Genomic DNA, 72,089 nt, shown 5'->3' with positions numbered 1-72,089 from the left:
ACGACCTATTCTCCATTCCAGGCAACATCCTGGTAAATGTCTTCTGCACCCTCTCCAAAGCTTCCACATCTTTCCTAAAGTGAGGCGACCAGAACTGCACACAGTACTCCAAATGTGGCCTTACCAAGGTCCTGTACAGCTGCAACATAACCTCACGACTCTTGAATTCAATCCCTCTGCTAATGAACGCTAATACACCATAGGCCTTCTTACAAGCTCTATCCACCTGAGTGGCAACTTTCAAAGAGCTATGAACATAGACCCCAAGATCCCTCTGCTCCTCCACCTTACTAAGAACCCTACCGTTAACCCTGTATTCCGCATTCTTATTTGTCCTTCCAAAATGGACAACCTCACACTTGACAGGGTTGAACTCCATCTGCCACTCCTCAGCCCAGCTCTGCATCATATCTAAGTCCCTTTGCAGCCGACAACAGCCCTCCTCACTATCCACAACTCCACCAATCGTCGTATCATCTGCAAATTTACTGACCCACCCTTTGACTCCCTCTTCCAAGTCATTAATAAAAATTACAAACAGCAGAGGACCCAGACTGATTCCTGCAGAACTCCATTTGTAACTGCAATGATGTGACTAGAACTGCACCCAGTACTCCAGTTGTAGCCTAACAAATGTTCTTTACAACTCCAACATTACCTCTTTGCTCTAATGCCTCAACTGATAAAAGCAAGGGTCCCATTTGACTTCTGCACTATTCCATTCACCTGCTCTGATAACTTCGGGGATCCATGAATAATTACCCCAAGATCCTGCTGTTCCTCTAAGCTACCCAGTGTCATGCTATTCATTAAATATTCTGTCATTTGCTGTTTCTTCCAAAGTGCATCACCTTGCACTTATCAAGGTTAAATATCATCTGCCATTAGGTAAAAACAATGACTGCAGATGCTGGAAACCAGATTCTAGATCAGTGGTGCTGGAAGAGCACAGCAATTCAGGCAGCATCCGAGGACAGGCAAAAATCGACGTTTCGGGCAAAAGCCCTTCATCAGGAATTGCTGTGCTCTTCCAGCACCACTGATCTAGAATCTCATCTGCCATTAGTCTACCCTTTTGACCAATCCATCTATATCTTCCTTCAACCCATAACCACCTTCTCCACGATTAACCATCCTAACATTCCCCCACATTTTCATCTAAATCATTTATGTAAATAACAAACAATGGAAGTCCCAGTATTAATCCTTGTGGTACACCACTGGATACCAGCCTCTAGTCACTCAAACAGCCCTCTACCACTACCCCTTGTATCCTATTATTAGGTCAGTTTCTGTTCCATCTCACCAGTTTCACTGAATTCCATGTGCTTTGACCTTCTCAATTGGTATCCCATGTGGAACCTTGTCAAAAGCTTTGCTAAAATCTATATGAGCAACATCAACTGAACTTTGCTTATCCATACACTTAATCACATTTTCTAACAGAAAGTTCTAACAAATTTGTTAGGCATGACCTCCCTCACAAAGCCATGCTGACTATCCCCAATTAACCCAAGCCTTTCCAAATGGGTATTATTTTGCTCATTCAGAATTTTCTCCAATGATCTCTCTACCACAGATGTAAGACTCACCAGTCTGTAATTTCCTGATTCATCTCTATTACCCTTTTTAAAAAGTGGAACCACATTAGCTATACCTCCAGTCCTCTGGCACTTTTCCTGTGGACAGAGAGGAATTTAAAAATTGTGACAGAGCCCCTACAATTTCCTGCCTCGGCTCCCACAGCAGCCTGGGATATAATTAATCTGGGCCAGGAGATTTATCTGTTTTTAATCCCATCAGAGCCTCCCATACCTCCCCATTTCCTTTATCCTGCAGCTTCACACCTTGGTCCCTAATGGGTCCTCTTTCCCTAGTTAACCTTTTCCCTTTATAAAATAATTTGGAATTCTCCCCAATCCTGTTCACAAATCCTTTTTCTTGTCCCATTTTTGCTCTTCTAATTGATTTCTTAAGCTCTCTCTTGCACATCCTATTTTCCTGCAGGACTGCAGCTGAATTGCACTCTTTGGACTTGCTAAATGCTTTTCTCCAATTCTCTATATCCTCATCCAGTCCTGAATTGTCCTAGGCATCCATGGTTCTCTGAAGTTATTGCTGCATTTCCCCATAAAGGGTACATGTTGGATCTGTACTTTCTCCAGCTACTTTGTGAATACTCCCAACACTCCTCTGCTGTAGACCTACCCACAAGGATCTGTTCCCAGGCAGCTTTGACCAGATCCTACCTTATTTTAATAAATTCTGCCTTCCCTATTCTAAAGCCATCTTTTGCATGCCATGTTTCTCCTTGCTCAGAACAAATTTGAACCATACCGTGTTATGGTCGCTATCACCTACAAAATCCCTCACTGCCGCGGAACACTTGTTTGGCTCCTTTCCCCAGATCCAGGTCCAGTACTATGTTGTCCCTCGATGGGCCTTCTACATATTGATTAAAAAAAACTTCACGGATACAATTTTAAAAATCTGTCCCCTCCAAACCCTCAACACTTATGACTAAACCCAAACCCTTGTGACCGTCCCAACCTCAATTGCTCACTTAAGCGTCTCACTTCAGTAAGGTGTTCGACAGGATTTCCCATGGGACACTGGTTAGCAAGGTTCGATCTCATGGAACACAGGGAGAACTGGCCATTTGGATATAAAACTGGCTTGGAGGGTTGTTTTTCTGAATGGCGGCCTGTGACCAGTGAAGTGCCACAAGAATTGGTGCTGGGTCCACTACTTTTCACCATTTATATGAATGATTTGGATGTGAGCAGATGACACCAAAATTGGAGATGTAGTGAATAGCAAAGAAGGTTACCTCAGAGTAAAATGGGATCTTGATTGGATGGGCCAATGGACTGAGGACTGGCAGATGGAGTTTAATTTGGATAAATGCGAGGTGCTGCATTTTGGAAAGGCAAATCAGACCTGGACTTATACACTTAATGGTAAGGTCCTGCAGAGTATTGCTGAACAAAAAGACCTTGAAGTGCAGGTTCATAATTCCTTGAAAGTAGAGTCACAGGTAGATAGGATAGTGAATCAGGCATTTGGTATGCTTTCCTTTGCTGGACAGAACATTGAGTATAGGAGTCGGAAGGTCATGTTGCAACGGTACAAGACATTGGTTAGGCCACCTTTGGAACATTATGGCACTATCAGAAGGATGTTGTGAAACGTGAAAGGGTTCAGAAAAGATTCACTAGGATGTTGCCAGGGTTGGATGATTAAAGCTATAGGGAGAGGCTGAATAGGCTGGGGCTATTTTCCCTGGAGCATCAGAGGCTGAGGGGTGAACTTATAGAGGTTTATAAAATCATGAGGGGCATGGACAAGGTCTTTTCCCTGGGGTGGGGAATCCAGAACTAGAGGGCATAGGTTTAGGGCGAGAGGGAAAAAATTAAAAGGGACCTAAGGGGCAACTTTTTCACACAGGGGGTGGTGCATGTATGGAATAAGCTGCTAGAGGAAGTGGTGGAGGCTGGTACAATTACAACATTTAAAAGGCAATTGGATGGGTATATAATTAGGAGGAGTTTAGAGGGATACGGGCCAAGTGCTGGAAAATGGGACTAGATTAGGTGAGGATATCTGGTCGGCATGGACGAGTTGGACTGAAGGGTCTGTTTCTGTGCTGTACATCTCTATGACTCTATGGCTCTAAATGGTGGCAGGGCAAGACGATGTCCACCAGCTTTCCTGCTGCAGACGTAATTGAGTCAAAGGCAGGAAGGTAGCAGGGTCCCCAGTAGCTCACTCCCACCTGATTAAATGCCCCTCCTCCACTTCCAAACTCAAATCAATGGAGAGCATCTGCTCCATTTGCCACGTCTTCGGTTCCAGAAGCTAAATCAGAAAAATGTTCATTGGATTTAATCATGGTGTTGATATTTGGAAGTTACATTGTAAATTATTAAGTGTTAACAGTATTATGTCAGCAGGAGAAAGAGCAGTACAGATTTCAGTAAGAAAGGCAGTGAAAGCCATATCAGCCTGTGGCAGCAGTCTGTCTAGGTTTATTTCAATTCCTTTGAAAACATGTCTGCTTCTTTTTGCCAAGATGCTTAAGGGTAAGATTATGGGGCTTATTCCACATGTAGCCATAAACCCTTCATTATATGGCAAAGTGCACCAACTCCTTCTTCTTCTCCCCTTGCCTGAGGAATGGAGACCCTCAAGTTAAACTTGCCACCAGATGTCTCTCTCCAGCTCTGTGGTCTCATAGGACTATGCTGACTTCATCCTATATAGAGAAGTAGACAAGTACGTCACTGAAACAGCCGTCTATGGCCGGTCATTGAACATATTGGCTAGATTAGACTAAAGTGTTTATCATATTGAATGAACAGGAAGTGAGAGAAACTTGAATAAAACAAAAAATAAATGCAGTTGCTTGAAATCTGAAACAAAACAGAAAGTGCTGGAGAAACTCTGCAGATCCATCAGATCTCAGTGGAGGGTTGTTGGACTCGAAAAGTTAACCCTGTTTTTCTCGCTACTGATGCTGCCAGTCTTGCAGTCTTTCTCCAGCAGTTTTACCTGCAGAAACTTGTCCAGTAATGGTAAAAAAGCACAGAAGAAAATTAATATGTCTTATTCCATCGACCTGTGGAATAGAACTAATCAGTTGTGTGGCTGTTTTTGGCAGAGGATTCCAGAAAGCAAGGGCCTGGATTTTCCATTGGCTGGTCGTCATTCCAGCATATGTAGGAGCTGCACACAGGAACACTGTGGAATTCTTATAGTAGCGCACTCTGAAGGAATTGCACAGGAAGTGGAAGTTTGGATTGGGCAATTCCTCTGTACCAATTCCACAACATCAGAGACTTGGAGGGCTCTGATAGCATGAACTAAACTAGTTACTCAGGAAAAAAATTGCATTATTAAATACATTGGTGAAAGTGAGGACCGCAGATGCTGGGGATTAGCGTTGAGAGTGTAGCGCTGGAAAAGCACAGCAGGTCAGGCAGCATCTGAGGAGCAGGAGAATCGACATTTCAGGCAAAAGCCCTTCAATAGGATTCCTGATGAAGGGCTTTTGCCCAAAACATTGATTCTCCTGATGAAGGGCTTTTGCCCGAAAGATCAACTCTCCTGTTCCTCAGATGCTGCCTGACCTGCTGTGCTTTGCCAGCACCACACACTCGACCTTATTAAATACATAGTCTATCCTCTGAATATCTGTTAAAAAGATCCCATAATTACCTCTCACACTCCCAACTACACCTGTCACAGAGCCTGACCAAACACACCATTCCCCTTTGCCAAAGCTGACGCCAACATCATTGGCCGCCAGATCCAAACTCCCAAAACCGATAACCATGAGACCCAATTTCTCCCGCCCACCTGACTTACCCTAAATATTGCATCACATACTTTGCCACCTTGTACTCTATGACACCTACTCCCTTCCCACTTGGTATCCTAGCCATCCGTCACCCTTCCATCCTGGGATCAATAACAAGTCCGATCCCATTGTTTCTGCATGGCCATCCAGCTACACAAGCTTAGTAGAGGCTGCCAGTTAGGAGGTCTTTTCTGCTCGAGTCATCCATAACACAAGATGTGCCAATGGTAAGCCACTTGGCTACCTACCAGGAGAGGTAGGCATTGCTGCCTCAACATGGAGATGCCTTTGGAAGACATGTTAAACTTTTACAATATTTGTGGCCATAGCTGCCAGGGTCACCATCATGCAGGGGAGCCGTCTCTACAGGACAGACTGTGGTCCATGACAGTAGAGGCTCCACTCTATGTAAGGATCGGAAAGTTCATGGGCCCCCCCCGGTCAGTGTCCAAAAAACTGTCTCAAGGCATATGCTGGTGCTTTCTCCCAGTGTAGTGGCAAGAATGCATTTGCCATCTGCAGTTGGCTCGCAAGTATCAATTAAGTATTCATCTTCCCTCATTGTCACTAGTAATGTCCCACCTCTGTGATAGGAATGCCATGGGCTGCAGACTCGATGTTCTCAGCTGAGAATTTACTTTTGATCCCATCTTCAAACCATTTCTGAGGAATTGTAAAGATTCTGCCTCATTTTAGCCAATGTACCCATTGTGGGCTTGTGTATAAGTTTGGGCAGGTTTGTTTGACCAGGAGGCCAGCATGCTAAGACCCACCCTATCCTCACCCAAAATTGGTACAATTCTAGCAGCCATCTCTCGATAATGTTTACAAGTAACAACTTTGACTGATTAAAATCCTTCCTCGCCAAGAGTCACTGAAGTGCTGTCCTACCACCTGATATATTATTTTTCACAATATAAAACCAATATAAAAAAAGCTTAAAACTAATATTTCTGCTCATGGAATGATTAACTTACATAGTTTCCCTTTTAAATGTCATTCTAATCTCCAGGGGAAATAAAAGTTAGTCAAATCATTTTCTAAAAGCTATTTTTCTAACAAGAATTTGTTTTCTCGCCATTGAGTTTGGAAAGCGTTGATATCTGCATAGTGAGCTTTCTGTGCTCTTGCCAGGTGTGCTATCATGCAGAAGATGGCTAAGTATTGTCTTACTGTTTTCGACAGGGGGTGCCTCATGTTTGGTTAGACATTTACAAAACTCATGTGTCTTATTCCATGAGCTGATCTACAAAGTCAACAAGATGATGAGGTCAAGTTTGAAAGTCAGCCAAAGTAAACTCAGGGAGGAAAAGGTATTACATTTCTTTCGTTCAAACCGTTATATTAAATACCTATTAATTATGTGTTGTGGGAATTGTTGTCAATGTGGTTTCCTGAAAAACTCTGCTGTCGGATTTTTAATGCCAAACATTACAAATTCTTACCTATTGCACTTTGTAGTCTCAGTGTAGTTCTCTAACATTAAATCGTGTAAAGCACATGTTTGTTTGGGTTATTAAATATGGATTGAAACCAAGGCTAAAACCTGGCCAGCAGAACTCCCTTGATAGCTCAGTGGGTAAATGTATTATGTGAACCCTATGAACTAAGTAAATCCTAGTCTGTGCTGAATTAGCTGAGGGGTACAACTGGTTTCAATACTTGTGAACTAAATAGGGCAGCAAAGACACTCACACCCAATTGCTGTTAGGCAGTATCTTCTTGCAAGTGCACATCCTAAGGGCCACAGTGAACTTGGCTTTCATGTTGCTCACACTTCAGTACAGTGCACTGACTCATTTCCCAAACTCATACCACATCAGGCAACTGAAAGGATTTTAGTAGCAAAGGAATCAAGGTACAACAAAGTTGGCACTTTTGGGAAATGAGCAAATTTGTAGAAAACCTAATCTGCCAAGTATATTTGAGTTGTTTATAACCCCAATGTATCTGTGAAATGGTTGATGAACTAACATGAAAGGTGTCTGTTTGTACATTCACAAATTCCAAGTAGACCCACTTGTACTGACTTCTTTAAAAATAAAGAGAGAGTGAAAGAGTTAGTTTCTAAGTTTGTACCTTCAGGGAAGTGGGCACCTTATCTATTAACTGGTACAGGATTTTAAATAACGTCTCAAGTGCTTGTTTCACATTTCTCAAAATAACTTTGAAAACAGAATGTTCTGTTCAAAACAATGTAGACAGTTTTCTAACTCCAAGCTCAAATATTATAGTCCCCTTATACAGCAGACTTCTCTTCACCTTCCCAATAACAAACCTTAATGCCAGCCTGTGAATTGTTTAATTTCAGACAAAAGACATGAGTGTGACCTTGCTGGGTGTAATTTTCATCTTTTTAGCTGAATATGGTGTTCTTTGGACACAGCACTGGGAAATCCTTTATCAATTTTAAGTATGAGTGTAGCAACAGGTGTATAGGAGAGATTTTCATCACAGTAGTCTTGACCAGATTCAAGTTTCATCCTTTGGATGTTGGAATAGCAGATTTATCCATTTCACTGCTCAGTCAACTTTTCATTTCTCTGCTAGATTGCTTAACAGAAACTTGAATTTATCTAGCACTGGAAATTTGGTAAGATGGTTCAAAGCATTTTACAGGAGTGTAATCATATAAAACTTGAGAAAAAAATTATTAGAGCATATATCCAAAAGTTGTTCACAAGTTAGGTTTTTAGGAATCTGAAGAGAGAGAAGGAAGGGTAGAGAGATTTAAGTTGAGAGTTCCAGAGCTCAAGTTTTACATATATGAAGGCATGGTCACCTGTACAGCAGTGAGGGAAACTGGAGATATACAAGCAGCCAAAATTGGGAGAGTGTAGATTGATTAGAATTCCCTACAGTGTGAAAACAGACCCTTCAGCCTAATCAGTCCACACTGACCCTCTGAAGAGTAACCCACCCAGACCCATTTCCCTCTGACTAATGCACCAAACACTATGGGCAATTTAGCATGGCCAATTCACCTTACTTGCACATCTTTGGAGTGTGGGAGGAAACTGAAGCAAACCCACACGGACAGTTGCCTGAGGCTGGAATCGAACTGGGGATCCTGGTGCTGTGAGGCAACAGTGCTAACCACTGAGCCACCGTGCCACTCCAGAGGCTGAAGGTCATTACAGAGATAGGGTTAAAAGCCATGGAGGAATTTGACCACAAGGATGAGAATTTGAAAAGTGAGGCATTTTCAAATTGGGAGCTCGTGTTGTTCAGCAACTGCAAATGTGACACATAAATAGGATGTGGTACCAGTCAGGATGTGAATAGTAGAACTTTAGATGAGCCAATTTTACAGAGGCTACCAGATGGCAGATCAGCCAGAACAACACCAAATTAATTAAATCTGAAAAGAGCAAAAAACGTGGTTAAGCGTTTCAGCAGCAAATAAAGTAAAGCAGATTTCGAAATTAATGAGATTGGAGAGCACAAACTGTTTCAATACAGTTACAAACTCACATCTAGTTGACAATGGGGCACCATGTCCTGTCAACAAAGAACAGGACAAATTCAATAAAGCTATTTACTGCCCATCAGCCTACTTTCAATTACTCACAAAGTGATAGACGTTGCTGTTAACCATAGTATCAAGATGGCTATTACTGATTGATGCTCACTTTGGGCACTTGGCTCCAGTTCTTATTACAGCCTTGTTCCAAACATGGAAAAAGGAGCTGACTTCCAGAGATAAGATGAAACTGACTGCCCTTGACACCAAAGCAGAATTCAACCAGTTGTGGCATCAAGGATTCCTAGCAGAACTGGAGCCAGTGGAATCAAGGACAAAACTCTCTTTTGGTGAAACCACGAGGAAAGATTGGTGAGGTAGTTGGGGGTCACCATGTCAAATGTGAAGCTTCATTGTGGGAGTTCCTTAGTATCATGTATTAACTAGCCATCTTCAGTTACTTTATCAATGACCTACCTTCCAACATAAAGACAGAAGTGGGGATGTTCACAGGTGATTAGATGGTGTCAGTAACATTTGTGACTCCTCAGATGTTGAAGCAGCCTGTGCTTGCAGGTAGCAAAGCCTAGATAATATTCATGCTTGGATGCTATGTATTAAACAACCTTTGGTATCACAAAAATGATAGGCAAATGATAGGCAATGACCATTTCCAATAGAAAAGAACCTCCCCTTGACATTCAATGGCATTATTATCACTGAACCTCATACCATTAACATCTTGGAAGTACCATTGACCAGTCATTTAACAGGATGAGCCAAATAAATACAGTGGCTACTAGCGCAAGTTGGAGGCAAGGAAATCTGAATAACTTATCTCCCGACTCTTGAAAACCTGTCCATCAACTACAGGCAGAAGTCAGGAATATGATGGAATACTGTAAACTTACCTGGTTGAGTGTTGCCCCAGCAACATCCAAGAAGCTTCACACCATGCAAGCTAAAGCAGACTGTCTGATCAAGACCACAAACCTCACCTTAAACATTCAATTCTTCTACCTTTGGTCTAATGGCATTAGTATGTAATATATATAAGATAGTCTTCATCAACTCACCGATGCTCCTTTGACAGCATCTTCCAAATCAATAACTTCTATCACTTAGAAGAACAAGGGCAGCTGTGGAAACATGATCATTACAAGTTCCCCTGTAGTCACATGCTATCCTGAAGTGGAACTAAATCCTATTTCATTCATGCAAAGTCAAAGTCTGAAACTCCCTCTCTAACAGCACTGTGGGTGTTTCCACACCATATGGACCGCAGGAGTTCAAAATGGGGCTCCTTTTAAAGGACATTTGAGGATGCTCAACAAATGTTGGCCTGGCCAGTGATACTCATTTCCCATGAATGAATAAATTGAAGTTATAGGTTGCAATCGTTGCTCTCGGTGAGGAAGAGGATATGGGGTTGGATATTCTACTAAGGGTAAAATAGGATGGCAAGTTTTTTCCTACAGTCTGCTTTATTCTTAACCTCTCATATACCCACGCATACAACAGGAGATCAGTTTTAAACTCAACATCTGCTTAATCCACAACACCTGAAAAAACATGTCTCAAACAATTCATGATTTTCTATATGCTGAATGAATTCCAGACAAAATGTTTATATTGATTGATAATGTAATATAGGAGTCAAATTCCCTACTGTGCCATCAATACGGCTTCATTCAGCTGCTATCTATACTCCCATAAGACATTTTGTCTTTCTGTTACAATTATCTGCAGACAGAGATGTAGCCGGGATGAGAGAACATGGGAAAATATTCAGAAAACCTGAACTTTAGAACATGCATTTGGCTTAATTTCAGGATACCCATTTGGAATACATTTTTAAGAGGGAAAAGAGTAAATGTCTGTGGAAATTAACTCAAATTTAAGAAGCATCACAGTTTACATTTGCCACTGATGTTTCACCTCTGGGACTCCTGAATCTAGCCAGAAGAGGAATAAAAGCTTTCATTTTCTGCCAGTAACCAAAACTGTTAAGCTGCTACAGTTGGAAAATCAAACCCATTAAGCCCACTACTTCGCCCAATAGTAACAAACACATCCTGATAATCGATTATGTTTTCGTTGGACTTATTAACAATAGACAGTTATTTATTGTTTCTTTTGCTGTGACAAAGTGGAATTGGAAGCTGCAGGAAGATATTATGCAGTGGAAGTTTGGCAGCATCTGCTTCTGACATATTGATGATGACGGTGATGCAGGTACACCATGTCCCAAACCAGGAAACATGCAGCCAAACCTAAATCAGGTCTCAGGCCTCAGTTAAATAAACAGGGGCTAACTGCTGGCACCTGTTACAGCTTCACAAGCATTAATCACAAAGCAAATACAATTCTCAAAAGAACAAGACTTAATAGCAATTTTTAGCATCCAGGAGACATTATAAATAACTTCATTAATGATCACTATAGATCAGTGCAAAAATATGACCAGGGATTTTTGAAGCTAGAATTCAGAAGGGACAGAATTGTTGTCAGAGTTCCATAAGAGTCCTTGCCAGATTTATTACAGCCCAAAAAAGATTTGACTATGGAGCTAGCCACCCAGATGATAAATTAAGCAGCAGTCTGGGAGCAACACAGATCCTAATGAGGATCAGACTTATCACAGGAGATCAACAGAATCCATTCAGTTCTTGAGGTATTAACACTTTAAGATGACAGATACTGTGCTAGCGCAAGTTCAAGTGGGACATTCAATTTCTTCAATTTCCAGGGAAGAATCATCAGTATCTGTGACAGGGAGCCATGCTCCAGGGGAACAGTCGTAGAACTGGGGAGATGAATATAACGGGCTCACCAATAAAGACAACAACAGGGGCTGAATGTAAACATCTAACCAAATCAACAAGTTGAAGTATAGCGTCGACTTGCTTCAGCAAGTTTTGTGGGAGTTTGAGAATAAGGATTTGCCTCCCCAGATTAAGAATGGGTTTCATGTGACTTCATAGAAATCAGCAATGAAGTGAGGTGACAAATGTGCATGGATTCAGGACACAGTGAGAAAAGAAAAATGGTTCAGATGTCCATGGTACTGTTGAGAAGAAATAGTTTGGCTCAGGCATCCAGGATACTGTCAAGAAGATAAAATTGCCTTGCTCAGAAATTCAAAAATCTTCATCAAAGCAAGTACCTATTTCAGAAGGTTAGAAGTCCTCTTTGAAAGAAATTAATGATAGTAAATTTCCCTCATAACACAATCAAGCAATTTCCCGGTTCAGCAAGAACAATGTCCTCTGAAAAGGAAATTTGTGAGATAAAAGATCCCCTAGTTTAAAGGCATTTTACAGATCTCACATTGTCAAGAATAAACTCAAGGTTGATAGTCTTCAACCTAAAGGTCTACCAATCTTCAAGTGTGAAGAGAATATATTCTGGAAGCATTATGAACCAATCAAACCATATTTTTTTTAAGGCAGAGACTTGCGTATGATTATTTAAGTAGCAATAATGGAATAAACGCTTGGTGTTTGATGTTGAGGATATGACTCTGAAAAAGTTAATGCTGTGGAGTCCATTAAGTATCATCAAATATGATGATTTCACACGGACTTGACCGAGAGGAGAACTCTGGACCTTGAAGGAGATAGACCTACTACCCAAGTCTCCCTCACAGACTGAGTAACAATGTCTATCATATCGAAGTAACTTGCAGTTAGTTGCTATTGTGCAATAACATACATTTGTTTAAGGCAAGTGCTTCTTATCATTAGAGTACAAGGTGGCTTCCCGTACCACACTAAACCAGTCATGCTCTGTAGATTTCAATCTAAAAGAAATACATGGTAGTCGATCTACTCAGTAAATCTTTTACCATGGTGACATTGCTGAGGATTCATCATACAAGGCTACCATTATGATCAGACTGAAGGTAGACTCAGACACTTCAGACATCTGTTATTTAGTTGACCTTATTAGTCACCCTATAGCTGCCTGAGGCCTGGACGGCACCAACACACTAAAGGGATGTGCAGAAGTGCAGGACCCTTCTCTGACAGCATGACTTTCTGATGCACTGGAATTGTGGGCAAAGCAGTTGGGGAATCATTGTCCACATGATGGGAATCTGAAGAAGAAGGTCCAGAAGGCTAATCAACCTCTCTTCCTCTCTTGCAAGGATGAACATCCTGCTCATCTGGGAAGGACAAGGAGCTAGTGAGAATCCAGGCACTTCAACTCCGCTCACCTTGCCACTGAATCCTAAAGCACATGGATGAGGTGATGGCATCCAGGCCTGCAGATATTTTGGCATCCATTGAGTAATCTGTTGAATGTGGCTCTTGATGAAAGTTGACAGTTTCTTGATGAAGAAAATACTATACATGCACATCAGACATTTGACACTCACAGCCTGAACAAACGCCTCCATCGACCATGCTTTTGTGTGCAGAGGCTCTGAAAACTCAACAAGTTGTTCCTTCACTTCTCACTGCAACAGCATCATATGCTATGTAGCAGCTAACTTCAAAAGCATGTCTTCAGCCTATGACACAGCATGGACCTGGCTTCCCATTGTTATCAGTGATCTCAGCTATCCCAGTCACCATCAGTTTTTCTGGTGCTTATGAGATCTATACAGCAGGTTGTCACCCTTAGTATTATCAGGAACACACAGATCCACTGGTGGAAGTGGTGGGTGCAAAGGAATGTTGTGATGCTGCACACACTGAAGAATTTCCCAACCCCTTCTCAGACAGATGGAGGTCTCTTGCAGTGATGTAGACATGTTACTGATGGGAAATTCTGTTGCCTGAGCCTCTTGTTATTGGCTAGATGGTCCCTTCCTCTCCACCAAATATACACTCTCACAGTACCACATGTAAGCTCCAAAGAAGAAGGCAATATGCAACACTTGCCTTGATGGTCTGAATGAGATCTTGATGCAGTCTCAACACTAGATCCAGTTTTGGGTGTTGACTTCATAGCTGCTAACTTTCTCTGCAATCTCTGCTGAGTGCACATGGTCAGGAAGGGCTGTTCCTTTCTTCCGTCCCCGAGATAAAGGAACTTGCATCTTCCCCTTGAACCTGAAGGGTGGCATTGCTGAATAATGGAGACATCTGGGGTCTTCCTTCCACCATTCCTGTTCAGTCTTCCATTCAGCTTCTTGGCTGGTGAGGCTGCAGTCAGGGAGCAGCAGCAGCAGCATTAGCAGGATGATTCATGACAGCAGTCAAAGGAAAGAATCCCTTTGGTCAGACAGCATTGAATATAGGCCTGGCAGCCATTTAAATATGATGCCAACATGGGTCACCATATTATCTAATCACCTTCCATTCATTCTGAAGCTCTAGACTGGATTGGACAGCTCCCATCCCAACCCACCATGCCCATTCCTTCCACTGCCCCTGTGCCTGGCATTACATGATTGGCCAAGTTATGTAAGATACAAATGTAAATGGAATCTTTTGCCATGCCCTTAGCTCAAAATACACCCCTGGGTATCCTTTGGTAGATCACTATTGTTTGTGGGTAAATATTAGCAGGCTAGTTGGCTACATTTAATTCTGATTCTGTACTCAGGTAAGGACCATTAATACAGCACAACATCAGTGCTGAACATTCACACTCAGAAATAGTGTGAACTAGATGTAAATAAAAGCCTCTTTTACATCGATCATTGTGATGGCCTTAATCGTGAACTGCATCTCCCACAATGTCAAGGTGTTTTTCCAATGTGAAAGCATCTATGATTATTGCTTCTCAGTAAGTGAGGCAGTAGGCAATAGAAATTGCAAGTTTGCAGTAGGGACTGAGTTGAATGTTCTAAACAGATTCAATTCATAGCCCTTACAGTTCGGAAAGAAAAAAATTCTACGCCTCCATCCCGTCTTAAAATCAAAATAAGATCAAATTAAAATGATGGCATTCTTAATCATCCTTTTACTGCAACTACACAAATATTTACATTTTTAAAAATCACCAAACAATTGAATTTTTAAATGGCTTACAATCAGAAAAGCTTTTTTGCCTCTTTAATGCAAATAATTATTATAGCCAGACATACAAGGCAACACAACCATGTGCCCTTTGGCATAAAACATGTTTACTTTTGGTTCTAGCATTATCATTTGTGTTGGTGTCCTTGGATTCAGAAAGGTGAATTGGCCATGCTCCTGACTCTAATTGCTGTGAAGAGAACCATGCTTGAAATATATCTGAGTGCACATTGGAAAAATATTGAGTTGGACTCAGCTGTGCTGCCCCTGTAGTCAAATAGCAGTCAAAAAGGCTGTTGATATTCACTCGTAAGGAATAGTGATAGATCAAAGGATGCTCAGGATAGTTCTAACAAGGAGGGAGAGGAAATAATAAAAAAGAAAAAGGGTAAAAGAACCATTAAAGACTTAAACTGTTACATGTCTGTTATCAATTGCTTATATTTCTATTTAAGTGTTCTGCCATGGAAAATTTTATATGACAATCATGCATTCTATTTGAAAGAAAGTTGTTCAAAGATTGTTTCCAAAATTTATGTTGCAATCTGCCATTCCAAACATGCCAAACAGCCCTTGGTAAACAAAGGCTCAACTTTAGTCTCAATTCCATTTATTGCAATATTTCACTAGAGTTATAACTCAAAATTGAGAATTCTCTTTAGGATGTGAGAAGTGCTTTCTGTCAAGGAAGAATAATATTAATTTGTGTGCGAGATCAGATAGGTGCCAACTGTTGGATTTGCAGTATCTGTGCTGTTTACGTATTTCCTCTGCTCACAGTTAGTTGTGAACCACAGTGCAGAGCGTCAAAGAGCAGGGTCGGCCCACCTGTGCCGTTCAGATTCACATTAAATCATTCTTGTTAATTTGGAATTTGAAACTTGGAATCTGTATGGAATCTGTAACTTTTAGATGTGTTTACACTTAAGTAATTTTATTATTTGAGCTAACATAAAAGAAGGAAGGAAAAAGCCATGTGTATCACTAAGTGGTCCTATGATTCAGGAGAATACTAGGGTTCAATATTCTGAGGGTCGTAGGTTAGAACCCAACCTGAAAGCTGGGGTGCTAAAACTAAGAAATTCTTCCAACTGTGTACTGAAAATTTATATCATGAACTGAATCCTGATGCTACATTGACTCTGGCATGTCTGAGGTAAAAATCTCTTAATTCTCCCTAAGGGCATTTGATGTCCTAGTGATATTGTCAGTAGACTAGCAATCCAGATGTCCAGTTAATGTTCTGGGGACCCATGCTCAAATTCCATCCTGGCTGATGCTAGAATTTGAATCTGGTTTACTAATGCTCGATAAGGAAGAAAACTGCTGTGCTTACCTGGCCTGACGTACATGTGATTCCAGATCCACTGCAATGTGGTTGACTCTTAACTGCTCTCTGAAATTGCCAAGCTATTCAGTTCAGTTTCAATGGAGAAGAGGAAAACAATAATACTGGACCACATGGCATCAACTGGAAGTGACAATGGCAAACATAACCCTGTCAGAGTCTTCCTTACAAACATTTGGCATTTGTGGAGGGCTGTCGCACAGATCCATCGGACACAGTCAAACATAACACCATCACCATTCCTGGGTATGTCCTGTCCCTCCTCAAGAATTTACAACATTTTTCAGTTAGAAGTATCAAGTGAATGATCCATCTTGGCATCCTCCAGAGGTCCCCAGCATCACAAATGCCAGTCTTCAGCCAATTTGATTCACTCCATGGAATATTAAGAAATGGCTGGATGCCCTGGATACTGTAAATGCTATGGGCCATAAAAATTTGTTGTAGCACTGAAAAATTATGCTCCAGAACTTGTGCCCCTAGCCAAGCTTTTCCAGTACAGCTACAATATTGGCATCTACCCAACAATTTGGAAAATTGCCCAGGTATGTCCTGTATTCAAAAACAGGACAAATCCAACCCAGCCAGCTACCACCCCATCAGTCTATTTTCAATCATCAGTAAAGTGATAGAAGGTGTCATTAAAATTCCTATTAGGTAGCACTTGTTAGCAATAATCTGCTCACTGATGCTAGTTTGAGTACCACCAGGACCAGTCAGCTCCTGACCTCTTTACAGCCTTGGTTCAAATATGGATAAAAATGCTGAATTACAGAGGTGACTACCCTTGACATCAAATGGGAAGAATTTGAGAATGGTATCAAGGAGCCCTACCAAAACTAGAATCAATGGGTATCAGGGGGAAAACTCTGTCGGTTGAAGTCATACCTGGCACAAAGGAAGATGGTTGTGGTTATTGGAGGTCCAGGTTAGCATCCCAGTTCCAGGATATCTCTGCAGGAGTTCCTCAGGGTAATGTCCTAGGCCCAACAACCTGAAACTGCTTCATTAACGACCTTCTCTCCAGCATAAGGTCTGAAGTGGAAATATTTGCTAAGGATTGCAAGTCCTTCAATAGTTAAGCAATCTGCATCCAGCAACTGAATAGGTATTTAAACAGCATGATCTCAAGGGCAGCTAGAAATGGTCAATAAATACTACCCCAGCTAGCGACATCCATATCCCATAGATAAATAAAACAAAATCTGCTGCTGAAAACCCCATTAATGCTTTTGCTACATCTAGGCTTAACTATTTCAATGCACTCAACCAGATTCTCACATTCTAGACACCATAAACATGAGGTCATAAACACTTAATCACCCCATGTCCTAAACTATATCAAGTTCTGTTCTCACATCACCTCTGCTGTCGCCGTCCTACATTGAGCCCTAGTGAAGCAACATGGTGATTTTAAATTCTCACCTTTGTTTTCAAGTATCTCCATTGTGTCATCTCTCCCAGTCTCTGGTCTTCTCTTTTGTCCCACAATCCTATACAATATCTGCACTCTTCGGATTCTGACTTTCTGATCAGCCTCAATTTTAATTGCCTAAACCATAACTTCTGGAATCATAGGATCCCTACAGTGTGGAAACAGCCCATTTGGCCTGACAAGTCCACACTGAGCCTCCGCAGAATAACCCACCCAGACCCATTTCCTAACCACTATTACTCTACATTTCCCCTGACTAATGCACCTAGCCTACACGTCCCTGAACACTACGGGCAATTTAACATGACCAATTCACCTAAACTGCACATCTTTGGACTGTGGAAGGAAACCGAAGCACGTGGAGGAAACCCACTCCCTATTTTTCCTGGCCTCTCTATGACACTTGCCTCCTTAGAACGTACCTCTTTGACTAAGCTTTTGATCATCATACCTGCTACATCTTATGGCTCTGCAGTTTAATTTGCTTCATACTGTTCCTGCAAAGTGCCTTGGGATGTTTCATTATGTTAAAGAACTGCATAAACAGTCCTTGCTGTTGTTATTCTCAATCAGTGCCTACTTTTAGAGAGATTCCATAAAGGGAGAACCTATAGTTTCTGCAGAGGAACTGTAGTTGAGTTTCAACCTGCACCCAAATGAGCACCTTCATTTCCAGCTTAATGGAACTATCCAGTCCTTCACCCCATTTCTCCCACCCACACAAGACAGAATGATGGATTTTGTTTAGGTAAGTTTATCAAAGAATATGGAGTGAATATGTTTAAAGGGAATTCTTATTGTTATTTGCTTTTGGAGACCACAAAAAGCACACAGTACAAGAGGTTTTGTTAGTGTGATTGATGGATTTTAACTCCCTATGAGTTTATGGTGAGAAACTGTCAGCTTTCTTTAGATTGGTAGCCTTGACAGAATGTGATTCTGGCCACTTTAACTTCTAGGGCTCATTAACACAGCACTGCTTGAAATCTTGTCAATCAGCTGCAATTCAGTCCACTATTGCCCGCTTTCAAGATTCAGGTAATAATTCCAGAACTGGGTAAAGGAAATATGGGTGGTTGCAATGCAGGGCGGGATTATGGGAAGATGAGTGTTATTTTTCCTTGTGGGGCCTGAGTTATTTTGAATCAATAAAGAAACAAAGCCATTTCCATTGAATAGCCTTTTCTGCTTCAATTGTTTGTTCACATGATGTTCTTGCTGCTAAAACCAAAACTATGCTCCAAATCAGAGGAAACATTGCAGATTGGATCCAAAGAATGCTTTGACATGCTTGATTTGTATATTTAAAGAAGGCTTCTATTGTCTTCAGGCCTTTGGTTCCTGTCAGAAGAGGAAGTTAAAATCAAAGATGCAATGATCTTTTGGCAAAACTATGGGTAAGTAACCCAATTATTTTTAAGTTCCTTTGTCTCAGCGAAATGAACAGGATTACAAAATATCCCAAAGCAAGCTCATATCCTTAAATGAAGCATTGAAATGCTGTAACTGATGCTTGTTTATAATTTATAACAAAATCACTTCTTGTTGCTGATGCGGGCTACATATTGGTGGCTTGAAAGTAGGAACTGCTGATTTATACATATATGCATGATCAATGTTGCCCAAAAATGATAACTGCGGGTAGGATTTTTTTAAGGAGTGGCATCTCACATTAATTGTGACTCTGTCCTTTCTTTTTCATGAAAGGAGAGAGAGCTCTGTATTTCCACAGGAGGTTCTGAACAGGCTTCTTATAGAGTCATAGAGCTGTACAACATAGAAACAGACCCTTTGGTCCAATTCGTCCATGCTGACCAGATATCCTAAATAAATCTTGTCCTATTTGCCAGCACTTGGCCCATATCCCTCTAAACCCATCCTATTCATATACCCATCCAGATACCTTTTAAATGTTGTAATTGTACCAGCTTCCACCACTTCTTCCAGCAGCCCATTCCATACATTCACCACCCTCTGTGTGAACAAGTTGCCCTTTAGGTCCCTGTTATACCTTTTCCTTCTCACCCTAAATCTATGCCCTATAGTTTGAACTCTGTTACCTTGGGAAAAAGACTTTGGCAATTTGCCCTATCCATGTCCTGCATGATATTATAAACTTCTATAAATTCCCCTCAGCCTCCGACCCTCTAGGGAAAACAGCCCCAGCCTTTTTAGCCTCACACCCCCCAACCCTGGCAACCTCCTTGTAAATCTTTTCTGAACCCTTTCAAGTTTCACAACATCCTTCCTATAGCAGAGAGATCAGACTTGAATGCAGTATTCCAAAATTGGCCGCACTAATGTCCTGTACTTAAGAAAGGCAGAGGTATACTTCCATTTTGAATAGCTCTCATGGAGGACAGACCTCTCAGAGGAAGGCAAACCACGTCTCCTTTCTCACAGCATTCAGCTGCAGTGTTCTGAAATGTAAAGAGCCTGACAGTCACTTTGACAGCTGCTATCAAAGGGTGAGTAAGTAAGTGCAACGTTGGGGTGCCTGAAAGTTGTGGGGTATGGTGCCAGTTGGGTAGAGTGCCAGAGTGCCAAGAAAGTAGTGTGCCAGCTGAATAAATTAACAGGTGGGTAGGATTCCAAAATGCAAAGTGAAACAATATTCAGGGTAGATTGGAGTGAGTCTGAGAAATCCAGTCCTGTGGGTATCAGGTAAGTGTGGTGAAACTTAGTGGCATTGGAAAGTGGGGAAGACAGATATTGGGATTGGCAAGAAGGCAGATTGTATCTGGAATGGTGGAATGGGGGCTGTGTGGTGGTGTGTATAAGGATGGTGGAGATTAGACCCTGTCTACAGTTAGGAAACGGGGTAACAGGTCTGGAACAGGTGAAGGGGAAATTGGCTCTTGGATGGTGGTGAGAAGTGGGGAGGTCAAGTTCCATACAGCCGGGGTGGATTAAGGGAGCTGGTTTCTGAGGGTTTAAGGGGGATCAGGTCCAGAGTTGGGAAGGGAAGTCAGCTCTGGATCAGGTTGAAGCGGTTGGTGTCTGAGCATTGGAAACAGAGCATCAGCTCTGGAGGGGCTGTAACTGGACCTGTGTGAAATAAATATGGGATCAGTTGAATAGTTGCTCAGGAGTTATATTATGTATTTAATAGTCTAAGATTCCTTGAGTAGTGGTTCACTTAATTTCAACAGAACCCTCCAAAGTTTCTGAATTAAATGGAGACATTTGAAGAGTACCAGGTGTAGTGGAATTACATAGCTGAATCTCCAATTTCCTGGAGCAATTCCATCACAGTGTTATGACGGTGATTTTGCATGGTTCCCATATGAAATTGCAATCTAAACTTTTAATTTTGGATTTTCTTTTAATCATCAAGCAGATTAAGTTAGAGAATTAAAGTCATTCAGGACGTTTATCATCAGCGAAAGACAATATTTAATGGACAAGAATCATAATGTCAAACCACTTCAATTAAAACCCTGGATTTCTTTTTATAAATAGCTCGAAAGAATACTCTTTTTAACCCACATTCACATTCGGAGATAGTCAACCCAGTAAAACTCCCCTCTGATCCTACCCCTCTGTCTGCTGAAAGAAAGTCACAATAACTTTATCCATTTTTTTTGTTTTACGGGAGTTTATGTAATGGGTGTGTTACTTCCAATTTTCTTCAATACACGAATGGGAAGTCAACAGACAAAAATTTTTCACATGGTTGCTATATTGAAGAACAAAATAAGCAATGTACTTCGGTTTATTACAAACGCACAAAGCAATGGACTGTGTTAGACAGCCTGGGCCAAGTTAGGACTAGGTGGTACATAGCCCACCCACTGAATAATTTGAACTGCCAACAGTATGTGGTTTTCCGGTATTTTTTGACAGAGATTGTGCTGTCTGCAGTTATACAAGTGATGAATTTGACATGTTACATCAATATAGTCCCAGAAATATTGAAACACAAAGCCTTTGCCAGGAACAGTAAGCATATTCCTCCTTCATGCACAACTACTAGATCATCAGTTCCCTCTGTTGGTTGATGGAAGAAGTATATTGTTAGTGTTGAATCTGTGTGCTAGCAACGGTTCACTTTTGGCATATTGACCAGCACCAATATCAGGGTGCTTGTGCAAGGAAGTCTGATCCTTTTCATACAATACCAGCATCACTCGCTGCCTGCCACATTAAGTTCAGTGTAAGCAGAGGTTGAAAAGTAAATTCCTTTTCTCTAACCTAACAATGTTTCTCAGTTTCTCTGACCATCTCTGTCACAGCACTTCAGCATTTGTACCATTCTCCACTTAAATGGCTGTTGACCTGATAAATGAAAGTGTCAGTCAGTATTGAATCAAGGTAATATTTTTGCTGTAAATTCATGTCTGTAGGCACTCCACCAAAACTCTACAAAGTCATTTCAAGTTGTCCACACAAAGGAAGGTCTCAAGAAGACTTGCATTCCATTAATCTGCAAAGGATAATTTATTCGGTGCCATTGAAAGGCCAGTATCTTCCATACATTGCCACACAGTTGGGTCAAAATGAAATTTTGTTTAAAATCAGATGATTGGTGGCAGGAACACTGATTATGTTTACATTTGAATTGCATACAAAGAAAATCTCTGGTTATCCTTAAACAAAATGCAAAATAATGCAAATACTGGAAATCTGAAGCAAGGGCAGAAAATGCTAGAAACAGTCTACACATTAGTCAACTTGTGAATGATGTCAAACAGGAAGGGAGCCATTTATCCAACAAACTTGAACCACCTGGAAAAGGTGAAAAACAGATCTAAACCCAGATTAATTAGGAAAAAAATCATGATAACACATTTTGACAATCAAAACCACTTTGGGAGATCACTGTGCCACTTTTGTGCTTTGCCTGATGGCTCACATCAGCCATGTACCATTTCAATGTACTATTGATGGCATAGCAAAGGGGAGCAGCCAGTGACAAATAAACCAATCAATATTTCACTGCATTAATTCTGGAACACAAAAATAATTTGAGACACCCTAATCATAGAACCCCTACAACGTGGAAGCAGGCCACTCAGCCCATTGAGTTCACACCAACTCTCTAAAGAGCATTCCACCCAGACTCACCCTCTATCCCTGCACTTCCCATGGCTAACCCACCTAGCTGGAATATGCTAGATACTATGGGCAATTTAGCATGGCCAATCCACCTAACCTGCACACCTTTGGACCGTGGAAGGAAACCCACACAGACATGAGGAGAATGTGTAAACTCCACACAGCTAATGGCCTGAGGTTAGAATTGAACCTAGGACCCTGGTGCTGTGAGGCAGCAGTGTTAGCCACTGTGCCACCAATGGCATCACTTAGCAATGAGTGATATTTTGGATGTATGGGTGGTGAAGGAAGCATATTGCAACCCCCTCCAAGGACTAATTAGGATCATTGCCCTTTTCATATATATTAATAATCCAAATTTAGTTACAGAAGGATTAATTGCAAAGCGAGAAGATAAGATTCAGAAATGTAATAACCAGTGATACCATAGATAGATAAAAACCAGGCAGCCGCCTTGTGGGTGAAATTAAATACAGAGAAATGTGAAGTGCTGCATTTTGGTTGGAAGGTTTAGAAGTTTTGAAGGGGTTGCAGAAACAAAGACTTGACAGTGTACTTCTATAAATCTTTGAAAGTGGTAAGTCAAGTTAGTTCTAATAGGGGATTTTAAATACCAGAGTTGAAGTTTCTACACTCTGGTGTCATTTTGAGTTAGAGAACATATTAAGATAACTAAAATATAAGTATAAACAGAGTTCTTCCTCCCTTCTCATACTCTGCTTGACATTTTGAAGGGGGGTAGGGGTAGTCTCCACACAGGCTGCATGCCCAGGGCCATTCCCACCAGACGTACCAATGCAGGCCTGACAGATGCTGACTGCAGAAGCCTCCCTGCCGTAATAACTAGAAAACATGATTATTGTCATGAAGACCAGCACAGACATAATGGGTCCTGAAGAAGGGCTAATGCCCGAAATGTCGATTCTCCTGTTCCCTAGATGCTGCCTGACCTGCTGCGCTTTTCCAGCAACACATTTCCATCACAGACATAATGGGTCAAAGTATCTGAATTTGTCCTGTAAATATCTGAGACGATATTTTCATGATGACCTGGAATGAGCTGATTGACAGTTTAGTGGAGCAGATTCAATGTGGAAAATTGGTTAAGTGCTTCAAAAAAAATTGTACAGTGGTATGGAGGAAGGGTAGCGATGTGGGACTAATTAGACAGCTCTTTCAAATAGCTGGTATAAGCATAATGGGTCATATGGAGTCACTCTGTTCTGTCATTCTATTGCTTTTTAAAACAACCACTTTGTCACGGACCCACTTCACAATAATGGCTAAATAGCAGGTTTCTGAAACATTTTATTTAAAAATGTATTTACTTTTGGATATCACAGTAGCCAAATTAAAAAAAAAAGGAGAAAGTGAGGTCTGCAGATGCTGGAGATCAAAGTTGAAACTTTATTGCTGGAACAGCACAGCAGGTCAGGCAGCATCCAGGGAACAGGAGATTCGACGTTTCGGGCACAGGCCCTTCTTCAGGAAAGAAGAATCAGGAATGAAGGGCTAATGCCCGAAACGTCGAATCTCCTGTTCCCTGGATGCTGCCTGACCTGCTGTGCTGTTCCAGCAATAAAGTTTCAACAAATTAAAAAAAACACAAGCAGTCTGTTCTTGTCTCTTTTCTAGAGATACTTGGAGGAAAATCTCTAGGATGTTCCTAGTTCTGCAGCCTCTCAGGGGCTTACCAAGGAAATTAGTGTTTCTGCTTCACAGATGGGGTCTTACTAATGTCTGATGAGTCAATTCATCCATGAAAGGTCTCCTGTGGCATCATTATACTTGCACCTGCTCAGCACAAAACAGCATCTATGCAACAAAATGTTTAAAGAAGTCACTGCGCCAGTCAAAAAATATTCCAGATTATCAGACATTTATGTCACACAAGACAAAAATTGAGTAAGTAGTACTTAACTGCGTTGGATGCTCATGATTCTCAATGCCACTTCACAAACCGAATCACAAAAATCTACATAAACGTAAGTGTGGCATTGAGCGCCACAGCATTGGAGTGCTGACTTTTGAACGTGACATTAAACCATCTTTTCATCTTCTCTCCCAGATAGACCGACTTTGTCAAAGTTATTCTCAGTGTGCTGGTTGTCCTCAATCAACACCACTAAAAGCAGATTTGGCCAACATTACATTGCTGTTTCTGGGACCTTGCTTTGTCTAAATTGGCTATTGTGTTTCCACTAGCAACACTAACATATTAAAAGAACTTTGAGAGACTGGCACAACCTGAGAGATCCATTATTTATGCCCAGTGGCTACAGGGCAGGGTGGGGGTATGTAGAGACTGTCTCACATCTCCTGCTGGAATGCGCCTTTGCAAAGGAAGTCTAGAGAGATGCAGTGGCTTTTAAAATAGGAGGTTCATCCTGAGCAGCACCATGACACAGGACTCTGAGCTCTAGGATCTGTCCCCTGGGATGCACAGAGACAAATATCGACTGCACCTGGAAGACCATCAACTTGGTGAAAGACACTCTTTGGTCTACCTGAAACTTGGTGGTCTTCCAGAGTAAGGAGTTTATCTCGACTGAGCATTGAAGGCTGGCCTATTCTAAAGTCCAGGACTAATTGCCAAGAGATGCACTAAAGCTTGGGGCAGCAAGGCACAGTGGGAAAACCCAACTGTCTAAGGTCTTTGTGAAGTTACATGGGGATCTGTTCAGTTAACAGTGCACTAAAAATATTGATGTTAATGGAAATCGTGGGAAAATGAAACTGTACTGGCTGGTGTCATACATAACCCAAAAGGTAGTTCTTGAAAGCTAATCACCCCAGCACCAAGTCATCACTGCGGGGAGATCCTTAGCCAATTATCTTCTGTTTGTCCATCATTTTTGTTCCATAACATCAAATGAATAGAACAATTTGAAATATGATCCACATTTGGAATTACTCTGATAACAATAATCCATGCCCCTTTGCAATATGCAATGGACAACATTCAGACTTGGGTTAAAGCATGAAACATCTACATCAGAACTGCCGGGCATCGACCATTCCTACCAAAATGGAGTTTAACCATGTAATTGTATCACCATCACAAAATTCCCCTCCATCAGTGTCTTTGAGTCACCAATAACCAAAAACTTAGCTGGACCAGCCATGTAGCTGTTAGATATGTACAAGAGAAGCCAAAAAACTGGGTATTCTGCAGTGTGCAGCTGATACCGATTCCCCATATTCTGTCTGTCTAACACCATAGAGATGCGATGTTTTCAACCACATACAAGTAGTTTCACATTACTCAAGACAAACAAATAGGGGGGGGGGGGGGTTTAAAAGAGGAATATGGGTCAAATGCAGTTAAAAGGGAGATCAGATTGGGATGTCTGGTCAGCGTGGACAAGTTGGACATAAGGGTCTCTTTCTGTGCTGTATGACTCTCAGTCTTAATCATTTATTCACACATCAATATACCAGGACTTCAATAATGACATGGACCACAGTAACTCCACAACTACTTCAACCATACCAGCCAAAACAGACTCCCCACAGCCTGTAAAGAGACCATTAGCCTCAACAAGTCTACACCAACCCTTGGAAGAGCATCATAACCTATTCCTGTCACCCTACATTTACCATTGCCAATCCATCTAAACTACATTTAAGATATTACAGGCCAATTTAGCAAATCTCTCATGGAGTTATTCTTCAAAGTCCTGCTGAAAATTAAAGATTTTCCTGATGTGTTTAAAGATATGCTTTATACGCAGGTCTCTGTGCCAAGTGCACACTTACATAGAATCCCTATTGCAAAAAACAGGTCCTTCAGCCCAAGTCCACATTGACCTTCCAAAGAGTGACCTCCAACCAGACCCATTCTCCTACCTTATTATCTCAGTTCTCCTGACCCATGCACCTAACCTGCACATCTTTGGATTGTGGGAGGAAACCAGAGCCCTTGGAGAAATCCCATGCAGAGACAGGGAGAATATGCAAACTCTACACAGGGTTGCCATAGACTGGAATTGAACCCAGGTCCCTAGTGCTGTGAGGCAGCAATGCTAACCCCAGCCACTGCGCCACCCAAATAGCTGGCACATACCTTATTTGGAATTATCTGCACACTAAACTAATCCTGAACGTTTCTTCCTTATACAGAGGAGACAGCAGTTACGGATTTCCTGCAATCTTAGTTCTTTGCAGACCTGAATGACTCAGCGTAATTCCAATCATAACAGGCCTTTGTAAAGCCTTGTATCAGTTCCTGTACCTTCAGCCTTATCCAACACCATACAACCATGTGGATGACCAAGACAGCAGACACATGGAAAGAACTCCACCTGGAGGTTCTTCTCAAAGTCTCACCGTCATGAATTTGAAATATTTCTGTACCTCTGTTGCTGGGTCAAAATCCTCAAACACTGTCAGCAGAACTAAGGCTGTATGTAAAGTTCAGGAGATCAGTTCACCATCACCTTGAAGGTCTTCTTACAGTTGTAGAAGATGGTGACCTGTATCACTACCAACCCCTCTGGATCAATTGACACAAATATGCAGGTAGTGAAATGATTTCAGTACAACAGAATTACTGTTGCAATTGACCTTTAATAAAAAAATTTAAATGTCACAGATTTAAATTAAACCGATACAATAAAGCCATCTTCAGGTAGGTAATTGAGCAGCAGTGGCTGCATCGTAATTTGGATGATGGAAGTTAAAATTTTAATGATAAGTCAATGTCACAATTGCAGAATGAAATTTCTAATTTAAAAAATCCTTGTCAGTTGTAACAAGTTTTAACTTTCAATGGTCACATTGCTATGATGTGTCAATCACATGAAGTAATCGTTAATATGATACAGAATCAGTTTCTAGAGGTTACATGAAGTAAATTATACTTTGAATTAAAAAGGATTAATCTCACATCCACTGAAGATTAAAAAAAATGGTGTGAGGTATTGCATTTTTCCAATGATTTTCCAGCAATTGGCAGGCAGTGTTTGAAAGTCATGAACATGCTGCTCAGTTACGAGATTCTGAATAAACTCATGTACAAAAATAATTCACCAATGACACAATAAAGGCTAATAAGGCACACAGCAGATTATTTTTGATGACTTAACGTGAACATCCAAAAAGATTTTGTGGATTACTAACTTTACTCAGTACAGATTTTCAACAACCAAGGTAAGGAAACCACTAGAAAAAAAACACACTAATGTTTAGAAATTGATTGAGCGAGAAGGGGTGGGGGCAGGAAGAAACTTCCATTCATCTTATATTTAAAAAAAAAAGTTAGAGTTTCAAAAAATTAACTGAACCAAGCTGAGTTACTTGGTAACTGATTAATGTTTGCTTTGAGATGACCTTATGAGTTCTTTGGATGACCTCCATGAGCATGACACTAACAAATCCAGACTGTTGAGAACAGCCAGCTGTAATCTGAAATTTGTTTATCCTTCAGGTTTATAATTTGACATATCAGAAAGTTCTTGATTTGAATTTATAAAACTGCTACTAATTCAGTGGTATTTATTTAATTGGGGAGATTTTCACTTGTGCCTATCAACTACAAGTATCTAACCATTGTGATAGCAATGCCAGTTGACATTCAAATGGAAATCTCCAATCAATATCCCTGGGGTTACAAATCAAAAACTGAACTGGAACAGGCATATAAATACTGTGGCTATAAGAATAAAACAGAGACTAGAAAATCTGTAGCAAGAAGGTTCCTACATAACTGTCTAAAGTCTATCCACCATCTACAAAGGTAAAGTCGGAGTGTGATTGAATACACTACTTCCCTGGATTAGTGCCATTCTATCAATACTCAAGTAGCTTGACAACAAAACAGTCTGCTGGAGTGGCACCCCAACTAACATCTTCATTCTTCTTTCCCTTCACCATAGACAGTGCCAGTGTTTCATTGACAAGATGAATGTAGCTTTCAGAGGTTCCTACAACAGCATCTCAAAAGAGGTCTAAAAAGGAATTGGCAGCAGATACATGGGAACCCTACCACTGCAAGTTCCTCCGAGTGTCACCATTCTAACTTGGAAATATATTGTTTTTCCTTCACTGCTGGGTCAAAATCCTAACATTATCTAAAACAACAGGTGCACCTACATCACATTAACTGAAGTATTTCAAGGCAGCAGCTGACCAGCACCGTTTCAAGCACAACAAATATAAACCATGAATGAAAAAACAAACTTTATTCACTGCAATTGACACTAAAATATTGGTTTGTGGTAAATCAAATAGAAAATTTAGATACAAGTCATGAAAATCATGGCCTGAAATCTTGGCTTACATTGCTATAAGAATGATTTCTCACTGACTATTTGGAAAGTAAATTTCTAAGTTGGGATTACAACACTAAATTATTGTAGAAATTTCAAGGAAACTTCACAAGATAAAGGTGCAACTGCTTTTCTAAAAACACATTTTGGCAAGGCACGACCTGTAATATGCCTCAACCCTCTGCATTTTGCAAACAAATGATGCTCGAGTGTTTGATGTGTGTGAAGTAGTTCATTATTGAGAATCAACTTTTCAGAAAGCTTTTATTTACAAGTTCATGAACATAAATTCAACTGAAGTTGTGTCTCAGATCAGACTTGGAAAAGCCATTTTAAACTCGACATATCCAAGACACACAAGCCCATTAGTGAAACAAATACTTAGCTTAAAAAGGGTTCCTGAAAATTCAAGAATGTGAAAATATAATTGGAATAGGTGTTAGTATAGGCAAACACTTTCTACACTCAAGATACAACTCTTGTATACTAAACTGTATACAGGATATACAATATTTATCAAAATGCTGATGGTTAATTAGGCAACTTTGCAAAATAATGATTTGGAGATGCTGGTGTTGGACTGGGGTGTACAAAGTTAAAAATCACACAACACCAGGTTATAGTCCAACAGGTTTAATTGGAAGAACTAGCTTTCGGAGCGACGCTCCTTCAGGTGGTTGCGGAGGACACAATTGTAAGTCAGAATTTATAGCAAAAGTTTACAATGTGATGTAACTAAAATTATACATTGAAAAATACCTTGATTGTCTGTTGAGTCTTTCATCTGTTCGAATACCATGATAGTTTCACTTCTTGCATGTGTAAATCTTAATTTTTTTAAAAATGGCATTCTCAGGTTAACTGTAACAATTGGTGCTAGCTAGACAATGGGCTAACACCTTCAATATATTGTCTAGCTAACACCAATTGTTACAGTTAACTTGAGAATGCAACTAAAAAAATTTGAGATTTACACACTAAAGAAGTAGAACTATCATGGTATTCAAACAGATGACAGACTCAACAGACAATTCAAGGTATTTTTCAGTGTATAATTTTGGTTACATCACACTGTAAACATTTGCTATAAATTGTGTCTTACAATTGTATTCTCCACAACCACCTGAAGGAGGAGCAGTGCTCCGAAGCTAGTGCTTCCAATTAAACCTGTTGGACTATAACCTGGTGTTGAGATTTTTAACTTTGCAAAATTAGAAATGTTTACTTCTAAATGATCAGTCTTAATTACAAAATGAAACTGATTAGCATTTTTAAAAGAAATAAGGAGTGCTCCAAACAGGAAATCTGATTTTTTTTCAGCTAATCCCTTGAGTTTTTAATTTTCCTGAAGATAGGTTTACAGTAAATGAACTCCTGCTCTTACTAGTATTGGAATATTGTGTTTATGAAACTATAAATATTTGGATAACACTCAGCACCCAACGTTCAGATAAAGTGGAAACTAGTTTATTCTATTTCACAAACTTCTGAACTTAACACTGAAAATGATCATAAAAAAGCTACTAATTTATAAACAAAAACCATTGCTGCTGCAAAAATACTTCAGTATAAAACAGAATTGGCCTATGAAAAGACCACCCCCCCTCTTCAGAATCAACTTCAGTGTTTGCAAGGATGCTGTGCCAACGGTAATGAATCCAGCCCTCCACACCCGCCCAAACAGTTCGCATCTTGTTATTTACAGCTTCCATCTTCTCAAAGCAAGACCCAAACTGCAGGCGTAACACAGAGTAACAACAAAACTGAATATCTGAAATGGAAGAAGAAATATTGTATATTAAAACAATGCAGTTTAAAATTTACCATGTGGCTACATTGCATTTTTCTGTATAACTGTCCAGTGGTTGATTTCTAAAATGGAAGAAAACTGCATTAGTTAGCCAAGAAAAAAATATGTAGTGCGAGCAGTAGCCCTAATCTCATGTATCCTTCAAACCCTTAGAGATGGCTAACAGGAAAATAAAACTATGATCAATTCTTAAATGTAATTAGTATCCCACAACCTCAAAAAATATATACCTTTTTAGTGATTTATGTTCTGGAGTCATCACTAGAAATTATTTACCAAGTCTGTCTTTTTTAATTACTCACCCTTGGGATGTGGGCGTTACTGGCTACACCAGCATTTATTGACCCTCCACTATCCCTCATTGCCTCAAGAATCGTTAACAATGAATAACATTGAGGTGAAGCTGAGTCACCTGTAGGCCAGACCAGCTAAGGATAGCAGATTGCTTTCCCTAAGGGACATTTGTTAATTAGTTTTTACAATGATTTTATTCCTGATAATCATTTTTAATTTAATTCAGATTTCTCCATCTGCCACAGTAGGATTCAGATTCATGTCCTCAGAACATTTGGATTACTTGTTCAGTGACATCACAGCTACAACACTGCCTCCCTGACATTTCTTAAAAAAAGTCAACATCTGACCTCCTTTGTTCCAACAAATATTTGAACTACTTTAATATTTGTATTTCGCTATATTGGGCAGTGGTTTATTAAATCTGTAATGTTTAACTTCCCAAGTCTCTTTCTCAGTGTTGAGCATCAAGCTCGAGTATCCTGTGGTTTTAAAAGTTTGCATCATGATCTATGTACTACTGTTGTAGCTTTCAAATCCAATATTCAATTAATTATGACCACATACATTTCAGCTCATGTTTTTAATTCTTTGCAAATACGCATCCTAAATTTGTGCTCCTCAGGTTACCCATTTATTCCTTATGTTACCTCATTTACTGATTTTGAATTCAATTTAACAATTTGCTCATTCCACATCTCATCTGCATCCCCTGCAACTTCCTTTAGTTCTTGGTTATTTTAACTGCTTTGGTCAAATCTACAGTCTGCACATTTGGGTGATGCTTCTCTCCTCGATTTTCAAATCATTAACGAGTACAAAGCACTCATTTTTCCTGACTGTTCATTTTAATAACTGCACATCACATTAGTTAACATTAATAAAACATTCTCTGCAGAGAAAATATTTCAGTTCAGAACAAGTGGGCAGCTGGAAAGATTTCACATTACATCATGGACCAAGAACAATCTCGTTTGTCAAAGGTTGCTTTTCATAGAAATTTTCTTTGTTGCATCATGGGTAAGTAACTACAGAATTACATTGCAATAATTCACAGTACAGAACAAACTAGTGCAAGCTGAAAATCAGAATTATACCACGTGAAAGAATTGTTTTGAATTCAAGTAGGAACTTATAATTATTTACTCAATTAGAAAGCTTGAGAGCCCTGCACAAGATTAGGACTGCTCCCAAATACTCAATTTCCAAAGATTTTCTCAAGTATTACTTTAATCCACCAGTTTCTGTTCAAATTGCAGCTACAGTTGCATAACCTTACAAATATAAAAACAAACACATTGGATTTCATGAGTGCTTAGTGGAAACATTAACTAACAAAAACCATTTGAGGAAGTGGATTTATGCAATACACACCCTCTTGCTGGATTGGCTCCTATAAAAGAAATATCCTTCATCCTTAACTATAATTAATGATTAACTTATAGTCAATGAGACATTGAATGCCACACCAATATGTTCTTTATTTGTTCCCAAAGTAATGAACAATTGATGGAACTTCCCACAAAGTGTCCTCAAGAGCAGCTAGTGTTGGATCCATTTAACATTGGTTTCTATCCATGCAGAGTTGCCTTAACTACACCAAGAATCACTATTTCTAGTCTCTTTGACCAAAACTGATCATTCTGGAATGTAACAAGATAATTCCCAGTGTTTGCTCCTCACCATGACAGTCTTATAAAATCCTTCTGTTCAGCATTCTCCACCCTCAATTTCAATAGTTTGAATGAACATCCCATGAACATAATTTTATTGACCAATTTGATCAATTAGCATTCAATTATCTAACCCTAATGCACCAAACTAGATTTCCAATGGATTACACCAAATTTAACCACAGTACCAACCTAGCAGTGAAAAATTTTCCTCTAGCTTTTTCCAAACACCTGGCTTGGAGCTCAGCCATAAAACCAACCCCTGCTTCCTGAACACACTTTTTGCTTTACTCTTGGACTTCCTTTCCCAGTCTCTACTTCAACTGATATCAGTTATATTGCAATTCCCTATTCTTGGGGACTGGTCTCCTTTCCTTCAAAACAGCCATCACCACCACCTGGCCCCTCCTTGTATTAGCTTAAACACACTAAAGAAACTTACCGTAGCAACAACGTTTATACTGTACTGCCGGAAATATAGAACAGTTACAACAGCAGCTGTGGTTGAATTGATCCTGTCAGGTTCTACAGCTGCAGCTGTTGTTGCAGCTTCGAGAACTGATGCTCCAAAGTAGAATACGAAGGCAACAAAATGATAGACAAAATCCTGCAATTAAAATATAGTGACCATTACAAACATTACTTATGTAAGAAAACAAAACATTAAATACTTGGAAATCTTGCCACTGTATAACTCAGTTATATAAAAAAACGTTCATGTCTGCCAATCTCACCGGAACAGTGGTCAATTAAAAGGCATTTTAAACTGCACCCCATCCATTCAATAACTTTTCTTCAGCCCTTCAACAGCTTTCTAACCCTGCCTACTCCAAAACCCAGTCTCAAACTCTGAAGTACTAAAATGGATCAAAGCAGGAAAACATTTGTAAAAAACTGCCTTTGAAGTTTTAGCTGTTAAATTTAGTGTTGGCAAATTAAATTAAGTAGAGGTGGAAGGGAGGTAGGCAATATTTGAATCTACAAATACACCATTCTGCTGACATGTGATGTGCAAGAGCAGGTTGGAAAACACTGCCATTCAATATTTCCAGGATTAACCCAAAGCTCAATTAGCTCACTTCAGAGCGGTAAATATGTCTAGACTAATCATGTGTAAATGTTCAAAGTAGTCTTCACAATACCAGATCATTTTGCTGAAAGCCAAATGTGGAAATAGAACCTCCAATGTTAGATGGGAGACCTTAAAAAGGTCATAGCTGTGTACACTTTCCAAAGATCAGCTCGCAGACTAATCTGATGCAAACATTAATAAGTGCGCCATTAAGAGATTTTATCTTCAGTAAGACGGAGCAGGTTTATTAAAATGTTATTTCAATTTAAACTCAAACTATCAATTCAAAAAAAATGCCTTACTTAAAAATTCATGCTTGTCATTTAAGACAATAGAATTAAAACAATTTTCACTCAAATTAGTGCATTCTTTCAATGTGTGAATAAGTCATGTGCCTGTGTGTCACGACTCAGCTAATTTCTCATGTGTTTGAAGTACTTTGCACTTTGTGCATTCAAATTCCTATTAAATGGTCATGACATCTCAAAGTCAATCCATGCCCAGGGATTTTATTAAAACAATTTATTGATCTGCCAAAAAAAATAAATTCCTATACAGTTAACAAAAGGCAACAGAAGATAAATTACATACAATTTAAAATAAAACAAAGAGTCGACCATTCAACCCCTCAAACCTGGTTGATCATCTACCTCAATGCCACATTCCCGCAATGTTCCCATATGCCTTATGTCATTAATAGCTGGAAATATACCAATTTGGGTCTAGAAATTACTTGATGACCAGAGCTAGATTCACCAGGGTGAATGAAGTTCCTCTTCATCTCAGTCCGAAATGGCTTACCTTTCATTCTGAGATTGTACTCTGATTCTACAGCTCAAAATTAGGGAAAACATTCTTTTCTGCTTCAACACTGTCCATCCCCTTTAGATTTGGAGATGCTAGTGTTGGACTGGGGTATATAAACTTAAAAAATCACACAACACCAGGTTATAGTCCAACAGGTATTTGGAAGCACTAGATTCCAAATACACCTGTTGGACTATAACCTGGTGTTGTGAGATTTTTAACTTTATCCTTTAGAATTTAAGTTTCTATGAGACAACTATTATTCTAAACTCTAGGGGATACAGTCTCAGTCTCTTCACAGGATAGACCCACCAGTCTACAGACCAACCTGGTGAATCACAGCTGCACTTCCTCTACTGCAAGTATATCTTTCCTGAGGCAAGGGACGAGAACCAGAACAATGCTCCAGCTAAATATCACCAAGTTTCCATGGAATCGAAGCAAGACTACATTGCTATAATAATCAAATCCTCTTGCGATAGAGGTTAACATATCATTTGCCTTTGAATAGCTTGCCGCACCTGTATGCTAGTTTTTTGTAAATATTGAGAAAAATTTTTAAATTTTTTTTTTTTTACAAAATTACTACAAAATAGTATAACAACCTGACAATATAATGACAATAACAACAGAAAAATACTTGTCTATTCCACAAACCACTGGGGGGGGGGGGGGGGGGGGGGAGGTGAGAGGGGGAAAGAAATCCTACAAAATCTACAATTCAATAAATAACTTAAGAAAAACAATTAAATTAAACCAAAGTAAATTTAATTATATTTGGTAAGTTACTGCACTCAGCGCAATCCCACCCAAGCTCCCCACCACCAGGAGCATTAATAAGCAAACGTGTATTTGTTTGGGATTCTTCCCCCTCCACCCGAGGGGCCCCTGGATCGCCAGACATAGCCCACATGACGACACGAAGGCCCTGACCAATATAGCTGACAAGTCTGCATCTATATAATTCAGAAAGGGCTGCTGTGTTCTGGTGCACCATACTCGTAAAGAAGTCCAGGGGGATGTGCTCCATGACTAATCTGCGCCAGCCTGCAAGTCCCAGGGGATTATCCGATCCCCAGCTCATTAGAATGTTCTTCCTCGCACAGAATGAAAGAATATTAAACAGTTTCTTCCCATGCACGTCCAAAGAGGGGACATTTGACAGACCCAAGAGGAGGGACACTGGATCCAACTTCTGTGCCAACATCTGTTTTACATTTAGGGCACACTGGGGATGCTCCGGTCTTAAATTGCGCAAGCCGCTCCAGAGTGGAATGAGTCACATGGAGTACCTTCAGCTGCATAGCCTGCATCCTGTTACAAATTGAAATCTTCCTTACATTCTCCCAAATATCCTCTCACATCTCAGATTTCCACCCCCAATTCCAGAGTCCAGATTCTGCATAACCGCTAAATATTCTTCGAAACATTACTTCCTAACAAATGATAGAGGGTGCTGAACGAGAGCGCACCCATAGACCAGAATACTCTCCTCTCTGTATCTGACTTGGAGGGACTAACCATCAATGTAGTTTTTTGTAGTGTAAAGTCCTTAACCTGAAAGTAATGAAAGAGGTCCCTCCTAGATAGCTCATTTCTGACTCAGCTGCTCGAAAGACATCATAACCTCCCCATCAAATAGTTTCACAAACAGGAGACTCCTCTAGACTCCCAGAGCTTAAAGCCAGAAGCCAACGACCCTGGCTGGAATCCTAACATTCCCATTATGGGAGCGAAAAGGGGAGGTTTATGTAAGTTGCCCTCACCTTGCTGCATCATTCTCCATGTTTTAACCATGTTAGGACAATCGGGTTTCTGCAACGGTCCATAAGAGTTATCTTGTCCATAAACAAGGAATTAATGAGATGGCATTTTGCCTGGGATGCCTCGATGTCCAACCAAATTGACCGCAGGTCCCGACAGGCCCAGTCAGCCACATAGGATAGTAAGGAACTCAATTGATATCCAAACCTCCTATCCCCTGCAGAAGCTGCAATTTGTCCAGCTTAATAAGAGGCCATCTGATGCCAGATGACAGATCCAAGCCAACTGTAAAGCTTCAGTAGTGCTTGCCTAGACAGCAAAGGGAGCATTTGTGTGGGATAATAATAAGTGAGGAACATTCATTTTGACCAGAACTATTCTACCCAACCAAGATATAGGAGAATTATCCCAGTGCCAAAGATCCTGCCCTACCTTCTCTAGCAACTGCAAAGAAATTAGCTTTATATAACTGATTGAAGGCCAGGGTGATAAAAATGCCTAAATGTAGGAAACCTCCCTGTGACCACCTGAAAGGGAAAATGGGTACCATCCCCAAAACTGGATATACTGGTAAGTCCCCCCACAGGCATGGTCTCCAACGTCATAATATTTATTTTATATCCTGAGAACAAACCAAATAGATTAACCACTTGTATTAAACAGGGCACAGATGTCAGCAGATCAGTTAAAAACAGAATAACATCATCCGCATAAAGGGATATCTTACACCAGCCTGTTCCTACCTCCGGGGCAATTATGTTGGGATCCCTCTGGATGGCCTCCGCCAGCGCCTCAATCACCGATGTAAATAGCGGCGAGAGGGGCGCCTTGTTGGTTGCCTATGCCGATACTAAAATTGTTGGATCATATAATAGTGCTTTCGGGTCACTACATAACATTGCCACCCACTTGGCAAAAACCGCTCCAGTACATAAAAAGGGTACAGCCACTCCACCCGGTCAAACGCTTTCTCTGTGTCCAGGAAGACTACTAAGCCCAGAATTGAGCCTTGCTTGCATACCTGGACCATGTTTAATACTCCATTATTAATACACCTACGACCCTTGATAAAACCTGTCTGGTCCTCCTTTACAATGAAAGGCCGTATGCTAGTTTTTAGTGATTTAATGAACCAAGATACCTAGATTTCTTTGTACTTCAACACTTTCCAATCTCTCGTCCTTGAAGTACTCCACACCTTTGATCCTCTAAAGTGGATAATCTCTATTTATCCACATTATACTTCCCTTGCCATGCCTTTACTCACTCAGCATGCATTTTTAAAATTCCTAGAATTGCAGATTGGGCCAGCATTTATTGCCCAGTCATAACTGCCCTCAAGAATATTGTCTCATCAAACTGCTAAAGTCCACTTGGTGGACTTTAGCAGTTCAAGATTTCAACTCACCACACCCACAATACCATGAAAGGAATTTCAGGATTGTGACTCTGATGTGAATAGTGGTGGATTCAGCAATGGTAATTCGATTGAATGTCGAGGGTGAAGGTTTGATTCTCATGAAAGGTCCATTGCTTGGCACTTCTGCAGAACAAATGATACTGGTCAGTCATTTGTCAGCATTTGTCTGGATATTGTCCAAATCTTACTGAGTTTGAACATGGACTGATTCAGTGGGAGGAGTGAGAAATAGCACTGAACATTATGCAATCCGTGAACGTTCCAACTTCTGACCTTATGATGGAGGGCAGAGATATCCTAGACCAGAGATGACTGACGCACAATTATTTTCCTTTGTGAAAGGTCTGACTCCAACCAGAAAAGAATGTCACCCCCAATTCCATGTGAGCACACGAGCAAAAGCGAAAGAAAATTGTTCAGATTCTATGAAGGCGGAAGGGTCCCCAAGCAGAAATGAGAGAAGTTTGTGCTGAGCCTTGCTGGACCTCTATAGCATGCCAAAGACAAATGTTGACCAGACAGCATGGTGGCATGTCAAAATGTCAGGCAACTGGAAACTTGAGGCAATTTTTGTGAAAAGTGTAGGTGCTCCACAAAGCAGTTGGCAATCAGCATTTTATCTCTGCCATGTACATTATGAGCAGACAGTATAATAGCCTAGGTTGCAGTGAAGTGTAGGTAAATTGCTGCTTCATCTGGAAGGTCTGTCTGGGATCTGGGGTGTTTTTTTTGGAGGGGGGGGGGGGGGGGGAGAAAAAGAGAAGGGCGATGAAGGTGGAGGGAATACAAAAGTTGCCATGGGATTCTGGAGATGTGCACGGTACAAAGGAGTAGATGAGTGTCATGTCGGGAACGATCCCTAAAAGATGCTGATAAGGGACGCAAGGGAAATGAGCGAGTGTCTAGTGCTGGAAATGGTGGGTCATGATCCTTTACATGTGAACACTGATGGGGTAGAAAGTGAGGACCAGACAGACTCAGTTATGGGTAGGAAGAGAAAGGGAGTGCACAAGTACAGAAAGTTGTTAAACACAGACTCCATCTCCACCTTTCCACTCACTTCTCCCCCCATCCACCCTGCCTTCAGCTTACACACCAGCTTTTCCTAGCTATCAATCAGCTCTGAAGTAGGGAGTCAGTGGACATGAAGCGTTAACTTTGCTTTCTCTACAGATACTGTCAGACTGGTAGAGTCTCACCAGTATTTTTCGTTTTTGTTTTATTTTGTTTCGAGCATTCACAATTCCTTAATTTTAGGGCACACAAATTTACTTTTCAAAAACATACAACTGCCTACATTTAGTCCATTGCAGTAATCCTTTGTGCACTAAATGCACAAATAACATAATACTACCAATAGAAGAGATCAAGGTAAATTATTATAAAAGCTGCAAAGCCATAGTTGGATTATATACAATTTCAAGCTTCACATTCAATGAAGGTTCTTAAGCTAATAAAGAGATTATGATTCATTAATTTCCACCTTGAGAGACAAAATAGTAATACCAAGATGACTCAAAATTGGGATTATTATTATTAGAACAGTTAGCGATTTGGGAGAGATTTAAGAAATAAGGTTTAAACTTAAGGAAGGTATAGGATAGAAACAAAACATTCGCAAGTTTAATGGCCTTAGTGTTGCCAATTTTGATTGTACCATGTGGCATTCAATCAGATGACATTAAGAATCTCAGGATTACTAAGACTCGAATGCAATAAGACTTTGTTTTTGAGAGATGAACAATGATTTATAGATTAAAGAACACAATAGAAAGATAATCAGGTCTCAGTATCAACCTCAAAAGGTCAAGTAAATACTGCTGATACAAAAATATCAAAATATGTCAAAGCAAAATTCTGAGCATGAGGGAACTCTGAAATTAAGAACAATGGAGAAACTCAGCAAGTCTGGCAACATCTGCAGGGAGAGCAATAATACTGAGGCCAGTATGACTGCTCTTTGGAACAATACAAGATAACAATAAATCAACACATGTAAGAAAATATTCAGTTACAATTTTGATTGTTTACACACCATAAAACTACAAATCAAAACCACAAATGAATTCACTGACTCCCATATCCATTCTGTGCATCAGACCTGTATGGGGAAAACACAAACTGCAGGATTCCCTTATCCTATGATACAAGCTGTTCTATATTTGGTTAAGTGGTTCAGAGTCAAAATATTTCATTCTTCAATATTTCCTTCCACATGTCATGCAGAGTTATCCAAAGCCACTCATTTTCAGGAGTGGTTGTTGGAATTTGATCAACATACCACAGTAAGTTATTAGGGAAACTTAGATAATAAGCCAATGTAAAAAGCTTCAAATCTGGTTAGATGGGCATTAAAAAAAACTCATTGTATGTTGTTGAACCTATTTTGTTCCTTATGGTTTAAAGTTCAATCCCTGTTCCATCCAATAACACAATTTGGGGCATTACCACCAGGCTAAACATTACTCTTGCTTCTCAACACTTCCCAGCAAGATCTGCAAATAAACAGATTGTTATGAAAAGGTTAGGATTGGGTACATTAATGTTTAGCCTCATTCAAGACTCACCATCTATACCTAAGAAAGAGTCATAATGGATAATTGGTCCATTACTACTCATAGAATTGTACTAACATGAGTCAGCAAACATAGAGTCAGATGTATAGCTCAGAAACTGACCCTTCAATCCAACTCATTCATGCTGACCAGATATCCTAAATTACTCTAGTCCCATGGGCAGCATTTGGCCCATATCTTTCTCAACCTTCCTATTCATATACCCTTCCAGGTGTCTTTTAAATGTCATTATTGTATCTGTATCTGACGCCTCCTCTGGTTGATCATTGCACACATGCACCACCCTCTGTGTGAAAGTGTTGCCCTTCATTTCCCTTTTAAATCTTTCCCATCTCACCTTAAACCTATACCCTCTAATATCAGGCTCTGCTACACTCCAAAAACTAACCTTGGCTATTCACCCTATCCATGCGCCTCATGATTTTATAAGCCTCTATAAAAGGTCACCCTTTATGTAAAGGAAGGAAATTAGAAAGAGGATAGATTAGTGGAGCCAGATAGCAGATAGCCCCAGCAGGAAGTGGGAGTTTGAAGAGATTTGGTAAGGTGAAAATTACATTAGTTCCAATGGGACTTTTTGATCTACAAAGATAGGAAAACTGCTCCAGAATACATAGATCATAGAACGTTACAGTGCAGTACACAGGGTCTTCAGCCCTTGATGCTGTGCCAACCTGTGAAATTAATCTGATGCCCATCTAACCTGCACCTTTACATTATTATCCATATGTACATCCAACACCCATTTAAATGTCTTTAATGTCAGCAAGTCTATTACTTTAGCAGGCAGGCCATTCCATGCCCCTACTACTGAGTAAAGAAACTATACCTGATATCAGTCCTGCACCTATCATCCCTCAATTTACAGCTATGTCCCCTTGTGTTAGCCTTCACCATCCAAGGAAAAAGGATGGTGTCCACCCTATCTAACCCTCCGATTATCTCATACATCTCAATTAAATCACCTCTCAATCATCTTCTCTCCAACAAAACAGCCTCAGTTCCCTTAGCCTTTCCCCACAAGACCTTCCTTCCATACCAGGCAACATCCTAGTAAAACTCCTCTGAACCCTTTCTAAAGTTTCCACATCCTTCCTATAATATGACGACCAGAACAGTATGCAATACTCCAGGTGCGGCCTTACCAGTGTCTTGTATAGCTGAAGCATGATCTCATGGCTCAGAAACTTAACCCCCCCCTTACAAATAATTGCCAACACACCATATGCCTTCTTAACCTTATCAACCTTGGTGGCAACTTTCAGAGATTTATGCACCTGGACACAGATCTCTGTTCATCTACACTGCCAAGAATGTTACCATAAGCCCAGTACTCTGCATTCCTGTTGTTTCCATAGTGAACTACGTCACTTTTCCATTTGCCACTTCTCAGCCCAGCTCTGCACTTTATTTATGTCCCTCTGTAACACACAACATCCTTCAGCATTATCCACAATTCTGCCTACCTAGTGTCATCCACAAATTCACTAACCCATCCTTCTATGCTCACATCCAGATCATTTAGGAATATGATAGGACCGCGAGGATGCACAAATAAAGTTAGAATAGAACGAAGCAGACTAGTCTACAAAGTTTTGCTGCTCCAGGTCTTTAATTCATATTGGGAGACACATGAAGCCCTCAATGATAATAGTGAAAGACTATAAGAGGTACCACAGCTTCTGTGCAATGACTGGATGTGACAGGGAGGCCTTTTCAACCGGATTAAAGCTCCCCTACTTTCTTATTACAATCCCTCACAATAAACAATATCCATTTACCTCCATAGTTACACGTCCAAGTATTAACTTTGTGATATTCAAGTACCAGGAAACAGATACTTTTGTATCAAAGTTCTGTGATTTTCCATTTAATGAGTATACTGATTTTCTGTTATTGATGCTGAAGTGGACAAGTCCCAAATTATACTAATCTAATTTCTTTTGCCTACTCAACCTATTTATACCCCCGTTATGTCGACTCCTCACATCCTCTACACAACTTACTCTCCCATCTATATTTGTCACATTAGCAAATTTAGCCACAGTAGGTTATGGCTGCCAAATCTCCCCAGAAGACTCTCTGATCCTTCAGAATCTGCCAGTGGCTAAATAAATCATTCCAACTAGTGATCAGGACTGGCCACCAGCCAATCTCAGCCCACACTCAAGTACCACTCCAACTTCTACATCGCTCGGACCAATTAGTTACTGTGTGCAATCAGATAATCAATACTCCCTGACACAGGGACACTGACAACCCATGTTTGGGTACCATTATACAGCCTCTATGTGAGCCTTAATATTTTCATAATTTTTCTTCTATCCCTCTTTCTAGTTTCATCTGCTTATGCCACATGTCATGATTTGCCGTTATATTGCCTTCTGCCACCACCTCCTGGAAAATGTCCAACCAGGATGGTGACATTCATTCCCAGTGTAGATATCCAAGTCAAATGGTAACTAAACTTGGGCTGTGATTGGCTGTCAACCAGTCCCAATGCAAAGATAAGTCAGGTGGTACCCAAACACAAGCTGTGATACAGTGCATAGACAAGGCCTCAACACAGAATCCTGTGGCACCACATTAATTACAATTGGCCAGTCCAAAGATGACTCAATTATTCCCATAAATGCTACCTTTTTGCTAACCAACAACTCCTCTATCCATGCTAAAATGTTACCCACTGCACCATGAGTTTAACATGTGTAGTAACCTTTGAAGTGGCACTTCACACCATTTGGAAATCCAAGTACATCATGTATATAGGCTCCCCTTTATCTGAGCTGCATCCTATTTTCTCAAAGAAAATGAATAAATCAAACAAACATTTTCATTTCAAAAACTCATGTGGATTCTAATTACATTAAGTTTTTCTGGAAGCCATGCGATAACCTTGTTAATAACAGATACTAAATTTTCCAATAACAGACATTGGTCTACATGGCCTGCAGAATCCTGCATTTTGTTTCCTTCCCTTCAAGGGAAGGGAAGGATTACATTTGCTATTTTCCAATTTGATTGGACCTTCCCAGATCTAGGGAATTTTGGAAAATTACAACTAATGCACTAATTCAGCAATTACTTCTTTTAAGATCCTGGTTTTGGATGAGATCCTGAGACATGTCAGGCTCTCATTCTGATAGTTTTCTCTGTACTCTGTGGTATTGCAATTATTTTAAATTCCTTCCTCTTTTCACCTCTTGATTTAAGACGATATTTTATAATCTAAACTTTCCACCATTTCCTTAAATCATATAGATTATATTCCCAGACTGACTTTGTGGAGAATCCACATTCACTTTAGCTTGGCAAGTGTAAAAGAAAAATTCTCAACAACAAACCACTCCAAAACAACATAGCACCTTAACAGAGCTGGGAACAAACAATTAAGTCTATTTAGACCTCTCATACCTAAGAAGTGGGATACTGCTCCTGAAGAATCTAAAGCCGTCCCTCCTGCATCACGTCTCCAGCCATGCATTTACCTGCTTTACCTTATTTTTGTCCCCACTGATGAGCAACACAGGAAAATTCAGAGGCCAACACCTTTGAGGTCCAGCCTTACAGTTACTTTCCAGCTCCCTAAAATTTGGCTGCACAACCTCACCCTTCTTTCTATTCATTCATTGGTCCTGATATGGATCACGACCAGTGGCTGACCATCCTCCCTCAGGGTGCTCTGCAGTCAGTGAAATCCATGTCCCTAACTAAGGCAGGCAATTCTGAACTCTGCAACTGCAGAGAGGATTCTCAAGGGAGAGAACAGCAGAACATTCAAGATTGTAACTGATCTTCCAATGACACCAATGAAAGAAACATTAAGACAAAAAGCAAAATACCCTAGATGGTGAAAACAGACTACCAGAAATATCCCACAGCTTAGGTCATTTTGGTGCAGAAAGAGTTAATGATTCAAGTCATTGATGTTTTGTCAGGACACAGCGGTTTCGTTCCTCCATTGATATGGCCTGACCTGCCATGCATTTGCATAATTGTTTTTATTTATGAATTCCAACATCTGCAGCATTTTGATCTGTTTATATGCATGGACTTCAGTTAAAATAGGGTGGGGGCTTGTTAGAATACCATCACCCAAAAATAGGATTATACATTAATAATTACCACTTGTAAGAAGGATACTCAACTCCACCAATTTATACAACAGTGACTAAACTACTGCTTAAGGCAGAGCATTAGGATGACTAAAGTAGTAACAAATACATGATTGCTAAGGTTACTCAATTTTCTATATTATGCAATGTTTATTTTTAAAAATGAGCTTTCAGAGGAAGAAAATTTCAATATAAATAAGCACGAGTAATTATTCTTTTCACCTAGTGATTTTAATTTCAAAAAACAGGAAGCAGGATATACCATTTTAAAAGCGGCAAAGTAGACTGATCATGAGTGAGAGCCAAGAAAGTTAGTGACAGATCTGTGGGCAGAACGTCCCTCTTGAGGCAGCATTTTTATAGAATCACAGAATCCCTAGAAGTGTGGAATTAGGCCAATCAGTCCATCAAGCCCACACTAACCCTCTGAACAGTATCCCACCCAGACCCACCCCTCAACCTTATCTCTGCAACCCTGCATTTCCCATGGCTAATCCATCTAGCCTGCATGTCTCCAGACACTATGGGCAATTTAACATGGTCAATCCACCTAACGTGAACCTCTTTGGACTGTATGAGGAAAACCACAGAAACACATGGAGAACATGCAAATCCACACACAAATAGTCACCCGAGATTGGAATGGGATCCAGGTCTCTGGTGTCGAGAGGCAGTAGTGCTAACCACCAAGCCACTATGCCACCAGTAGTTTCTTACATAATCAGAACAGCTCCTCTGACAGACAAATTCCTCAATTATAAAAAAAAACAGTAATCAAGTGTTAACAAGTCCAGATTTGTTTCCTGAATTAGTAGTGTGTTAAAACTTGGCAAAACATTGCATTTTGAACATAAAATGCTGGAATTATACTGAAACTGTATAAACATGTCTCATACATCATAGATACAGGGTGTAACATATTTGATCTATTCAAGTGGGGCAAAACTTTCTACAGCTTCATGCAGATAAACATCTGAATAACTGGATATAAAAATTATGATTAACCTTGTGAGCAATGTTAAGAGGTTAGAAGTCAAGGCCAATTTTAGAAAGCAAATTAAACTGTATGTAACAAAACATCATAGCCCTGCTTCCTGAACCAACCTACAAGCATACTTTCCCATTGAGTAGAATAGTGCAGGGCTTTCAGGAAAGAAGAAATGGGCTTACTTTGATAGTGTTTATAGGATATAGGCAACAAGGATAGTTCTTCTCCATGTTGCCATTTTTTCTTTTACACTCTACATACAGCACAGAATGATATATAATCTTCTAGCTCAAGATGTGAATCTTAATAGACTAGCTAATTTCATTGAACCATTATTTGAAGTTAAAATTTCGTAGAAGATAAATCTGCTGCAACATCTTTCGGCTGCTTTACATTTACTCAACTTAGTTCACCTGCCTTAAAGTCTTTTACTGCCTGACATTAAAAATTTTCCTTCTTCTGCACCAAAACGGAATCGTGTCACAGCACAGGAGGCTACTTAGCTCATCGTGCCCAAGCATTCATAAATATTGATATTCTGAAAGTAGCTATTAAAGGAAATTAACCTTCTTTTGTAAAACTACTCTGCTAATACTTCATTCATTACATCACCCAGGTAGTTCTGGATCAGGCCCCGTCAAATGTATTAAAGTACCCACGACCCTAACTTTTTCTTATTTTAAAGATTGAGGCGCTGTGTTCCAAGTGAGACTGGTCAAACTACTCTAAGTTAAGCAAAACACAATTTATTCACCCACAGTTAAAATACAAGGCAGAGAAAATTTTACAGAATAGATTATATTTTATTACTAAGCAGTAACTGATCCAATATAGTCACATCCCATAAACACACCCTTGGAAAAGGCAAATTCAGAATACAGAATGAAACACACGCAACTCCGGTAGTAAGCAGACAACCCCCAACTTTTGGCTGTAACCAAGAGAAGTGAAAACTATTCTTTCCCTCAAGACCACAACAACAACTGCTGAAAGCTGAACAAAATCTTGGTTGTGGGTGGGAGGCTGCTTTTGTTTTAAATGGTTGGAACAAAAAAATATACCCAAGGCTTCACAAGTTGTTTATCTTCTCTTCAACTGCTTGTCCCCTGTTTCCCTCCCCCCCACCCCCCACTATCCCTCCTAATCTCTTAAAAAAAGCCAGGACAAAAAAAAACCCACCTCTTAAAGCCACAGTATCATCACAGGTACTCAATATTAGCATGCGGCTCAAACATTGCAAATGTTGTATTGTCCTCAGCCAATGCTTGTACCTGTACTTTCCTGCAGGGGTTACTGAACAGCAACATGTAGAAAGAACACAAACCCAATTCTTTCTTAACCTTGGGTTGCTGAGACAATTATGCTTAAATTGTCTTAGGTATGACCACTAAATCAGCACAAGCCAAGAACCAAACTGGCAATTAGTTCAGCTATTTATGGTGACTGCGGCTTCTAATTTCAAAATTACTTTATTCATTTGCAAATCAGATCTACAAGATATGAGCTCAGCAACCAACTCATCCATCACTTGTTATGCCAACTGAATACATGTCCCAGTCATGCTGCACAAAACTGTTGCACAATGGAATCACAACGGAGGTAAATATGGACACAATTTGTTTAATCGTGTACCTTCAAAATACAAGTGCTATTGTGCTGATCTCATTTTTATTTGAGATTTTATCATTGATCAATTAACAAGAAGGGGGTCAATGGTCTTCTCTCGTACAATTACATTTCAATCAAAATACAGGACTTTTAACATAGGAGAAACACAGCTTACCAAAACAGACTCCATGTCTGAAAATGCAATCAACTGATTTTATACAGCATAAAATGGTGACATTTACTAAAGCATCCATTAACTGACATTTTTTGGCAAAGAGCATGGGATACATTTCACAACAACCCTTAAAACCAATTACAGGTATACCTGGTCATAGTTTGACCATCTGATACAAACTGTATTGCTGATGCACAAATACATATTACAGATACCAACATATTGTTTGGCAGAGGGCAGCACGGTGGCACAGTGGTTAGCACTGCTGCCTCACAGCGCTAGAGACCTGGGTTCAATTCCCGCCTCAGGCGACTGACTGTGTGGAGTTTGCACGTTCTCTGTGTCTGCGTGGGTTTCATCCGGGTGCTCCGGTTTCCTCCCACAGTCCAAAGATGTGCAGGTCAGGTGATTTGGCCATGCTAAATTGCCCGTAGTGTTAGGTTAGGGGTATGGGTGGGTTGCGCTTCGGCGGGGCAGTGTGGACTTGTTGGGCCGAAGGGCCTGTTTCCACACTAAGTAATCTAATCTAAAAAAAAATCTTCAAGCTAATCTTGAACAGTACCAAATCATTTTAGGTCAGGTTCATTACACAGTAGTACAAATCAGCAATGCATGTCTTGCTGGATTGATCTCATTGAATATTTGACTAGAGATTCCTGCATACCACAGGTAAGTGCCACTGTCATTAGGACAGAGATTTCCTATTGAAAACAAATTTACAATGCATATGTTTTACCCATACGTATCAACTATTACAGGTGAAGGAGCCAAAAAGCCGCACTTTAATAAATCAACTGATTTTGGACATCCAATGCCATTTAATGAGTGTTTCCTTTCGATCATTAAACATTCACAATTAAACAATGGGCAGTTTTAGGAAGTAACAAAAGAACAACTAGCATTCCCACATTGAATATTAGCTTTTTCCATAGAACTTGTCAGAATAAAGTATTAGCCATTTAGGGCTGAAATGGTAAGTCTTTTATCATTGTTGTGAATCTTTGGCTTTTGCTCCCCTAGGGATTTGTGAAAGATCAATTACTGAGCATACCCAAAAATGAGATGAATAGAATTTTGGGCACCAAGAGAAACCAAGAATGAGAAAAGCAGAATTGATATAACATTAATTGCAATCTTATCCTTACTAATCTTATTCAATGGTGCAGCAGGCTTGGAAAGGGCAAGGAAGAGAAGAGAGAGACCAAAGTCTCTGCTCTTAGTAATGTCTCTGTTCTCCAGGGTCCTTGGATAAGGTAGAGAGTCAATGAATCAGAGGCCTACAGTACAGAAAAAAAGTCCCTTTTACCCATTGAGTCTCTGCTGGTTAAAAACCACTTAACTAATCACATTATCCAGCAATTAGTTCTCACTATGTGTGAAAATGAAAAAGACATAAGTGAGTCAGAGAGGCAGGACTTGCACTGAATTGAAGTTGGTGCTAAATTAGCTCATCTTAGCCAGAGCTCCAACTGAGTTACTACAAGTTGTCTGTTTGCTGCTATAGAGAGAAGAGGAAAACAACAGAGTCTTGATCAGCTCCTACTGACATCCACCATGTGAATGTGGAATCATCAGTGGCTGGCAAGATTGATTTTTATCTGTAAAGTGGTCTCCTTTCTTCCTTGGTGTAGGATAGCTTAACACAGTCAAGAATAAAAACTCTTTTTAAGGTACAGGAAGTGAGCTTGACCTGGAGTTTCCTCTGCACTTGCACTGAGCCAGAAGGGATCTGGGAGAAAATTGAACCACATGATTTAATGGATTGTGAAACTTTAGCTGTAAATTTTAAGTTTGCAAGTTTAGTTGCAAATCTGATTATATTATGTAAAGTTCTCTCCAATTTTTGCCATACCTATGTAACCTGAATTTCCACACCCAATCACCTGTAGACTTTGGCTTCTGCCATACATACAAGCCTTATGAGCAAACTGGATGCCTTTATACATACATACAAGCCAGGGAACTATAGACCAGTGAGCCTGACTTCAGTGGTGAGCAAGCTATTGGAGGGAATCCTGAGAGACAGGATGTACATTTGGAGAGGCAAGGACTAATTAAGGATAGTCAACATGGCTTTGTGCGTGGGAAGCCATGTCTCTCAAACTTGGTTTGAGTTTTTTGAAGTAGTAACAAAGAGGATTGATGAGGACAGAGTGGTAGATGTGATCTATATGGACTTCAGTAAGGTGTTCGACAAGGTTCCCCATGGGAGACTGGTTAGCAAGGTTAGATCTCATGGAATACAGGGAGAACTAGCCATTTGGATACAAAATTGAAAGGTAGAAGACAAAAGGTGGTAGGGGAGGGTCATTTTTCAGACTGGAGGCCTGTGACCAGTGGAGTGCCACAAGGATCAGTGCTGGGTCCACTAACTTCCATTGTTTATATAAATGATTTGGATGTGAACATAAGAAGTATAGTTACTAAGTTTGCAGATTACACCAAAATTGGAGGTGTAGTGGACAACAAAGAAGGTTAACTCAGATTACAATAGGATCTTGATCAGATAGGCCAATGGGCTGAGAAGTGGCAGATGAGTTTAATTCAGATAAATGCGAGGTGCTGCATTTTGGGAAAGCAAATCTTAGCAGGACTTATACACTTAATGGTAAGGTCCTTGGGAATGTTGCTGAACAAAGAGTGCAGGTTCATAGCTCCTTGAACGTGGAGTTGCAGGTAGATAGGATAGTGAAGTCAGCGTTTGATATGCTTTCATTTATTGGTCAGAGTATTGAGTATGGAAGTTGGGAGGTCATGTTGCAGCTGTACAGGACATTGGTTAGGCCACTTCTGGAAAATTGCATGTAATTCTGGTCTCCTTCCTATTGGAAGAAAGTTGTGAAACTTGAGAGGGTTCAGAAAAGATTTACAAGGATGTTGCCAGGGTTGGAGAATTTGAGCTATGGGGAGAGGTTGAACAGGCTGGGGCTGTTTTCCCTGGAGCAGAGACTGAGGTGACCTTCTAGAGGTTTATAAAATCATGAGGGACTTGGATAGGATAAATAGATGAAATTTTTTCCCTGGGGTGGCGGAGTCCAGAACGAGAGGCCATAGGTTTAGGGTGAGAGGGGAAAGGCATAAAAGAGACCTAAGGGGCAACTTTTTCACGCAGAAGGTGGTGCGTGTATGGAATGAGCTGCCATAGGAAGTGGTGGAGGCTGGTACAACTGCAATATTTAAAAGGCATTTGGATGGGTATATGAATAGGAAGGGTTTGGAGGGATATGGGCCAGGTGCTGGCAGGTGGGACTAGATTGTGTTGGGATATCTGGTCGGCATGGACAGGTTGGTTTGAAGAGTCTGTTCCCGTGCTGTACATCTGTGACTCTGACTCCTTTGCCCACATCTTGGTATTTGTTTACCCAAATTCTTAGCTCAATCCTTCACTATTCCTTTATCTTCTATTAGGCTTGAAGCCCTCTTGAATATACCAGATTTTTATTAGCCTTAGTATCGTTAAAATAGTCAAGGCACACATTGCTTCTTCCTTCCCAAATAACCCACTATCTTCTTGAGGACCTTCCAACAGTGTACCAGCTCAGGACTAATCTTCTGCTTGTGTTCATTTCACTTTTACTTACCTACCAATGGATTTTGCTTAAAAAACTAACCACTGTCCTTTGCACACCTTCTTCCAGCAGGTTTGTTCACTTGCTAACAAGGCTTTGGCTGATGACGCCATTACGACCCTGAAAATTCACAACATGAAATATCACCTTGCTCCTAGCTTTTTTTTTCAAATCTCAAACCTACTCCATCATTCACTGAGATTGTGCCTGATTGTAACTAAACCCTGTAGAGCTAGTTTTGCTTAACAAGCCTTAATACCTTTGATAGCCAGGAATTTCAGTTTGAGAAGATTTGTAGCCCGGGTTATGGATAAAGTCATGGACTCGTTTGCCGAGCCGTTGTTTTTCTGCAAATGTTTTGTCTTCTTGCTGGGTGACATCAGTGTGTCTTTGATAAGGTGTTGGATGTCTGTCCTACCTGGTATTTGTATCTGTTTGTTGATACACTGTATCTGAGTGGTTTGTATACGGATCCAGTTCAATGTGTCTATTGATGAAGTTCCGGTTGGAGTGCCAGGCTTCAACGAATTCTCTGGCATGTCTGTTTTGCCTATGCTAGGATGGTTACATTGTTCCTGTTGACTTGGTGCCCTTCATTGTCTGTGTGGTGGGAAATGAGTGCGCTGGTTGTGTCTGGCAGAAAATTCCTTGAAGCTTGACACTCCAACTGGAACTCATTCAATAAACACATTGAACTGGATCCCGTATACAAACTCTGATACGGAACCTTAAGTACCATAGACATACAAGTACCCAGTGGGACAGAAAACCAACATCTTATCAAATATGCACTGATGATGTCACTTAGTGAGGCAACGAAACATTTACAGAAAAACACACTGGCTCAGCAAATAAATTCACAACTGCAGAAATTTCAGTCCTAGATTTAAAACTAATAGTTAACTAAATGCAATCTGAAGATAACTCCCAACTCCTACCATTCTAGCTGCAGTAGTGTTCTCCAACTTCACTTCGAAAAGACTAAGCTCTAAATTTTATATTGTGCTCCCTAGACTTTGTTTCTATTGGTTGGGAATTCTGTTTGTATTTACCATGTCTACCCTAACATCTTAAAAATCTTCAATTAAATCACACATTAACCTTCTAGACTTCAGAGAATGCAACCCTAATTTGTGTAATCACTCCTAATAATGCAACATCTTGGATCTGGGACCCAAGTATCATTCTCGTAACTGTATACTTGCACTTTCTTCAAAGTGTAAAATGTAGAGACTAGAACTGGCTATAGTAGTCCAAGTATGCTCTAATCAGAGCTTTGTATGACTATAAGAGGAATTTTAATTCTTTGTACAATGTCTTTTGGATATGTAAACCAGATTCATTAGCTTTTTGTTACAAAGATGACTCTCTACAAAGCGACAGGAATAGACCAATCAATCCCTCGAACCTGTCCCACCACAGACTGTTGTTGATCTGTGGCCTAATTATATTGAGAGATGCTTCCTAATATCTCCCCTGAATGCTCTGGTCCCAATTCCAAGACTACATCCATAACTTTATAAATGTATTACCTTATCTGTGCATAGTTCACAGCATATAGAAAGTACCCTGATATATCCATTCTCAAAAGTAGGTAATTTCACACGTGCCTAAATTGAAAACAATTTCCCTCAGTTTTGCCCATTGCTAGCATTTAACAACCCTACCCGCTCCTCTGCTTGTAGCTACCCCTAACAGGGGATCATGGTACAAAAGCCTCTCAAAACAGCTAGTCTGCAACCACTCTGATACCATTATAAGACCATAAGATATAGGAGCGGAAGGCCATTCAGCCCATCGAGTCCACTCCGCCATTCAATCATGGCTGATGGGCATTTCAACTCCACTTACCCGCATTCTCCCCGTAGCCCTTAATTCCTTGTGACATCAAGAATTTATCAATTTCTGCCTTGAAGACATTTAGCGTCCCAGCCTCCACTGCACTCTGTGGCAATGAATTCCACAGGCCCACCACTCTCTGGCTGAAGAAATGTCTCCGCATTTCTGTTCTGAATTTACCCCCTCTAATTCTAAGGCTGTGTCCACGGGTCCTAGTCTCCTTGCCTAACGGAAACAATTTCCTAGTGTCCACCCTCTCCAAGCCATGTATTATCTTGTAAGTTTCTATTAGATCTCCCCTAATCTTCTAAACTCCAATGAATACAATCCCAGGATCCTCAGCCGTTCCTCATATGTTAGACCTACTATTCCAGGGATCATCCATGTGAATCTCCGCTGGACACGCTCCAGTGCCAGTATGTCCTTCCTGAGGTGTGGGTCCAAAACTGGACACAGTACACCAAATGGGGCCTAACCAGAGCTTTATAAAGTCTCAGTAGCACAACAGTGCTTTTATATTCCAACCCTCTTGAGATAATTGACAACATTGCATTCGCTTTCTTAATCACGGACTCAACCTGCATGTTTACCTTTAGAGAATCCTCAACTAGCACTCCCAGATCCCTCTGTACTTTGGCTTGATGAATTTTCTCACTGTTTAGAAAGTAATCCATGCTTCTATTCTTTTTTCCAAAGTGCAAGACCTCGCATTTGCTCACATTGAATTCCATCAGCCATTTCCTGGACCACTCCTCCAAACTGTCTAGATCCTTCTGCACCCTCCCCACTTCCTCAGTACTACCTGCCTGTCCACGCAACTTTGTATCATTGGCAAACTTCGCTAGAATGCCCCCAGTCCCTTCATCCAGATCATTAATATATAATGTGAACAGCTGCGGCCCCAACACTGAACCCTGCAGGACACCGCTTGTCACCGGCTGCCATTCCGAAAAAGAACCTTTTATACCAACTCTCTGCCTTCTATCAGACAGCCAATCCTCAATCCATACCAGTAGCTCACCTCGAACACCATGGGCCCTCACCTTGCTCAGCAGCCTCCCATGTGGCACCTTATCAAAGGCCTTTTGGAAGTCTAGGTAGACCACATCCACTGGGTTTCCCCGGTCTAACCTACTTGTCACCTCTTCAAAGAACTCCAACAGGTTTGTCAGGCACAACCTCCCCTTACTAAATCCATGTTGACTTGTTCTAATCCGACCCTGCTCTTCCAAGAATTTAGAAACCTCATCCTTAATGATGGATTCTAGAATTTTACCAATAACCGAGGTTAGGCTAATTGGCCTATAATTTTCCATCTTTTGCCTTGATCCTTTCTTGAACAAGGGGGTTACAACAGCGATCTTCCAATCATCTGGGACTTTCCCTGACTCCAGTAACTTTTGAAAGATCTCAACCAATGCCTCTGCTATTTCCTCAGCCACCTCCCTCAGAACTCTAGGATGTCCAATTAGATTGAATTTTTCCCCTACTGCCCTCCACATTGTCTTCAAGTACAGTCAGCTCTTGTTCTTGCGCAATGCTACGTTATAAAATAAAAATCACGCTTTAGAAACAGTGATTATATTAGATTCCCTCAGTGTGGAAACAGGCCCTTTGGCCCAACCAGTCCATACCATCCGTCCGAAAAGTAACCCACCCAGACCCACTTCCTTCTGACTAATGCACCTATTACAATGGACAATTCAGCATGGCCAAATCACCTGACTGGCACATCTTTGGACTGTGGGAGGAAACCGGAGCACCCGGAAGAAACCCACGCAGACACAGGAAGAACGTGCTAACTCCACACACACAGTCACCTGAGGCTGGAATCGAACCTGGGATGCTAGTGCTGTGAGGCAGCAGTGCTAACCACTGAACCACTGTGCTGCCCCAAGTGCTTAAAATGTTGGCACTATAATCACATTACAGCCAACAGGTTTTAAAAGTTTGTGCTGTAGAAACAGCATTCCCCCAATTCATCAATCATATAACAGCAAGTTCGCTTTGACAAAATGTGCATTATAACAGAATGACCTTAAAGATATCTATAGCAATTCAACTTTTACCAATTACAGTATTCACTATCTGTACTTAATGGCTCAATAGGGAACAATCCAACTAGAAAATTTGTCCTCAATTCCATAAGGTTCAACTTTGGCAGTCTCTTAAGAGGGATTTTTGAAACTTCATGAGTAACATTTAAAGACATTCCCTTGTTCACTTCTTTAGTTACTCCACATTGAACCTCTCCAGTTAGGTTCCTGCCCTTGACACAATGAAAATGGCTCCAAAATCAAATTCAATGCTATGAATGGGGTGCATTTTTTCTACCCTCACATTCTCAAATTTGAGGCTTGAGGATTGAAAGTGTTTTAGAAACCAAAGGTTGATTAAAGGTAAAAAACGAAGGAAGTAAACTAGCAAAGAATGGAAAAAGCATTAAGAATGTTTACACTGCATTAAAAGAGAGAGAATAGCTAAAGTAATTCGCTTAGAAAGAGAAAATGTTGCAAATAAGGAAATGACAGGACTATTGAAAAAGTGTTTTGTTTCAGTCTCCGCAGCACAGACAGAAGTTATATAGTGGAAAGAGTGTATAGTGGTTTATGGCTAAGAATAAAAAAAGGTAGATGGAGAGAAAAACGTACTGGAGAAATTCAAGGAGCTAAAATTTGACAAATCATCAGGACATAACATCCTAATGTTCTAAAAACAACTGCAGAGATACTGGATATACTGGCTACAATTTTACAAAATTCCCTAGATTCTGGAAGAATCTCAGCACATTGAAAGTTATCAAATGTATCATTGTTTTCTCTGTCCTTCCTTCAATAGCAATGAATAATGAGTCAATCTGGCTTCAGGGAAAGCATTCAAATCTATTATTATTTGGGTATTCTTCACAATGCGCTCCAAAAGATTTTTTTTAAATCAACGTGCATTTCTTTGAAAGGGAAGTCCTTTATGATAAACATATTTAAGTTTCTGGAGGGTAAAATTGGTAGGATAAATAAAAAGAAGGGAAAGCAACAGCAGTGATAATGTCATTAGTAATCCAGAAGCCCAATTTAAATGTTCTGGTACAGGGGCTCAAACCCTACCGTGGCAGGTGGCAACATTTGAACTCTAATATTAATGATTTAGTGCTCAAAGTTTGTGAGTAGATTTAGTGCACTGGAAATTAAGTTCTACCATTCCTAGAGTAGTCATAAAAAGGTAACATTTTATCAAAGAATGCAAAGTACCCAACTTACCTGTCGCATACACAGAAGTTAACAGAAAACCAAGTCTCTGTACTCAAAAGGACCTATCTATTAGAAATAAATAAATTTACATCCACAGGTAAACAGCTAAACACTGCTGACATAACTGCTTGTTAATTTTCGAAAGCCATACAGACAGGGGGAAAAAATAATGTTATAAGTGAAAGGGGTGGGGGGAGGAGGAGAGAAAACACAGGGAAGCAGTGTAATTACCCAAGTCCACAGAATTCACTGAGGTGATCCTTTTGATTACCAAGATGTTCCATTCTTCAATCTCTCATCTACAGATTCTTTCCTTTGCAGAAGGCACACTAACTACAGCTCCTGTTAAAGGCCACAGCTTACAGCAACTGGTAAAGGAAAACAGACTAGCTTTCTTCAAACTTTTAGCTATCCTACTTGAGAAAGACATACCATCTGCCCATGCAATGGTCTGCTCACTGCAGCGTTCACACTCACAAGATGTTCACCCACCTACCCAGGAACCAGAGATCTGTCGTCACGCTAATGCCCTTTAGTATCCACAACTGGTCACAACTCCACAAATCAAACAGCAAACCTGTTGCTGGCCAAATTTCACTTAGAACACACCTGCTGGCGTTCGCCCAACCATAAATACCTCCTCCCAATGTTTGAACATGGCTTACAACGAGCTTCAGTAATTCACTTTTCAAACACGCAGCAATTCCTTCCATACCCTTTCTCCATTCTAGCCCGCAAAAAATAGACAAACAACATATTCTAGAAAGAAAGGCTAGTACAAAGAGGAATGGTTAGAGGCAGAGAATAAGGATTATTGGCTGTCACATTTATGTGGCTGTCCGTAACGAGGGGCGTGCTGTGATGGAATCACCCAGCTTTGAAGCCAGCTATATTATTGTCATTTTGTTTAAGTTTTCTGACAATACAAAATTAGGTGGGAATTCAAGCTGTCCGGAGAACAAAAGGGCTGCAAAGAGATACACAGAGAAACCTTGATTATCCACCATTCGATCAATCGAATTTTGGATTACCTGAACAAGATGGAAAGGTCCTGATGCTTGGCTAACTATGTTATCTGACATTCGATTAACCAAATGAAATATTCCCTGCTTGTGTCCTAGATTAACCCTGGATAATCAAAATTCCTCTGTAGACATCTGAATGGATAACAAGGTGGCATATGAAATATAGCATTAGGAAGCGAGAGGTTATTCACTTTTTTAAAAATCTTTTTACGACCAAAGATATATGCAACTTATAAATGTTAATATTCAGAATTACAAAATGTTATCATGTAGGTACAGGACTTGTGCACTTTAAAAATGCCATCAGAAAATTCTGCAGTCTTACCAAAAGTCTGGCCTGAAGCTTCTACTTGCCATAAGCTCGCATTCATCTAAAACTCTGTTCATACCTTAACCCACAGCAACTCTCGCTCTGCTCTCAGGATATGGTAATGCAGTGGCTATCTCAGAATCCCTACAGCGTGACCACACAAGTACCAGAACATCATAAAACCCATCAATTTCACTAATTTCCCTTCCATAACTGGTTTGGTGAAAATGTCCCATCACACAGTTAAATGTGTGCAGAATTAGCCTAACAAGCCACCACCATATTCTCCAAGATAATTAGGGCAATAAACAATAATGTTTCAGTGACACCTACATTACACAAAATAGAAAAGTCATCTCTAACCATCTGCACTGGTTCCTGGTCTTTACCTTCTCTACTTTTGTAACCTCTGGTCTTACAATGCTTCAAGAGCCTTGCTTATCTCCTATAATTACATGAACCTTTCACATCTGCATTGGCAATATATGCCCATCCCACTTGACCCTCTTCAAGTACATACATAAAACGTACTCTGATCAAATTTTCAAATACCATCTAGTGTTATTGTTTTAGGTTGAAATTTTTGCAAAGCATCAAACTTATTTAACTACATTAAAGACACTGTATAAACACAAGGGGTGCCCTTTTATAGAGTTATATACATCAGAACAAGTGGCTGTGGATTCAAGTTCCACTCTGGAACTCAATAGTTAAGGAAGGGGTTTTCATAATACAGCCTGATTGAATATCAATTCTCAGTCATGCAGACAGTAAGAGTGGAGATATTCCTGAGTAGTCAGTACAAAAGAAACAAAATTGAAGTCTCTACCACCACTATTTACAGTTCTTGTCTATGATCTGCACATAAAAGTGTACATTGCCACAGCAATTCCATGGAAAGCAGTAGTTACTTAATCAGATACTTAGATTTACTTAACTAACTGAATTTGTGTCTCCCAGGCTGCGATAATGAGATTTGAACTCACTCCGGATCATTAATCCGGACCTTTGGATTGATAGTCCAAAACGATAGCCACTGTGCCACCATGGTAGACAAGCTGAAAGAACACAGCAAGCCAGGTAGCATCAAGAGGTGGAGAAGTCAATATTTCAGGTGTAACTCTTCTTCAGGGTTGAGAGTGGGTGTATGGGGAGCTGCAGATCAAGGTGGTGAGGTGGGGATAAGTGAACACAAGTAGAGAGTATGACCTGGTTGGTTGATGGGAGGAATGAATCCAGTTGGAGGCTAGAAGGAAGGGTTGATGAGAGGAATTGAGTGGGAGGATTATTTCAAATTGGAGAATTCAATGTTGAGTACTCCGGGCTGTCGGCGGCCCAAATGGAATATGAGGTGTTGTTCCTCCAATTTACAGTTTCATTCGTCATGGCAATGGAGGAGGCCAAGGATGGTCATGGGAAGGAGAATTAAAATGGACAGTGACTGGGTGGTCAGGTCAGCCCCTGCTGGCCCGACTGGGATGCTCAGCGAAATAGTCCCTCAGGTTACATTAGGTCTCCCCAATATAGAGAAGACCACATTAGGAGCACCGGCTAGTGAACTAGATTGGAGGGGAGGCAGGTGAACCTCGGTCTCACCTGGAAGGACTGTTTGGGGCGGGGGGAAGCTGTTGGCAGATTTTGCATCTTTTGCTATTGCAGGGGAAGATAACTGCAGTTTGGGGGAAATGGGGGAATGGGGAAAGTGGCACAAACCAAGGATAGGGGAAGGGAACGGTGCTCCCATATCCCTATCGCTGAGTGAAAGTTGCTGTGGGAGAGGTTGAACAGTAGAGTTTTAGGTGAGTTTAAGGTTATGGCAAGAAGTTTTAGGCATGGAAACTTTGGGTAAGACCACAGTTCTTTGATGGTTTTTTTGAAGTGGAAAGTATAGTACTGGCTGGATGACTAATGTCCAGATTTATATCACCAGTGCAGGGTTCAATCCCCATTCCAACTGGTATTGATTCTCATTATCACCTTCTCTCTCCCACCTACCAGCAGAGCAGGTTATGGTGCTGAGTCACATCTGCTTTCAGGCAGAGAAGTCAGTGGTGACAAATAAATGCATGGTATCATTACAATATTTAAGAAACATCCACATGTAATTCGCAAGAACTACCTGGATGTATAAAAATTAGTCTCCAATTCAGTTTTCAGTAATTAGCTTTTTCAGCTGGGGTAACCAGTGAGGTGTTAAAATTGCCCTCTAACAGTGGGAGTAACAGGAAGGATCAGATTTCTCTCCAGCAATCAGTGAAGGCAGCTTAACGCGGAGACAAAAAGCTGGTGTTTATAAACGGCGCCCATTTTTCCATTCTAGCATCTTCTGCTCTGACATCGTCTTAGAAACGAAGCAAAAAAAGAGTCTGCCAGTCAGTCAATAGTCTGCGCGGTTACATATTCCCACGGTTAATTTTTAGTTCAGATTCTGAAACTAGCAGTTATAAATCCGAGCAAAATCGATTTGCAGATGCTCCAGCTACCTGCTATACCGCTGTACACCGCCAGACTGGCCTACCTTGTAGAAAAGGTGGAGAAAAAAAAAGCACAACAGGTACTTTCCCCTCGAAACTTAGGCGTTTTAGACTTTACCGACTGGCTATTTTTCACAGGGAATTTGTAGACCAGTAGGTTTACCTGCCGGCTCCGGACTACACCTTTGCTGAAGATGTCCCGGGCGGACTACTTTGAGCAGGGATAGACTGTGACAGAGAGCATTTACTTACAATCAAATTCCAGTCAGTATCCACTCGGTCAGCCAGCCCGCACAGGTACACACACAGGTACAGGGTGGAACACAGGAACATGACCACCGAAACAAACATCACCCAGCCTTGCAGCAGAGGCACAGGTACATTGGACGAGGCGACCAAAATCCACACCAAACCTCCAAACAACTTCGGGCAAAACAGAAAGACTAATGTTAGCAAACAACCTGGGCGTCATCGAACATGCAGAGCTTGGAACAATTACTCTCGACTCACTCACAATCTCTAAACAAATGAAAGCTCCAGAGTAGGTTTGCAGGACCGACATCCCCAGGGGTAAGGTTATCCGAGGAGCTGGGAAAGCCATGGCGTTAGAGCCCAGACTGGGGTTTGGAGCTGGAGCCGACATGGTGGTGGGTGGGAGGGAGGGTGCGACCGTCCGCGGGGATCCAGGAGACAGGCAACTAGCGGCTAAGCCGCGTGACACCCAACCCGGACAGGTGTAGCTGATCCGGGAGGGAGAGTCCCGCCCAGCGCGGCACGGCACAGCTCAGTCCCGCCCCCAGCGCGGCACAGCCCAGCTCAGCTCAGTCCCGCCCCCAGCACGGCACAGCCCAGCTCAGTCCCGCCCAGCGCGGCGCGGCACGGCACAGCCCAGCTCAGTCCCGCCCCCAGCACGGCACAGCCCAGCTCAGTCCCGCCCCCAGCACGGCACAGCCCAGCTCAGTCCCGCCCCCAGCACGGCACAGCCCAGCTCAGCTCAGTCCCGCCCCCAGCACGGCACAGCCCAGCTCAGTCCCGCCCCCAGCACGGCACAGCCCAGCTCAGTCCCGCCCCCAGCACGGCACAGCCCAGCTCAGCTCAGTCCCGCCCCCAGCACGGCACAGCCCAGCTCAGCTCAGTCCCACCCCCAGCACGGCACAGCCCAGCTCAGTCCAGCCCCCAGCACGGCACAGCCCAGCTCAGTCCCGCCCCCAGCATGGCACAGCCCAGCTCAGTCCAGCCCCCCAGCACGGCACAGCCCAGCTCAGCTCAGTCCCGCCCCCAGCACGGCACAGCCCAGCTCAGTCCAGCCCCCAGCACGGCACAGCCCAGCTCAGTCCCGCCCCCAGCACGACACAGCCCAGCTCAGCTCAGTCCTGCCCCCAGCACGGCACAGCCCAGCTCAGTCCTGCCCCCAGCACGGCACAGCCCAGCTCAGTCCCGCCCCCAGCACGACACAGCCCAGCTCAGTCCCGCCCCCAGCACAGCACAGCCCAGCTCAGCTCAGTCCCGCCCCCAGCACGGCACAGCCCAGCTCAGCTCAGTCCCGCCCCCAGCACGGCACAGCCCAGCTCAGCTCAGTCCCGCCCCCAGCACGGCACAGCCCAGCTCAGTCCCGCCCCCAGCATGGCACAACCCAGCTCAGCTCAGTCCCGCCCCCAGCACGGCATAGCCCAGCTCAGCTCAGTCCTGCCCCCAGCACGGCACAGCCCAGCTCAGTCCCGCCCCCAGCACGGCACAGCCCAGCTCAGCTCTGTCCCGCCCCCAGCACGGCACAGCCCAGCTCAGTCCCGCCCTCAGCACGGCACAGCCCAGCTCAGTCCCGCCCCCAGCATGGCACGGCACAGCCCAGCTCAGTCCCGCCCCCAGCACGGCACAGCCCAGCTCAGTCCCGCCCCCAGCACGACACAGCCCAGCTCAGCTCAGTCCCACCCCCAGCACGGCACAGCCCAGCTCAGTCCCGCCCCCAGCACGGCACAGCCCAGCTCAGCTCAGTCCCACCCCCAGCACGGCACAGCCCAGCTCAGTCCCGCCCCCAGCACAGCCCAGCTCAGCTCAGTCCCGCCCCCAGCATGGCACAGCCCAATTCTGTCCCGCCCAGCACAGCACAGCCCAGCTCAGTCCCGCACCCCCAAGCATGGCACGGCACAGCCCAGTTCATTCCCCCCACCCCCTCCAGCATGGCACAGCCCTGCTCAGACCCGCCCCCCCCCCCCCCAGCACAGCACTGCCCAGCTCAGTCCCGCAATCAAAGCACGGCACGGCACAGCCCAGCTCAGTCCCGCCACCCCTCCAGCACAGCACAGCCCAGCTCAGTCCCCCGCCCCCACCCAGCACGTCACGGCACAGCCCAGCTCAGTCCCACCCCATGAGGTACACCACAGCCCAGCTCAGTCCCGCACCGCACGGCACGGCACAGCCCAGCCCAGCTCAGTCCCAGCCCCCCCGCACGGCAAAGCCCAGCTCAGGCCCGGCCCCCCCGTACGGCACGGCACAGCTCAGCTCAGTCCCGCATTCCCCCCCACCCACAGTATGGCCACCGTCCCCCCACTCCCGCAGCACGGCACAGCTCAGCTCAGGCCCGGCCCCCCCGTACGGCACAGCACAGCCCAGCTCAGTCCCGCATCCCCTTCCACCTCCAGTATGGCACAGCCCAGCTCAGTCCCGTGCCCCCCCACACAGCACGCCTCTGCCAAGATCAATCCCGCCCCGCAAGGCACAGCAGGGCACAGCACAGCCCAGCTCATCCCGCCCAGCACAGTTCCGCCCAGCACGGCACAGCCCAGCTCAGTCCCGCCCCGCAAGGCACAGCACAGCACAGCACAGCCCAGTTCTGTCCCGCCCTGCCTAGCACAGCACAGCCTGGCTCAATCCCGCCCCGCCTAGCACGGCACAGCACAGCCTGGCTCAGTCTTGCCCAGCACGGCACAGCACAGCACAGCCTGGCTTATTCCAGCCCAGCACAGTCCTGCCCCACCTAGCACAGCACAGCCCAGCTCAGTTCCACCCAGCACAGCACAGCCCGGCTCAGTCCCTACCCGCATGTCACAGCACAGCCCGGCTCAGACCCGCACAGAACGGCACAGCACAGCCCGACTCAGTCCCTCTCCACAAGGCCCAGTATAGCCCAGTTCAGTCCTGCCCCGCACAGCACAGCACATCCCATAGCACAGCAGAGCCAGCTTCAGTTCAGTCATGCCCCGCACAGCACAGCTCAGTTCAGCACCAGCCCAGCCCAGCTCACTTCAGTCCTGCACGCAAACCCCAGCCCCCCTCGGCTCAGTCCCGCCCCCACCCTGGCGCAGTCCCGCCTTCACCCCAGTTCAGTCCGGCCTGTACCGATCCAAAACAGACAAGTGCAGCTCTTGTTCATTGTCCTTAGCGTAGCCCACCTGCAGATTGCTTATAATAAAGGGTTGACAACAGTGAAATTAGCTGCACCATTGGTCTATAAATTGTGTTTTAACTCTAGTCCCGGGTAGGACAGTACTGAGGTGCAATAACTGGGCATAGCGAGAAGCAAAAATCTACTCAATTTGTAAAACAAAAGCGATCCTTCTGTGAAAAGTATCATTGCACCCATTGTGCCTGACAGAGAAATGTACAGACAGGGTGCCCTTGATGACGTTTTTTAAAGGTCGAATCATATTTCAACTGGATCTGGTAAGATCATAAACGCACAATGTTTAGAGATTTCAGGATTAAGTGGCACAGCCAGATTTGTTGTAGGTACCAGCAACAGGCATTGTTTGTGGTATCCAGGTAATACTCATTGTACCTGAATACTATTCCACAGTAAAACCTGTAGTGCAGGGAAGTTAAATGATACTGCAACACTCTTTAACAATCGCTTCATTAGACCGTAAAACATAGCAGCAGAAGTAAGCCATTTGGCTTATCAAATCTACTCCACATTCAATGAGACTGTGGTTAATCGTATAATCTTCAACTTCATTTTCTTGCCTTTTCCTAATAGTTTGCTGATTAAAAATCACTTGACCCTTGAATATAAACCCTGTGCAGTGAATAATTCCACAAGCTGACTACAGTTAAGAAATTCCCTCTCATTTCTGTCCTAACTGGGCAAGGTGCTATTCTAAGATTATGCCCTCTGGTCCTAGGCTGTCACTCAAGGGAAACAAACTCTCTGCATCTACCTTATCAAGCCCCATAAAAGATTTGCATGTTTCAATAATGTCGCCTCTCATTCTTCTAAACAGGGATCAGTGCCGGGACACAACAGTTGACAATACATACTTGAATAAAAGAGGTGAACGTGTCATACCTAAATTTGCAGATGTCACAAAATAAATGGAAATGCTATTTGTGAGAGGATACAAGCCGTTTACAAGGAGACCTGGGTTAAGTAAGTTGAAAAACGTTAGCATATAATATGACAAAATGTAAAGTTGATAGCTTGGAAGGAATAAAAGAACAGAATATTATTGAACGAAGAAAAACTGCAGAAAGCTGCAATACGAAGGGACCCTGGGGGTACTTGTGGAAGAAACAGACAGCTAGCACACCAGTGCAGTAGATAATCAGGAAGACTAATGGAATGTTGGCTGTTATTGCACTGGAGTTGGAATAAAAGAGTGGGGACGTCTTATGCAACTGTACAAGGTGCTGTTGAGACCACGTCTGAAGTACTGTGAACAGTTTTGGTTCCCTTATTTAAGTAAAGATATTGTTTCATTGAAGATAGTCCAGAGAAGGTTCACTAGGATGATTCCTGCATGGAAATATTGTCTTATAAGCAAAGGCTAAACCGTTTAGGATTCTACTCACTGGAGTTTAGAGGACTGAGAGATGATATCAATAAAACATATAGGATTCTTAAGGGACTTGGTAAATGCTGATGGGATGTTTACCCTCATGGGACTGTCCAGGACAAAAGGGCATAGTCTCACAATAAAGGGGCTCAAATTTATATAATAAGAAGGAATTACTTCTCAGGGGGTTGTGAGTCTTTGGAACTCCTTGGTACAAAGAGTTATTGGGGTGGCGTCATTGGGTATATTTAAGGCTCAGGTAGATTCTCCTTCAGTAGTGGAATCAAGGTTCTGGGGAATGGGCAGGAAAATGGACATTGGATCAGTGATGATCATATTGAATTGTGAAGTAGGCTGAAGGGGCCAAACGGCCTTCTCATAGTCTTAAACTCCAATGAGTACAAACCCAAACTGCTCAACTGCTCTGAATAAGAAAATTGGGATCCATTTCATGAATCTTCTCTGGACTGCCTCCAGTAGGGGCTGTTATGGCACAGTGGAAATGTCCTGATCTCTGCACCAGGAGACACAGGCTCAAGCTCTACCTACTATAGAAGAGGGTAATAACGTGCCTGGACAGATTGATTAAAATACCTATCTTTCCTAAGCTAAATTGTCCACAATTTTCCAAAGAATAAATCTCAATGTTTGAAGTTCTAAATGATTAACTTTTTTGGTGTTATTTATGGCAGATCTGCTGATATTGTGGTAACACACCAATAATCTGTTAACAGTAAGGGTGGAGATAAGGACAGGGAATTAACATCGAGCAAAGACATAGGAGACTGGGGAGAATGCGAAGAAAGAAAAAGTGTAATAGCAGGGTGGTCATTGAGGAGTGGGTAGAAGAGGGGAAGAAGGAAGAAGGGGTGCAAAGGGAAAGAAACTATGTTAGTGTTGTAAGGGTGATGGAGATCAAAAAAGGAAGCCTGCCATTGGCCTCCATTCGGTAGGCAATTCTGGTGAGGATAAATGGCCTCCATTTCTCTTTCTCCATTACACTTTCAGGTATTAAAATGTTCACTTCAGTAAGGGTGGAGGAAGGCAGGAACCTCTCTTTCCCGCTGTTCAGGCCAAAAACTCCATTACAATTGGAGAGGAAGAGACTCAGCGAGATTCTGACTTCTCAATTAGGTTGCTGTCAAGGTGGAGCTGCTCTCCTACCCGGGTTTTGCAGTGGGCTAAGATTAGGGTCAATTGGACCTCAAAAGTAAAACTCTAAAATGAAGGAAAATAATTTGTTGCACTACTCACTCTGAATTTAAATCCAGCACTTGGAAGGCAATTACAGATCCAGTGAATGGGCAAGGGAAGAATAGCACAAAACATGAGTCATTTCTATATTGGATAATTGCAAGGTGGGTGAGTATAGGCGTTGCCAGAAAAATAACATTTTTGGGATATAGGTGCTTATGCAATTGTCAGTGCCTGGGCTGGTCAGCTTTCAGGCACATGTACTATCTTTGGAAGGATTTGGGCTTGTAATTAGATGTCACAATTTTCTCTACTCATTTCAGCTTAGTGTTGCTATGGGGCACTGTGATCACTGACCAATTTTATCTTTTTATTTTTCTTGAGATATGGGCATCATTGTCATGTCCAGCATCTACTGTCTGTCCCTAGTGAACTTATGCAGTTGAATGACCTTCTTGAACTGGTATAGTCTGTGCAGTGAAGATGTCCCCAGAGTGCTGTAAGATGGGGAATTGTAAGACTGTGAGCAATGATGACAAACAAATGGTGTATATGTCAAACTCAGGATGGTGGGGGACTTGGAATTTGTGGAGTTCCTGTATATCTGCCCTTCTAGGTGATTAATCGTGAGTCTGGGTGTCTGTTGAAGGACATTTGCTGCAATGTACCTTTCAAACAACATGCACATCTGTCACAAATGCTTCAGGTGTTGAATAGGATGCTGGTCAAGAGAATTGCTTTGCCTTGCATAATGTTGAGCTTTTTAAATGTTGCTGGATCTACATCTATTCAGACAGTATTCCATCACAATGTGAACTTGCGCATTCAGATGGTGTAAAGGTTTGGGGTAGTCAGATGGAAAGTCACTTAGTACAACTTACCCAGCCTGTGACTTGCTCTTGTATCCACAGTACTTATAAGGTTAGTCAAGTTAAATTTCACATCAATACTGTTGTTCGAGGAATTTGATGGTCGGGATTTTTAAATACAACGTTAATTAGGCCTCAACCAAAGTATCATGTACAATTCTTGATATCACACGTTAGGCACTGAAGTGGTTACACCATGTTATAGTAGAATGCTACAAAAGATTACCTCTAGGTAGGAGCACATTACTGCAGGTGCTGGAATCTGTATTGAAAACCATAAATGCTGGAAATCAGTGGGTCAGACAGCATCCATGGAGAAAGAGTAAGCTAACGTTTCGAGTCTAGATGACTCTTCATCAGAGCTGAAGTGAAGTGTGGAGGAACAGCATTTATGCTCTAGTTTGGGGTGATGGTTGAGAAACGATGTTACCACTTCAGAGTCTCACATTCTGATAGTTTAATCTGAACTATCAACATCTTATCTGCACCAGCACCCCACACTCTACCATCCCCACACCTCCACCTAAACTAGAGCATAAATGCTGCCCCTCCACACTTCACTTCAGTTCTAACAAAGAGTCATCTAGACTCGAAACATTAGTTTTCTCTCTCTCCATGGATGCTGTCTGACCCACTGTGATCTCTAGCATTTGTTGTTTTCAGAAATGATTACCTAAGTTATGAGAGATTGGAGAATTTGCAATTGTTTTGCTTGGGACAGGGAAGGTTAAGGGAAGACTTAAAAGAGATATTTCGAGTAGAAAATGTAGGGCAATCTACTTTGTCTGGCAAATGTTTTGGTAACCAGAATTCATAAACTTAAAACAATTAGCGAAGATTTAGAGGGGAAATTATAAGATAATTTCTTGTTAAGATATAAAATGTGTTGCCTGAAAGTGTGCTAGAATCACTTTCCATAGTAATTTCGAAAGGCAGTTTGATGGGAGGTCTAATTATTCAGTTTATTGATGAAAGAGACAGACATGGAGCTTAATTGGAGCCACTTCTGAAAAACTGGCATAAGTACAGTAAGCCAGATGGCTCTTGTGCTGTAGGATTCACTGATTCTACATTCCACAGAATGATTAAATTGTCTTATCAAAAATAATTATTGCTTGGCACTTAACTGGTTCACATGTTACAATCATCAACAAGTCCAGGTTTGGATGGGTGCTGTTCCAGCCTTGCTATGTGCAGGCTTCATTGTGGAATCGATTACAAATGGAACTGAACAATCAGCAGCAAATATCTCTATTTCTGACCTTATCGTGGTGGGGAGGTCATTGATTAAGCAATTGACAATAGGTCTAGGACATTGCACTGAGTAACTACTGTAGTGATGTCATGTAGTGGAGATGATTAGCTTGCTGCAACTACAGAATCTTTCGTTGTGCTAGGTATGTGTGATAGAATCAATAGTTTGCAGGACCAATGGAGGAGTATGTAGGTTAAACAGATGACATGTTGAACGCTCTATTACATGCACTGGTTAGAGACAAATGAACTGCAGATGCTGGAATCCAAGGTAGACAAGCAGAAGGCTGGAAGAACACAGCAAGTCAGGAGTTGGAGAAGTCAATATTTCGGGTGTAGCCTTTCTCCAGAACTGGGGTTAGGTGTAAGGGGAGCCGCAGATAATGGTGGGGGGTGAAGGGGTGTGGTTGTGGAATGGGGGCAGGGTGGTGAGGGAAGGATAGATGACACAGATAGATGGTCTGATCTGGTTGGTCGATGGGAGAAATGAATCCAGTTGGTAGCTGGTAGGAAGGGTCAATGAGAGGAATGGAAGGGGGAGGGGATGGTAAGGGAGTCAGGGGATGGGAAGGGAGGTTATTTGAAATTGAAGAACTCAACGCTAAGTACTCAGGGCTGTAGGCTGCCCAGGTGGAAGTTGAGACGTTGTTTCTCCAATTTGCGGTTTGGTTCATTGTGGCAATGGAGGGGACCAAAGATGGTCATGTCGGAGAGGAAATGGGAAGCAGAATTAAAATGGGTGGTGACTGGGAGGCCAGGTCAGCCCCTGTGGGCGTTGCTGAGATGCTCGATGAGATGTGCCCCGAATTTACGTTTGGTCCCAAATGTAGATAAGACCACATTGTGAGCACCAGATACAGTAAACTAAGTTGGAGAAGAGGCAGGTGAACCTCTGTCTCACCTGGATGGACCTTTTGTGGCCCTGGATGGAGGTGAGGGGGGAGGTGGTGTGTCGGCAGATTTTGCATCTTTTGTGATTGCGGGGGAAGGTGCCTAGAGGTTCGGAGGGGGGGGGGGGTTTGGTGGGGAGTGTGGCGCTAACCAAGGATTGGAGAAGGGAACGGGCCTTGAGGAAGGCAGAGATGGGTGGGGAGGGGAAGATGTTCTTGGTGTTTAAGGATGATATGTTATATGTGGAGACTGGTGGGTGGTACATAAGGACAAAGAGGGACCTTGTCTTTATTGTGTTGAGAGTGTGAGGGGTTTAGAGCAATGGAGCGGGGAATATGGGAGGTGTGGTGGGGGGCTGTCTGGATGACAGAGGGGAGGAAAGCACGTTATTCAAAATAGGGAGAAATCTGGGATGCTTGGAAATTGGAATGTCTTCTCGTCCAAGCAGATGCGGCGGAGGCAGAAGAATTGGGAGAGTGGGATGGAGTTCTTGCAGGATATTGGGTGGGAATAGATGTAGTCCAGGTAGTTATGGGAGTCTGTGGGTTTGTAGTAAATGTCCCTCTGGAGATTGTCACTGAAGATCAAAATAAAAAGGTGGGGAAAGGAGAAGGTTGTGTCTGAGATGGGCCAAGTGAATTTGAAGATGGGGTGGAAGTTGTGGGTGTAGTTGATGAACTGCTTCAGTTCAGCCTGGGTGCAGCAGACATCAATGTAAACAGTGGAAGAGTTGGGGCACAGTACTTGTGTAGGTACTGAAGAGGGACTGTTTGACGTAGCTAACAAAGTGGCAGGCGTAGCTAGGGGCCATCCGAATGCCCATGGCCAACCCCTGAACTCTGGAGGAAACTCAGTGATGACAGCATCGGTGCAGCATCCTGCACCCAGGCTGAACTGGAGCAGCTCATCAACTTCCACCCTGAAATTCACTTGACCCATTTCCTTCACCTCCCTGTCCTTTCTTGATCTCTCCATTTCCGTCTCCAATGACAGTCTCCAGATAGACATTTACTACAAACCCACAGACTCCCATAACTACCTGGACCATCCTGTTCTCCCAATCTCTCCACCTCTGCCACATCTGCTCAAAGAGACATTCCTCTTCCAAGCATCCAGATGTTCACCTATTTTGAACAATGTGCTTTCTCCGCCTCTGTCATCCAGACAGTCCTCTACCACACCTTCTCCATTCCCTACCCTCTAAATGCAATGAAGACAGATTCCCCCCTAGCTCTCACCTACCACACCGCCATTCTCTGCATTCGACACATCATCCTTAACCACTTCCGCCAACTCTAATTCGATCCAACCATCAAGAACATCTTCCCCACCCCTCTCTTGCTTCTGTAAGGACTGTTCCCTTTACCAATCCTTGGTTTGCGTGACTCTCCCCACTAACCCTCCTGACCCCCCAGGTACCTTCCCCTGCAACTGGAAAAGATGCAAAACCTGCCGACACACCACCCCCCTCACCTCCATCCAGGGCCACAAAAGGTCTGTCCAGGTGAGAAAGAGGCTCACCTGCCTCTCCTCCAATTTGGTTTACTGTATCCGGTGCTCCTGATGTGGTCTTCTCACATTTCGCCAAGCATCTCAGCCGGGCTCGCAGGGACCGACCCGACCTCCCAGTCACTGCCCATTTTAATTCCTCTTCCCATTCCCTCTCTGACATAACCATCCTTGGCCTCCTCCATTGCCACAGTGAATGAAACTGCAAATTGAAGGAACAACACGTCATCTTCTGTTTGGGCAGCCTCCTGCCCAGAGTACTCAACATTGAGTTCTCAGTTTCAAATAACCTCCTTTCCCATCCCCCGACTTCCTTCACATTCCCTCCCCCTCCCTTCCATTCCTCTGACTGACCCTTCCTTCAGTTACCCTTCATTCCTCTCATCGACCAAACAGGTCGCACCCTCTACCTGTCCTCACCTATCCCTACGTCACCACCCTACGTCACCACCATCCACCTTATCTGCAGCTCCCCTTGCATCCAGTCCAGTCCTGAAGAAAGGGTTATACTCAATATGTTGAATTCTCCACCTCCTGATGCTACCTTGGTTGCTGTGTTCTTCCAACCTCCTGCTTGTCTACCTATTAGGTGCACTGACCCTGGTTTCAATGTTTTATATTTTTTTGAGTCAGATCCTAACTGAAAGGTAAGCTGAATCGTTCAAGTTTCTAGGGAAACCAAAACTGGTTATACAACTGTATAAAAACTATTTGATTTATTTATTGCAAATGTGTATCTTTCTACAACATACAGTGAAAAATAGGGCCATCTTATTTTGAATCACCTCGTATTAAGATGCAAGGATGCCGAAGAGAAATGAAGGCTCAAAGTAGGAACTGATAATATGCAAAAATAAAGTTGATGCATCTGTTCCTATTACTTCAAGGAATTGATTGATCAGATTTGACTATACAGTACAGAAATGGATAAGTGTAATACTGGTGGATTCACACCATCGAGACTGTGGTGAGCAGAGCTGAGGAGGTTATGTAGAGGTATACTGTTGGAGGTTGTAAGACAGAAAGCTGGGTGATTGGGAATTACTGTCAGATGAGAATTGGTGACTAAACCTTTGAAGAAAAGAAGCTCGAATTCTACCTGAGGAGGTTCAAAACCTTGAACAACTTTGTGATGGAAATTTGTGGCATATATGTTGAATGAGCTCCCTCAATAAAGCTGAGAGGCCTTTCTTGAATCTGCTGTTTAACATTTAATGTGTAACATATTCTATTTCCTGTTTTAGCATATGATTATTTTGTCTTAATAAATTAAATGTTATAGAAAGTGAAATTTTGTCCATTAGATTTTCAACGTGTTATTTGATAAATTTGGTCGTTATGATTTGTTGATCTCTACAGGGATTGTAACACATGACTCCAGTCAGTGGAAATTTTATCTGATGATCCCCATTATCTCTATTTTTGTAGAGCTCCCTTATACCACACTCCCTTGCCTTGATGTCATGGTCAGTTTCTCTCTTCTTGTCCTTGGAATTCATATGTTTTGATCATGTTTGGACAAAGGCAGTGATGGATTCCGGAGCTGAGTGGTGCTGGCAGAGCCCAAACTAATGAATAGATTGTCAGTAAAGAATGTAATTGTACTGTTGATAACATCTTCCATTACTTTACTGATGTGTAGAAGTCGACTGAAAGGGTGGTAAGATTTGATTTATCCTGCATTTTCTTTGGACAAGACGTACCTGGACAATCCTCCACATTGTCAAGTAAACTCAGTGCCATAACTACTGGAACAGGTTGGCTAGAGGCACATATAGTTCTAGACTGCAGATTTTCAGAACTACAACTGATGTTTTCAGGGTATATAGCTTTTGATATGTATTTTAGGATATGTACTTGAGTATAATTGAACGATAACTGGTATCTGTGATACTAGGATCCATGGAGGCCCTTGGTAGATAATTAATTGAG

General features: G+C 41.9%; 1 protein-coding gene across 1 annotated transcript; it reads right to left on the bottom strand.

Annotated features, from left to right (window-relative positions):
* Window positions 1-27,184: 27,184 nt before the first annotated feature.
* On the bottom strand, window positions 27,185-60,444 carry mal2 (mal, T cell differentiation protein 2). The gene is made up of 4 exons (XM_043688980.2): window positions 60,186-60,444; window positions 59,924-60,094; window positions 33,124-33,288; window positions 27,185-30,675 (listed from the first exon to the last, which is right to left on the bottom strand). Exons 1-4 carry the CDS (start codon window positions 60,312-60,314, stop codon window positions 30,604-30,606), a joined length of 537 nt encoding a protein of 178 aa, XP_043544915.1. The 5' UTR covers window positions 60,315-60,444; the 3' UTR covers window positions 27,185-30,603.
* Window positions 60,445-72,089: the final 11,645 nt, after the last annotated feature.

The sequence above is a fragment of the Chiloscyllium plagiosum genome, unplaced genomic scaffold (genome assembly GCF_037043375.1).
Source record: "Chiloscyllium plagiosum isolate Xiang-an unplaced genomic scaffold, Cpla_swu_hap1 HiC_scaffold_4, whole genome shotgun sequence".
NCBI lineage: Eukaryota > Metazoa > Chordata > Chondrichthyes > Orectolobiformes > Hemiscylliidae > Chiloscyllium > Chiloscyllium plagiosum.
The sequence above is the reverse complement of the archived record's forward strand: the minus strand, read 5'-3'. Positions and strand labels throughout refer to the sequence as shown.

Bases quoted from the DNA above. Each gene is read 5' to 3' on its own strand.
- mal2 (XM_043688980.2), bottom strand. From the start codon at position 60,314: ATGTCGGCTCCAGCTCCAAACCCCAGTCTGGGCTCTAACGCCATGGCT. The intron at 60,095-60,185 runs GTGAGTGAGTCG...TTTTGCCCGAAG, and splicing joins CTTTCATTTGTTTAGAGATT to TTGTTTGGAGGTTTGGTGTG. The intron at 33,289-59,923 runs GTAAGTAAATGC...TTTTAATTGCAG, and splicing joins ATACTGACTGGAATTTGATT to GATTTTGTCTATCATTTTGT.